This window comes from Excalfactoria chinensis, chromosome 2 (assembly GCF_039878825.1).
Source record: "Excalfactoria chinensis isolate bCotChi1 chromosome 2, bCotChi1.hap2, whole genome shotgun sequence".
Lineage (NCBI taxonomy): Eukaryota > Metazoa > Chordata > Aves > Galliformes > Phasianidae > Excalfactoria > Excalfactoria chinensis.
The window spans coordinates 128,416,781-128,488,869 of NC_092826.1; the positions used below are offsets into that span (position 1 = coordinate 128,416,781).

The 72,089-nt window shown below is 44.4% G+C and overlaps 3 protein-coding genes across 7 annotated transcripts in view; all 3 read right to left on the reverse strand.

Moving 5' to 3' along the window:
• Positions 1-1,561: 1,561 nt before the first annotated feature.
• EPC1 (enhancer of polycomb homolog 1) lies at positions 1,562-56,917 on the reverse strand. Of its 5 annotated transcripts, none has more exons than XM_072328846.1 (15): positions 56,743-56,917; positions 55,977-56,061; positions 20,948-21,107; positions 19,468-19,613; positions 19,176-19,382; positions 18,629-18,777; positions 17,163-17,322; positions 15,703-15,876; positions 15,511-15,600; positions 15,276-15,424; positions 13,708-14,060; positions 3,857-3,975; positions 2,898-3,039; positions 2,404-2,770; positions 1,562-2,137 (listed from the first exon to the last, which is right to left on the reverse strand). In XM_072328846.1, exons 3-15 carry the CDS (start codon positions 21,045-21,047, stop codon positions 2,065-2,067), a joined length of 2,229 nt encoding a protein of 742 aa, XP_072184947.1. In that variant the 5' UTR covers positions 21,048-21,107; positions 55,977-56,061; positions 56,743-56,917; the 3' UTR covers positions 1,562-2,064. The 5 variants fall into 5 exon arrangements, 4 of the variants coding, with proteins under 4 accessions (XP_072184947.1, XP_072184944.1, XP_072184946.1 ...); XM_072328843.1 differs by lacking the exons at positions 55,977-56,061; positions 56,743-56,917 and adding exons at positions 3,689-3,775; positions 41,870-42,168 and having other exon boundaries at positions 15,703-15,879; XM_072328845.1 differs by lacking the exons at positions 55,977-56,061; positions 56,743-56,917 and adding an exon at positions 41,870-42,168.
• A 9,115-nt stretch (positions 56,918-66,032) lies between these two features.
• LOC140248761 (uncharacterized) lies at positions 66,033-67,900 on the reverse strand. The gene has a single exon (XM_072329781.1). The coding sequence runs from the start codon at positions 67,535-67,537 to the stop codon at positions 66,050-66,052; it is 1,488 nt and encodes a 495-aa protein (XP_072185882.1). The 5' UTR covers positions 67,538-67,900; the 3' UTR covers positions 66,033-66,049.
• A 1,420-nt stretch (positions 67,901-69,320) lies between these two features.
• LOC140248578 (uncharacterized) overlaps positions 69,321-72,089 on the reverse strand; it is a 2,876-nt gene continuing 107 nt past the window's right edge. The window contains exon 1 of the mRNA XM_072329417.1: positions 69,321-72,089. This exon is cut by the window's right edge and continues 107 nt beyond it. Within this exon, the coding sequence (XP_072185518.1) occupies positions 70,346-71,833 (1,488 nt within the window). The 5' untranslated portion in view covers positions 71,834-72,089 and the 3' untranslated portion in view covers positions 69,321-70,345.

Below are 72,089 nucleotides of genomic sequence, written 5' to 3' on the forward strand. Positions count from 1 at the left end.
TTCATCAGTTAGCAAAAGCTGTTTGCTCAAAACCAGGTAAGACAAACGTAGGTTGGTCATCACTCTCCTCTCCAGTACATCCAACAGACAACACGTGCACTTGTCCTCTCCCACAGCAACCAGAGGCAGTGCATTAACAGGCCCCTCGCACACAAGGTCACAACAAACATGCTCTCTTACCCAACTGTGGTGGGGGAAAGACTTCAGTTCTTTTGCTGCAGGTTCCTGGGAACAAGGAAGGCCGAACAGCAAACATTTACTGTCCCCCATACACACTTACCTGCTTGATGTTGTCAACAGCAAACGTGTAGGACAGCTGTCATGAAATAATATCCCTATGAAAGAGCAACCTCGATGTTATTAGGACACGTAAGACCAGCCAGAAGCATGAGATGCTCTTCATCCAACTTTTCACCTTCCTGTGGCAGGCAGGGCAGGTGTACCCAAAAATACCATCATCTCCCCATACCACAAAACTCCCACCTCCATTTCTGGGTCTGAACAGGCAATTTTAAACAAAACCAAAAGTCAACCAAAAAGGAACCAATTACTGCCTTCCCTTTCATACAACAGCTTTCTAACAGCTGTGACAGCTCCTAGAGAAACAGTAAGAAAATACCTATTTTTCCACGTTCTTTATTGGTAAGAGCAGGTGGAAGCTGTGACAGCTGTCTTCATATCACCACTTCCTCTCTGAACTGCAAGGATGGCCACCCCAAGAGACCAAATGGTTTGGCAAGGAGCAAGAATGGTTACAGAACTTGAACTGAAAGGAAAAAGAAAAGCACGAGCACACTTTGTTGTCAACATGTAATGCCCTGGGTTTATTTTGTGAGAGTTCTGTCACAATTTTTCCAGGTGGGATTAAAAACCTTAAGGATAATGTATGCCATTGGAGTGGGCATTCAGACTTCGGTACTGACAAAGCACTAATAGTAGTCTGTTAAGTACCATTCTCTTCACAGAAGAGAGGTCAAATATTTCCAAAGGAAGGCACCCGATAGTTGTGGTTCTGGCCTTGCAGCCTTCTGGAGAATCTTAAAAGGAAAAAAGCTGGCTGTTTTAGAAACTGGAATGATGATACACGTACAGCAATTACTGCATTCTTCTCCCTTATATCCTTTTCTTAAGAACAAGTAAAGAATGAAGTCTTAAAAACAGTTATACAATAAAAAAATACAATGTCTTCAAAAAGGGCGAGACAACATAAAAACTCCAGTTGTAAGGACTCCATTTGCATACTTAACACTTTTTGGTGTGCGAGGAAATGGGACTAACGAGGGGAGCAGCAACATAACCTTAGTGCTTAAAGTACCAGGAACTGCCCGCGTGCCCGCGGACAAGCTGGGATGGGAGAATTCAGACTTCATTATTAGCTTGTTACTTGCCTTACGATACTCTAACAGGAAGATCCCCATTAAACAGTACATTCCCCATTGTTAAACTGATGCCTTTTTATAAGTTCTGTATGTATGTCACCATTTTTCACATGATACACAGAAAACTCAGGGACCCAGAGGGGAACCAAGTTATGTTATACCATTTACAAAATACCAAGGAGTCCACAGCTACCTAACACATTTACTACAGCACAGGAACCAATGAAGGTACAGTGTACAAAAAACTGTAAACACGGCACAATAAATAGATAAAACAGCAGGTTCCGCACCATGCACATGATGTGATGACACTTGTTCATCTCTATACAATCTCACATCTCACACTCTTACTTTGTTGCAGTTTGTTTCCCTCCCTCCCCCCAACCCCAAGTGCAAAGCATCACAAATGAACAGGTTTGTATTCAAGTAACATATATACAAGGGTATTACAAATATGCAGTACTGTACAGATAATTGCTGTATTGTTAATTTACAGATGTTGATTCTTTCCTATTAACAGTAAGAAAAGAAAAACCAAAGCATGAGAGATGTGCATCGCTGTCAAGTCCCCACAGCTGCCATGGAAACGCAATGTGCGGCATTCCATCATCCCTTGCATTCAAAATGCTACTGATGCATAGCACCTAAACAAGTTCCCAAGGCTGCAGTTCCACTTCTACGGAAACTACGTCACCTCCATTGCTACTGTATTGTCCGCTATATTGTTCAGTGCTGGCTTCTCTGTTTCATGGTTTTCCCTGTTGAAACAACAACGACAACGAATTAGCGAGCCTGGAAAACAGAACTGCTCATCGGCTGCTGAAACCGACCGACTTAAAGGCATCACACTGAAAAACAAACAGCAGCACAACTCCTGAATAACCCTTGTCTTACACTTCCACATTTACACTGTGCTTCGCTCCCACAGAAACGTTCAGCCAGCCCGACCCAGTGCTGCTCTGCCACAAACACCTTTTTCTAGCAAAACGACTGAAAAACAGACACAGAGCAGAGCAAAGCCTACCTTGGTACGGCATCCACAGAGGATGAAGCTGGAACCTTGGGCACCTGACAGTTTGTCGCTGCAGCCAGCTTTAAGGCAGATGATGGAACAGCACTTAAAGTCCTAGGTATATGTCGTGCATTGAGCGTGGTGATAGAGTTTACAGTGGCAACTGATGAAGGTACAGTTAATCGGATGTTGTTCCCAATCAGAACCTGAGTTGTTGCAGCATTGGCAGCAGATGCTTGGTGACTCAGTGCGCTGTGGGAACTTGAAGTCTGCGTTATATTTGAAGGCTGTAGCAAGGCTGAACCTGCTGCTGCTGATGAACTTGTATGGACAAGTGCTGTAGGTGTAGTACTACTGAGGTGTAAGCCCTTGTATACTCCTGCAAAAGAGAAACAAAGCACTAAGTCCGATTTGCAGAAGTTCCTCAAGCCCAGACAGAAACTCTCATCTCCACAACTCTAATAAAACACAAGACGCGATCAAATTCTGCGCAAACAGCTCCGTACCTGAGGCTTGAAGAATGCCATTCACCCCAATTCCAAGCACCACATCATCCTTCATTTTGAATCCCATCAATTGTTCTGATGTAACCAAAGCTGAAGCAGCGAATTGAGCGCTAACAGAATCCAGTGTCTTGGAAACAAAACCCTAAAAAGAACAATGGTGGCACACATCTGTGATTGAGGCTCCCAGGGGTTCCCTCAGTACTCTCCTCATTTTAAAGCTACGCACAAACTAGTGAAACAGAAATCCATCCACGTACATCACAAGCAGCCCAGTCATTCTCGCAAGGCTAAACTGCTGACATTTGGTACAAGCAGGTAAGAGCTGTGATCTCTCTATGCAATTTTAGCTCCGTGACACAACAGAGACGAAAGACCCCACAACTATTAATAGAACACAAAGAAACTTATTTTCCAGGTTCTATGGAACAACGTTGTTTTACAGGTCAAACTGTTCTCATGAAATTCCAAACCCAGTTCAGTGCCTCAGATGTTCAGATTGCCAGTAACTTCTGAACGTTTTTAAAGACGTGTCCATCCTCAGTGCAAACACCACACACTGCTGAACGTTAAGACACTTCCACATCTGCACAAAGGACACATTCAGAAAGCTAGCTTTAGTTGTTAACTAAGAAAATAGCCGGCTCTCAAGTCTCCCAGTGCCAAGAGGGTAACGACACGGCTGGAGATCTTTGCAATCCATATTCCTAAGGCTCCGAGTATTTAATTAATTGACTGACCCATCTGTTTTTTTTTTGTTAAGAGGGAGCAGAGGCAATGCCTGCCACACTCACCTGCAGTGTCCCTTCTAAACACTTTACAGAATGGCTATGATGTAGATTCAGGCGAAAGCCACTTTCCTGTTGGTTAGTTTCAAGGTTCTATGGCAACAGTTGACAATTAGAGATGAACCCTGGTGGGAAACAATGAGGGATAAATCATAGCACAGACAAATCCCTCACCTGTGATGTGTTGGCAGAGGAATTACTATTTGCTTGCTGTTGATGAATTTGTGCAAGCTGCTGTTTCTGCATTAGTGCCAGTTGTTGCTGATGTTGCTGGTATTGTTCGGCTGTAAATGCTGAACAAAATATAAAACGAGAGAATACTATATCAAAATAGGTAGGTGTTGTGTATATAAACACATCTATGTTATAGTCCTTCACACATAAATACACCCCAGCAAGCTCCTAAGAGCCCTAGAGCACCTTCATAGCAGAAAGGCCAGCATCCTACAAGAGGCTCTTCCAAACTAAGTCTACCCTGGAGCTGTTTGTTGCAAATATATGGACTTGCACTGCTGCACTGTATGTGCTCCAGGCAGCAAAAAAAGGGAGGGCAAGGAAAGAACCAAGAACAATAAAACCACACAAAACTGTGATATTAAATTAACATTTCACGGGTAGAAATGGCACAAACTGCCACCATCCATTAAACTAAGCTACGTGCATTAATAATAAGGCATGCTTCCATACAAGAGGGAAATGAACACAAGGCTACGCAGATGACAGCATGAAAGGAGAAATGAACCATTTCTGTTTTAAGTTTAGCTATGACTCTACATCAAACAAGGTTCTAACTCCAAATCATTTCTTCCCAAGATCTCTGAGTGGTGGCCCAGCATTCAGCACGTGACAAATCCACTGCCATTTTACCCCACCAGTCCTGGAAAAAAGCTCCTTCTAAGAACAGCTTTGTTTGTACACGCTTACAGGGGATGCCCAGTGGAAAACAGAAGTGCCATCCATTTAGCTTCATAAAGCATTAACATCTTTTGTTTTTCTCAATTTACAGCTCCTAAACAAAAGAACCACCTGCTTTCAGTTCCACCGCAAGTCAAACCTGCAATCGGACTCTCCTTAACAAATTCAGCCAATGACGCTCATTCAAGATTCTCCTTCAGTTTCATCTCTGGGTAACAGAGACGCTCCCCAGTCGGTGCTGTGGGCAGCACTCACACTCCTCAGCTGCACAGGAACTCTGTACTTTCAGGAGAGCTCACTCCTGTATGGCAACAAACCCCCCGCATCTTGTTCACACACTGCCATCACTGCCTGCCCAGTACTCTTTCAGGCCCACTCACTGTCAGAAAACCTCTTTCTATCACACAAAAAAACATCTCCTGCCTTCGCACAGAGGAGCCTTTTTCTTTTTTTTAAGGCCCCAGAAAGTGCAACATTTTTCCATGTACTCTGCCATCTCTGCACTCGAAATCCTGAGCCCTTATTGGGCTGTTACATTCAGGTGACTGTTCTGTATTTCAGTCAGATTTTTCAGCCAGCAGGAACAAAGCAGGCCTGGACTGCCAAAGCAGTAACCCCATCCCACTATCCTCACAGGCACAGCTCCTTTCAGCTGCCCTTGTTTCTTCACCTCCTGAATCACATTTAGGGGAACAGCTCAGAATTAACATCCCTTACTAAAAGTACCCTAGAATTCACAAGCTGCATTTTGTGTTGGCTGTTCACTACTTCATTCTACTGTACGTAAAGAAATCCACCACCTGCTAACAGGCTTTTTTTAATGATCAGAAAACACAGAGCAGGAAGCTTTACCACAAAGACCTGCATGCTGACAGCTAAGGAAGGGAACAGCAGCGGCAGGAACTCCAGATGCCTCATCTGCATCCAACTGCTTCTCTCACTTCTGCTTAATATCCAGCACCACAAAGGGCAGCCTCAGCACGCAATGGGAACACCTGCCTGCTTGTCATCCCTGACAGCACAGCCAGGTACACCGCTGGGTATCCTGCTCCAAGTTAGAACATTCAGCAGCGTTTTTGTGCCTCTGGCACTGAAGGCAAAACTCAGTAAGGCTTTTCCAAACACCATTTACAGCTCTATCCCAGATTCACTGTCACATTCTGACACATCCACATTATAGACACTGAGAACCCAAACCCAATCACTGCTTCTCCTGGACACCCACAAACCAGGACACTGAATTGCATCCTTTCCTGCTGAGATCCACCATTAACTTCCACTCTCAGTAGGTTTCTTCCAGCCCTGCTCTCACTTTACACAGTGCATTATGCACTCCAGTTCAAATATAACCCTACTGATGGGGAGGCTTTGCTTCTGAGGATTACCATTCTCACACAGGAAAAAAAAGTGCTCATGTATTTTATGTGCAAGCACATCCACCACTTCACCCTTCCAGACCAGCTTTCTGTAGCACACAGCTGCAGCTGGAACTGGGGAAGGAAGGCACTCTGGTGAGATCCTCAGTGCAGCAGCACGATGGAACCAGGGCTGTGCTGACCACATGTGCCTGCAGGCAAAGCCCTGAACTTCCCCAAAGCTCCCCAGAGGGTTCAGATGCCCTTTTCTACAAGCAATTTCAGTAGAATGCACTGCAGGCCAGAAAAACACACCTGCTCATTGTACGTTAATCGTATCTACTGTACAGAACACTTATTTCTTGCCTGCAAACAGCATGGACCTAGTCACCCAGGTGCCAAACTTGATAACTGGTTAGCATCACTTTTTCCAGTGAAATGGCTCATTAAAGATGCAGCCTCCTAAGTACTTTCTCCTAGAACTTTATTAGCACTTCCCATCTTTCTTCTACAGGAGAACCAGGGCACAACTGGAAACCTCCCACTCCTGTCAAAGAATAATGGTGAGCAGCAGTAACGAGACTCAGCGTTGCTTTCACTTGTACCCACACGCTGGTCATCATCTGTCCACTAAAAGCAGGAAAACAAAGCAGCAGGCAACAAGAGAGACCACAGCCCCCCTACACACTTCAATTACCAGCCAATGCTCCTGCTCACTCAGAAAGGCACTGCTGTACAGTTCCATGATCCTGCTATTGCTGGACATCCTCAACACTTTAAACACCAGTGACTGCTGAAATTCAGAGCTTCGAAAAGGAGCTAAAACAATGTTTGATATTTACAAATAACATGTTAGGGACTGAAATTACTACTTCAGCAGCCCTAGACAGGAACACAGCATTTCCAGTCTTCTCACACAGCACGTTGGGGCCACAACATTAAGATTTAGGGCATCTTTAGGCTGCTTAATACTACAGAACTGATCAAAATAGAGAACAACAAAACAGCTCCATGCCCTACACAGAATCCATCCAAAACTCAACCAGCAATACAGGTAAGAATATCATTACATCCTGATACCTGAACTGTCACAGCTAACACTTGTTGCCCAACTCCTTCCCCAACCTTCAATTCTGGGAGCCTTTCAGGCACGACCCCCTGCAGAGCAGCACACAGCTGTGAAGGCTGCCAGGAGATGGGCAGCCCAAGTCCTGCTCTGAGACAAGGCCACAGGAAAGGCTCCCAGCCCCTGTCTGCAGCACTGTTTGGAACAGACGTCATCAAACCTCCGTACGTTTCTGAACTGACAGCTGTCAGGATTGTAAGTCACTGCAACACACTGTGCTGTTACCTTCTCCATGTAACTGCATGAGACAACAGATGCAATTCTACACTAACGTGAGAGCTTACACTTCATCAGCAAACACGGGGCATGTATTCTAGCTTACACATTACTGAAAGGAATGGGAAGAGCATCGAGATGCATCAGGAGTTCCCAGATAGGAATACAAGGGAAGAAATATTGCAGTTCCTGAGCCTGACAGACAGAATAAATGACTGCTCACAGATTTAAGATCTCCTGAGCAACAGTTACAAACCCTGTGCAGTAACGAGTCCTTAACAGCACGCTACTCGACCAGCTCATAGCAGCATGTTGTTCCTCTCATTTCTCTAGTTTTACAGCAGCACTCCGTGTACATCTGCCTCAAAACAACACAGCATGTGTTTCATTACTCTGAAACAGAAAGTCCTTCCCAGAAGAGGCTGAAGCCACTTAGAAGGACGGCTCAGTGCAGCACCTGTGTGAGGAAGAAATCCCAAAGAACTGCCTTGGTTTTCAAACAGCCACAGCCCCACACCTGACCACCCCTGCAGCGTTACTGCGAGGCATCCTGCTTGCTGTTACTCCGCTTCTCTGATGCAGGAGAACACACTGAGGAAAACTGACTGTAAGAATCAGCTTCCTAAGGACCAGAAAATGTACCCTGGAGAGCAGAAAACGTGCAAGTACTCCTGGTTCCTCTAATAGCATTCCCCATCTTTAACCTGAATGGAAGACGCTTTGATTAAACCATTCAGGAAATGGGTCAAGCTCACCAAGTACCTGAAGAACCAGATATTCAGAGCCACTAAAAAAAAGCAGCTGCTTCATAACATCAAGTTAAGCACCTGTTCTCACAAGAAGTGAGATGTCTGTAGGAAAACTGCAACATTCAGATCATACTGGGGGGGGAAACACCTCTGTAGCCCTCCTTGAAGAGAATTCTCTGACCTTCAGGTTGAGGTGACGGCCATTAAAAAGGCAGCTGATCAGGTGAAAAGATGAAAGACCCCACAAATGAGGCTTCCAAATGATTAAGTTTATAACTACTGAACTGCGTAAGAAAGAGGACAACCGGATCTCCTGTTAGAGTATTTTCCTAAGAGAAATACACAGGAGCAGCACATCTCTGCTGTACAAGAGAACAGCGAGTTGTTACTAACACCCGATTGCATGCAAAGCAAGTCTAACACACGATATTAAGTAATCCAGAACATCACATTTTCAGAACATTTCTGTCTTATGAGAGATGTTACCTGGCTTGTACAGCCTGGTTTAACATGTTCTACCATGGTCTCACCAGTGAATTCAGAAGACGGGAGAGACCAAGAGCCATCAGAGTGATTTAATGTTTGATGCACCAGGCCCAAAGACGTTTCCCTTTCTAAAAAGAAGTTCAAGATCAATTTACGTTAACAAGGCATTATTAAGACACAGTGAGAACATGGATTATTAAGTCCCTGATTACTCCTAACACAGCCTTATATCTCAGCCTGACAGAACCCCACCTGAAGTTCCTACTGTCAGAACTCTACAATTTTAGAGCTACAAGTTATAAACTAGATACCAGACCGTATTTGTGTACATCCTGCTCAGGGGGAGGAAAACAATCAGAAAATAATGACTACCAAAGGTTTTTACTGTTCACCATTGAATGAAAGCCAGAAGTGCTTGCTATGCACTGATATCTGGCTGCCCATCATCCTAAATAGACATCTCCCAAGGAACAGCACGGGCTACTTAAGGTACACACAGTCTACTCCAGTCAATGTGACCATTAGTGCATGGAATGCCAACAATGTAACAGTCCCCACAAGCCCAGGGATCCAACTCAGAGCAAGATCTCAGTCCAGCTGACTTCAAGCTCAGCAAGAAGCAGCAGTGCAACTACGAAGTCTCTGCACAGAGACAAGCGTGCAAATGTTTCAGTAAGCACCTGTTCATCATCCACACCCCAAGTCACACCATGTCACAGAAAAACAGGTTTTCTTCTCCAGATTTCCTCCTCCAACTAACTCGACGGTAGGCTATAAACACCTCCTTTGTTCCCAAAGGGCATCTCATTTTGAACTCACTGCTTCATCAGGTAGGAACTCAACATCTCGACCACTGAGGGGCAAAGAGTGAAAGGGGCTATTAGTATTTTTACTGACCAGGACTTCACTCCCGCAAGAAAACAAGTGTCTGGAAAAGGGAAAACAGTAAAGCAGACAGCAGTGTGGAGACTGCTACAAATACAAGGGTTAAATAAAGACCTGAACAGCCAGCAATGGCACAAAAGCAATAAAAACACACCAGGTCCTGCTGCTCTGGAATGAAGAACGGCCAAAGACATTGATAAGTCTCCTCCAGCTTCCTTCTAGGAAGGAGGTGCCTTTGCTGGAGGTAGGAGGTAGCAGGGCACAGGAAGGGCAGCAGTTACCCTTAAGGAGAACACTACAAGCACCAAAACTAGCTAACATTAGCAGTGATCCATCAAGCACCATTACAGAACTGGTGACACGAATGCTACAAACACTTGGTAAGTGAGAGCACAGCTCACCATCCCCCCTAGGCCCTTCAGTGCGCACAGCCCAACCTGCTTTATTTTGCACATCTTAACTTGCTTCTGAAAAGCACTGAAGCGTACTGGGATTAACACTATTCCTAAGGAATTCTCACATACAAAGTGATCAAACATCAACACATAATTTAGTGCAAATAATCTGCATCAGGAAATGCAAAGTAAGCTATTCTGGATTCCTTGATGATGCTCCGTAGGTTTGCATGTAAAGCAGCATCTCTAATACCAGAGATAACTTAGAATTTTCAGAAAGGCTTCTGCCAGAATCCTCAGGCTTCCTCTCAAAGGAAGGACCGTGAGCTCAGTACACACTAAGCAGACTCACAGACCTCCCCAAAGAGACCCAATTTCTCCATGGGAAGGCAGAAAGAACAGAACGCACCACAGAAGCCCGGTCTCACTGCAGAGCCTCCCATCTATGCTAGTAACAGATGTCTCTAGCCTGCCCACTAAACACAAGGCTGGGATAGAACCAACTACACTGCACAGTTATAAGGGTCTCAGACTAGGGATTACAAGGTGAGACATTCAAACAGTCAATGCAGTTGTTAATAACAAGTCCTCAAGAGGAAGCGTACAGAACTCAGCACAGTGTGAGGATAACCGCCTGCCTGCCATTTGCCTGGCTAACTGATCAACCAACACAATGCAAAATGAACTTCTGGCACACACATAATCCAGATGAACATTCTTGCCCTTACTGCATACTCCAAATTATTAAGATGTGCAAGAGCCACGTCTAAAAGATCACAATCTGGACGCACAGACTCATCAATACTGGCTCCTTCAGTGTTTTTGTTCATTTTATTCAGAGTGAACAGTTCTCCCCACTGAAGAACAGTCAGTCCTCCATCAGAATCACATTTTCATACTCTTGCCTGCTTCTTACTGGTTCTTGGGGTAATATATGCCTGAAAATCCTCCCATCAGCTTTTCTTGTTAGAAGGTAGGAAAGCTGCTTTCCTAGTTCTTCAACCAGATGAAAAAGGACCACCCCTCTTCAAAGCAGATGCTACTTTTCTTGGCTACTTGATCCTGCTGCTGAAGTCTAACCTTTCGCATAAGGCGCGTGTAGTACAAGCCATGCTTCTATGGAACTTGTAAGAGATTTAGGACATCCCTTTCTCAGTTGACACAGAAAATCTGGCGGTAACAATTCCATCTTCCATACTTTATTTTTTCTAAATGCTGAGCAGTTTGACCACCAGTATCAGAACAGCTCCTGCTTCTTCAGGTGCAAAAACCATCACGAATCACCTCCTGGCTCTTTGAGGAAACCTCTCTCCAGGTCTTCAGGACAAAAAGCAAGGCCTCCTGTAGCCAGAGAAGAACGGCATGTCACAGCACAGCTCTTAGGACTTGAGACACTATCTCACCTTCTTGCTTGTGCTGCTCACATATGACAGACTTGCCCACAAACGGCCACAGAAGATGCTGTTTGACATAAGCAGCATTTCTTTCTGGACTGCTCCAGGTGGAAAATGCCTGATTTCTGTAAGCTTCTTTCATATGGAACTGGATAAAGCGCATCACATGATGGAGCAGAGCAACACGGCCACCTCTGCTAACCACTATGGAATCTCAAGATGAATTTAACCCAAAAGATCAGCAATTCAGCTGGACTACAACTCAAAGCAGCAGTGAAGAAATAAAAGGCTTTTTAAAGCTTGAGATTCTTCCACCGTCATTTTCTGGCTGGAAGCCCTGCTGACTTATACCCAGAAAGCAGAGAATTGAAAACAAAAACAAAATTAAAGACAATAAAAAGAATCCACACCTACAATAATCTCCATGCTTTCAAATCTGCTACGCACGAGGAACAGGAACACCCTGTAAGGTTGTGTTTGGGAGTAATACCAAGATAATCAGCACAGACGTTACGTGCTTTATGGGCTCCATGCTCACAATGAGACACACAAACTGTAATCTGCATAGATGAGGCATCTCAAAGCTTGAAGAACCTCAAAGAACACTAGGAAACAGAACAGCACCAAGGTGAACAGCCGTAGGCTGCTTTCCAACTCCTTACCCGAGATAACCATCATTACACCACATAGAAGCAGAAGAAACACAGCTATAGGAATGGAATAAAGATTATGAGTAATTCCAGGAATACGTTCTACCTCATCACACTGCTAACAGGTGACTACAGACTCAAGTATCTCACCCCTCTATTGAAGACCTAATGAATACACATGAATCTAAACTCCACAGTTTTAAAGCTCCCAGTATTTACTTCTTTTACACCAATAAACCATCTCTATAGAGATCCATGCACAAATGAGCACAACACGCCAGGCACTTCTACATGCTTCAATACAAAGTCACGTAACTGAACTTTGTACAGAACTCATAACCAGAAATAATTTCACTTCCTTACATCCATTTAGAAGTATTCCAACCATCTTTTTAAGGAAACCATTCTTCAAGTATCTTATATATGTATGCATACACACACACACATAAAAGCTTTGAACTCCACCTGCTCATTGTTGTTAGGTCTCATTTCCAATTACGATGCATTGCCTTTCAACATTTCAGAGAACATTCCTAGACAATAAACTACCGATCCACTGTGGGTTTGGTTTCCTTTCAGTGACGTTCAGACGGACACTGGGCAGATGATACTGCAGTTCTAGGCCTGGTTTACTGATATGACATCTCATGTGAGAGAAGGGCCTGAAATCAAACACCAAAAGCCAAACTCGGATCACAACCGCCAGCTTCAGCCCTAACACATTGCCCTGAGAGAAGATTCATAAAAGAAAGAAGGGATGGAGGATTGTGGTGGGGATAAGGACCAACTCTAGGGCAGCATCGAGAGGAAGCATGAAAGAAGGGAGCAGAATAAAGCCAAGCATTCTAAAAACAAGGAACGATTTTCAGGAAAAAAAAAACACAAGGGGGTAAAAGGAATTAAGATGAGGAAACGGACTAAACACACAGGAGAGCAGCAGGATAAATCAGATACCAGAATATCTTTCAGCAAGTCTCCAAAGCATCCCACAATCCCAGAAGCTGTGTACGCACCTACACACAGCCTACTACTACTTCTTCCTCTTATTGTTTGTTTTTCCCCAAAACTATAACTTGAAGTGAAAGAAAAACATGATCCTACCGACGCCTCATCAAACCTCATCAAAAGGTGAGATTTCAGCAACCAAAAGTCAAGTTACCTAAGCTGTATGGTAACCACGTAAGCACCAGCCTCTTGCTGTGATGAACCCAACAGAGATGCTACCCAACAGCATTTCACTTCCAATAACAGCTAACAACACCGCAGCAAGTTTCAAGGTCTCTGACAGTCAGTTCCTCAGTTCTATAACGCGGGTTCTACAAAGGCCACCACCTGCCACGTGCTGATGGGATATACAGGTGCTCAGCCCCAGAGCTGTGCTGGCTGTGAGCACTCACACACAGCACGGATGGCAGTAGATGGGGTTATTTTGGGGATGGCAGATGGTATTTAGTTTTACCACGTCCAGGTGAGAATTCCTAAACACACCAGGGGTTTAAATGCAAACATCTCAGCCAAACCACCACATCTCAAAAACTTTAGAACATGATATTTGTATCAAAATTTAGATCCAAGTGTTTTTAATTGTCAAAGTTGCGATATTCCAGGTTAACTTTAACCCCATACAAAACTGTTCCTAAACCACGTTTCTAAAAGCTATATACTAAGGTAGTCTGCAGAAATTTGAGATGCATTACACTACTGTTAGCATTAACTAAGAATATGTATTCTGTGCAGCAAAGATAACAGATAGGCTGCTAGCATCAAAATGAAGTATGCACACCCTAACCATATTCAGGATTCTCTGAGCCAAGCTGAGTATTTCTAAAAGCAAGTTTGTCAAAGTAAACATACCAAAATGTGCTGAACCACTGCTACTTTTACTTTGTATAGAGGTACTGCATGTCTGGGTCCCAGGTTGTGCTGTGCCTGTTCGATTTATACCCCTGTACAGTCTCCTACAGGAGAGTTCGTCATTGTCACTGTCATGTAGGGATGGTGTCCGAGGCCTAAAGTGCCGCCATCTACATGATTTGATATTGACTAGTATCTGACTGAGGTCTTTCGAGAAAGATTTGTCCGAGGTATTTGTTTCTGAGGTATTGGCAAATTGACTGATTGAAGAGTGTTGTGATGAGGAAAGCATTTCCAAATCCAGCTGATGAAATGTATTATCGTAGTCCGAATGCGCTCTGTCTAGTAGCACCCTAAAAGAAAACAACGCAGAGTTACACAGAGGCAAATACCAAAGGAAAACACCAACAAGCCCCTGACTTGTCACGTGTGCTCGGGGAAGACACACGTAAAGCAGCAGAAACCACAAAGCTACACTAGAACATACCATCTTTGATGACAGGCACAGCAAGTCTGACTATACTTCCTGTCAAGCACTAAAGGTAAGTACACTGAAGTTTCTTTCTGTCTATATTCTAGCTTTTACTGCATGAATAACCAATGTATGCCACGGTAAAGCTACTGAGGCACTGCAACATCAGTTGCAGAAGTCCTTGGCCATGTTTGAACATTTTTTGAGCACAATAGAAATGGACACTGAAATGCTTAATTACTTAAGTGCCCTCTTATAATAAATGCAATGTAAGTGCTTTACTGACATATGTCAACATCTACCATCACTCCACACAGAACCAAAAGCTATCATATCCCAAGTGCCCTGAAAAAAAACAGTAAGAACCAGCAGCTCCTCAAGTGACTTGTTAATACACTAAGAGGTTCAAAGCAAATCTGAACAGCCAATCACAATATTCCCAAGTATGATTAAAAACAAACAAAAACTGGAAAACAAGCATCAGGATACACAATGTTCACAAAGTGCTCCTATACACCAAGTGATTAATAACTGCTATTTAATCATTACAGTAGGTCAAAAGTAAAACGCTTGAAATAACAGTCTTGAATTCTTTAAGATTCTTGGTAACATGCAGAATTAACAGTTACTTTCACTTCTAACAAATCATTCCAAAACTCTCCCCTACAGCAGGACTGAATTAAGAGAAGCACCTCCATCAAAAACCTATTATTTCAACCTCCAAACAGACTATGTCACCTTCAACTATGCCAACCACATCAATACAAAACTACTATAGCTGAAACCATGTGCTGGTTTTCACCTCGGAACCCAGCACTGCTGACAATAAACTAAGTTGAGAAACTGTTCAGCAAGCAGCGTTAAAGCAGCTTCCACTACAAAAATGGGGACACTCGTGCTGAGGAAACCATCAAATGGAAGTCACGAGAATACCAACATGGTGATATTTTGAAGTTTGGGTTTTTTTTTGCTTGTTTACTGCATTTGCTCATTTCAAAGTTACCTAATATATACATATTATACACACACACACACACATATATTTTTTTTCCTGGTGAGAACAGAAAAATCAATCACAACATTACATTGCACTCACCTTCCTCCACGGCCAACCCGCCTTCGTGCAAACCCGATACACCTCTGGGGTACTGTCAGAGTGGTTAAGCAGTATCTGTAACGCACATCTCCTAATCTTCCCTCCTTAGGGCTACTCCATGGCCAGTTGCCAGGTTGGTCTAAATGGGGCTTAAAATAATTACAAACAATTAAACACGTTAATTTTCCCCATCAACAAACTGCTGTCTTAACATACACAAGGAACTTCTACTTACAGCATAGTACTGACAGCCTGCTTTCCTACGGAAGGCAAAAGGACCATCGGGATCATTTTCCTCCTCAGCCTCTGAAGAACCAGACAAAACCTGTAAAACACACACAGGGTGGGCAAGGACAGGTATTAGTTAGTGTGAGAGTTTTATTGCTATCCCTTCCCTAACAGTAGAGGAGAATTCTAGAGATCCGACCTGGGAGAGAGGTTCTTCATCCGAGCTGGGGAAATCATACTGATTCAAATCTTTAGCATTAAAGACTGGCAGTGCAGCAGGACTCGTCTGTTGAGAAGTAGCAGCAGCAGACGAAGGTAAGACTTTAGGCTTCTTCTCATACTTTCTTTTAGGTCGAATAACATCAGCTTTATCCTGCTGAAAGGAAAAAAGCAGTCAACTTTTACACAAGTAAATCAGACGCAAACAGCAGCTCTCCAAAGCTACCATATAAGCAAACTAAAGATTAACATCCCACTCCAGCATCTTAATAGTGACACAAGCAGACCTCTCAAGAATATTTTTATCTCTCATCTATCAACTGGAATGTTTAATATATAAACTGGAATTAAGCACCATTTGTTCCATTGCCATCCCAGATAGAACAGCAGTGCTCAAGCTAAATACGATATTCTGGGATAGTAGCCCAAAATGTACCCAACAGTGCTGTCAGGGTAACATTCAGAGGTGTTTCTGCAGCGATGGGGAATCCAGAACCAAGTAACGCTTTAAAAGGCAGAAGCTGAATTTCTCAGAGATATCCAGAATCTTCAAAAACAAAAACTGAACTTATTTCCCCATGCACGTTCAAATGCATTTTCCAAGTTCCCAATAAACATGCATCTTTCAAGCTCCGAGTCACCGCATCAACCCAGCATCACTCATCTATGAGCACAGTACAGCAATCCCAAATACAGCACCCTGCTATCAATGCAGGCATTGACTGACTCAAGCTATCCTGTCAGATCCCAAACAATTCCTGGATGTTCTAAAGGTACAAGAAACCCGTTTAAAATTCAAATGTATTTCAGCTTTTCTGCTGTTATGTGTTTAACATGCTCAGCTGTTGGTACTGAAGCTGTGTCATAAATGGCACAAAGCCAGCAGGAAGAAGAAAATGCTGGTCAGGTAACCCGATAACTTCCCTGATCCTTAAATACAAAACCAAACAAAGATGTACAGCACACTAAGGAAAATCAGTGGGTCACATCTAAATACATGCACTGAATCAAGCAAACTTCTGGATTAAAACAGCTACAGGAATTTACAACAGACTAAGGACTTTACCAGTCCTACCTTTACTGAGTATTTAGGTAACAAATACAGCTTCATTCACAATACCCTAACTCCAGGGACACTATCAGACTAACAACAGTATCAACCAGTGCAGAAGCTTACTAGCACCACAAGCATCCTTCTGTCTGTAGTTCATCTAAAATCCTTCCTCTTTTTGTCCTGTGGAACTCTGTTAGTTTCTAGGTTTTCTTTACTCCAACAGAACAAAGCATTTTACCACCATACCAGCTTTGTTAGCCTATTTCCAGCACGGAAGAGCTCCCACCTCCCACCCAATCAAGCACATTTTCTGTAGCTATATCCTAAGATGCTGCAGGTTTGCTTATGTCACAGCATCTAACAACCCTGTTACTGATGCTACTCACTTTGTTAACTTTATATTCTTTCAGTTCCATCGTTTCTTGATGTTTGAAAGGACTGCTGTTAGTCACAGGAATGATGGGAATAGCATAAGTAGGTTTCATTGGCTGCCGCTGTGCCATGACCTCAGACACAATCTCTCCGCTGTAATCACCCAAATTATACCTGTGGTTTAAAAAAAACAAAAAATTAAAAAATTAAAAACCAACACTATTTTAAATACTTACAACATTTGTCTGGTAAAATCACAGAACAACATGCAACAGTTCAACACAGAGTAACACCACTTCCAATTTGGGGTAGAAAGGACTTCCAAGATGTCAACATCAAGTTCTCTTCTGCAACAGTTGTTTCTGACTAACAGCACGCAAATTTTTCCTGCCATGCCAAGTTCTGACCGTCTGTAACGCACCCAAAGACAACGCAAAGGGAAGAAGTGAAAACAAAAACCTGAATGAAGAACAGGGCAAGTTCTTTCCCTCCTCATCTGGGGACAGTAACATTTAAAAGGAAAATATCACAAAAGCTGTTCTACAGAAGGCAGAGACCTTGTTCACAGATCCTTTCTGTGCAATAGCACAGCTTTGTAAGATGCAGAACCATGAAACATACTGCATTTCAAGACCTGTGCGTGGTGCTAATTTGATGGTTTGGATTTTTAGTCATTTCAGCCTTCAAGAGTTACTTGCTTAGAAAAGCCAGTGCATCTCTGTCCTAACTCTACTGACATGGTCAGAGCTTGAAAAAAGAGCACCTGATAGAAAGGACTGAGACACTCAGCTCATGTTCCCAAGAACTCAAACTAAATCACAAGCAGTTTGTTTTAGAGCCTTACAGCACTGACTCAAAACATTTTAAGCTTTCAAACACGGAGGCTTAAATCTGAGCAGTCCATTCCGATTCTAAATATCAACCACTAAACAAACAACCCTACATTTCAAATGTGATTCTCAACTCATTGGGAATGTGACAACTGACAAAGTGGAGCATTTGGTCTTCTGCACAGCTGTCGAACAGGATGTCAACAGAGACAAGCTGGAAACGACTCCCAGAACAGTACATTATGCCGAATGAAATGCCTGTTTGTTTTCTTTGACAGGAAAGTCCCTCATCTACGCAGTTAAGAAGTTTAACACTTCCATTTCCAAAGGCATTTACCTGAAGCTATGGCCTTCCTTCCTACATAATACACAAGGCATAAAGATAAATATGTTTCAACACACATACAATAGAACAAAGCACATTACCATTACCCATTGTGAAAGAGCAGCCTGCTTTTTTTTAGTAACTCCCTAAATTCAATTCTGCTCTTCAGAGTCACAGAAGAGAATAGAATATGCCATATTGTTAGCAAAACAAAATGCAAATCTCTCTGCTAAGACAATATCTCATCTTATATAAAACATTCAGAGGAACTGAAATCTCTAGCAGTTTCTGAAGCTCTCTGTAGCACATCTGCAATAAACATTACCTCTTTTCGATAATTTCCAGTGTTAAATGCAGCAACTCCCTCTTGCTCTTTTCCCTCCTCTTTATCATCTCCAGGATGGTTACTGCACGACTCAGGTCTCGCCGCAGTTTAAGCATCTTCTCATAGGACGCTTCATCATTTTTTCGATTCTGTAGAGGCAAAGTGTTCCATGTTTTCCCACATCATTTCAATTACAAAACCTGAACTAAAGTCAACTGTAAATATTTGGTTTTTTAAAATACGTGCTAAAACAAATTTAGAGAAACGTGTGCGTCTACCAATCAGCTACAGCTTTCTACCGTCACAAGCAGGTTTAGCATCCAATTTAGAGAGAAATACTGAATATAAACTTCCTTCAATAACTGGTCTCAAGTGCTTCATCTTTTTTTTTTCCCCCTTGCAAACTGAAAGGGAAAAAACAAACAAACAAAAAGGAATCTTGTATTATTTTACACTACTTAACAAGTTTGTCTCTTCAGGTAAGAGCTTTTGCAAGAGGGAGGAAAAAGAAGAGAAACAAGTGACAGGGAAGTATTAATCTACTTACTTTCCTTGTCTGCATCTTTTCTGTTCGTCTCCTAAAAGCAACATAAGGATCGTTTGTGCTGGAGCCATCTCGCTTCTCTTGTTTCACCGCTGGGATAAGAGAGGGCCCTCGACAGTTTTTCCTCTTTTTAATCCAGTATTCGTATACTTCTCTGATCAATTCATCATCTTCTTTCAGCAACAGCTTGGCCTCTTGCAGGCTGACTGGCTAAATGTAAAACCCAGTATGTCATTGTCATAAGGTGTCACAGACAAAGCATATTTCAGAACTCTTATTCAAAGCAACACCATACCTGCTGACCGCTGCCCTTCTCTAGTCGGTCTATCATCTCTTCAAATTGCAAAGGAGAGATATCCATCCTTTTCTTCAACTTATTGACAAAGACCTCATCTTCTGAATCCATGTCATAATCCGGCTGCTCAGCGTCCAAACTAAAAGCTGAATGATACAATTTAAGCTCAAGTCACTGTTCTACTACAGAAACGTTCTAACAGCAGCACCTGGAGTAACGTGCCAGATTCTTCTGAAGACAAAAGCAAAACCATGTTTGCACACTATGCTAACACTGCTCAGAAGTAGCATCTGCCTTTCTACTGAAATAAATTACATGACTGTTATAAAGATAGACACTGACATCTCCATAAACATGCTCATTTTAACTAATGAAAACTTTATAGAGTCCCAAACATTCAGAGGTACTCAACCCCATTACTTCCAGTGAGAATTTGCTGGATTGGTCAAACCTTCCACCACTATCTCACGTTCCTTAACTGTCCATGTTGTAGCATTCACATCAGATGTTAAGACTCCAGCTTAAATGCATTAAGAAGCTCTCCTAGAGAACTACATGCTCAGTGTATCAGAGACCTCACAAATCACAATGTCTTGTGATAAAAAAGGTGTCAGACCAAACTAGTCCAATAGCATCTCCTGTGCATTGTAGCAAGGGACCTTCAAATATAAATCATGTATAGCAGAACAAGCTGTTCAGCTTTCCACAATATCCTCTGAAAATACAACATTCAGCATCCAGAACGTCCCTGGTTCTCAGTTTCATGCCAACTGCTTTGGTTTCCAAGAACTACTAATTTCTTAAGGATGAATTCCACACTGTGAAAAGCATCGCTTGCTTTTAAAAGATGCAGTTGAATGTTGTCATAGCAACTAAGAGACTGCCAGTAGAAAAGGAAAGGAAGAGTAAAAAACTGCACCTTAGTATCAGCATATAAGACTCCGAGTATTAGTCTCTGCATTTGCTTATTAGAGCATGCTGTTCTGCTGCTACTTCAGCTTATTACTGAAGATCAGACTGACAGAGAAGCTTAACATTAAGCCAGTTATCAAGACATAACTACACCTATGTACATACACAACAGATTATTTTTAAGGTCTGGTAATTACAACACAGGACAGTTTTGAAATTACTTTTATAATGTTTTTGAAAGTTGTCCAATGTAATGTGCTCATGTCAAGGTCCACACCAAGCAGAGCAGCTGCGATGTTCCAGCACCAACAGCACCCTGACACACGTGCAACTCAGTGGAATTACTAAAACTGAAGGATGAACATACAGACATTGAAAGAAATTATCTACTTCTTGAACAACTTAATATTCCTCTGAAGAGGTATGACGGGAGTGCATACTAAAGTGCTGGAATAAATAAATTCTCGCAATCTAGACTTGATAGGAGCTCAAAATGCATTTAAGAGTAATCTCTATATGCTGGTAAAATAAAGTTCCTGGTGGAGACTCCAACAACTGCTTTACTTACGCTGTATGTGAATCAGCTGCTTTGGCATTTTAAATTCTCCAGGATATATAGATTCATAGTATGCAATATTACTTTCTGCTTCTGGGACTGGTATAACCATATTATCCCTCTTCTCTCCATATACTTGTTGTGCTGAGATAGCCCGTTGGAGATGATGTTCCTGTTAAAATAAAAGGAAGTCAACGTTTAAAAAAAGCTCAGAGTAGATTTTCAGAGCTCAGACTTGAAAAACGTGACGCACACCTACTTCCTCATAAATGGTCCAACTCCTGAACCATGAGATTGGATGTAAGAAACCTGCTTATCAAACGCCTCATTCCAAACACGCTCTGTCTCCAGTAGGTGGAGCCCTCTCTCCTACACAAACACAGGAGACTTCAGTTCCTAAGCTAAGCTGCGTGCTCTTGGCACACCACCGTACATAAATCCATACTTAATATTTCTGGAAAGACACTACAGATGGGCGAGACATACAGACTGTAACAAGTAGCTGCAGACAGATATTCACAGCAGGTTTTTTCTGTTATTCGCTATGGCCATTTATCAACAGCAAGGACAGAAAAACATCAAGTAGGCCAGCCAGCACCTTCTATTATGAAGCAAAACAACTACTTATCCCATTAACCTAAACGGCTGATTCTTTTTATCACAATGCTCTATATCACTCCTTTTTCCCCTCCTAACCTATCAGTGCTTAATATATAACTATAAACCATCACAATGAGGATAATTAGCTGTCAGAAAACAACAGCACTTTCTCAAGCTTAAAAGTAAACTGCATTTGCAACTGCTACTGCAGCCTGAGTAACAGGACAGCAATGCTGCACATTACCAGAACCTAATGCTACCACTGAAATGCATTCCATTTTCCATTGAGTCTGACAAGACAGCAGGTAGCGCCAGCTCAGCCTGTTGAGTTAGCAGCACCAAGCACACACACAACTCTCACACAGGTACCTGCAGCTTATCCACAATGTAACAGTGTGCTTCTCCCCTAGCAGGAAAACATCTTTTCTGCTTTCTGCATTCCAACTATCCTTCCCAGGTGCCGTAAGTCAATGCAGCTGTGCCCATACAGCTCTGTCAGTGGGATGCTAAAATGCTGGCTACTGAATTACTGACACCAGCAACTACAGCAGGAGGGAAGGGGGAGAGGGCAACTGATTGCACAAGTGAAGTAAGAACCTACCAGTGTTGAGCTGTATCACCTTATAACACTTATATCAGACTTCAGTTTACCCCTCTTCTACGAGCAATTATCACCTTTCAAATAAAACAACATTAGAAACTGTAAAATTAGCTTTGCCATAAACTGCAGAGGCAGAGCACAGCCTCAAACTAAATCCTGCTGCAAGGCATAGCTCTGGTGCAAGAATTCACAGGGCTTTGAAGGAAGTGATGAGCTAAAACAAGCTGCAGAGTTCATCCCCATCTGTCCCGCTAAGCCATCTCTTATGAGAAGAGCCTAACTGTGGGACACCACATCACAACAGCCACAAACAAAGCTCACAGGACCTTCTCAATCTCATAGCATTTGGTAACCTCAGCCCCGTGGGAGACACAGCACTTACAGTGAATTACAGTGAATTCTTGGGTACGGCTTGCTTTGTTTTTTCATCACAAGAGACTATCACCAGAACCTCCCTACCACCCAAACTGCCGTGTTAGGACAGGAACTACTAACAGGGATACTGCACCGAGCTTCAACAACTCAGCTAGTGGCTCAGCCACCTCCCTCCTGATGATAATCATTAAGTGTGAATAGGAACTCTGGAAGCTCATTTTACAACACAAAAGCATGTTAAACACTACAGCCAACCAGTCTACCACAGCTTCCAGTTTCTGTTCTGCACTCATCCTCCACTGTGAGGATGCACAGCTGATTCCGCCCACTCAAATGCAGCACTTCATTCATCTAAAACTGGAGCCTTCTGCTTAAAGTGCAGCAGTTACCTCAGTTTGCCAGAACGGTTCTGAATCAAACAGGCCAGCTGCCCTTGATGTTACACTGGTTTATTACACAGATACTAGAGCACAAATCTTCCCCAAACAAAGCAACAAGCACTTCAAGACAGAGCTCTTCGGAAGCCTGATGACCTTTGCCCTTAAACACCCATGTCCAAGTAGTTTTCCAACCAGTTACACTTTCCCTATACCCCCAGTTTCTATGGCACTGTTGCTATTCGTTGCACAGCAGAATAAACCACCAAGTCAAGGGCAGCTATCTAGCGGGTCCCAGCCTGTCACAGAAGGAAGCTGGACCAGATTAACCCAGTTTCACATCTGCAAATCTCTGCTTTTTGTTCACAGAGAGACTCTATTCTCCAGGTGATTGCTGGACCAAACACCTCCTGCCACCCATACCCATCATGACATGCAGTGAAGCTGCCAGTATGGAACCCCCCAACTCCCACCTTCCTCAGAGCCCTGAAAGCAGCACCACTGCAGGACCTCCCCCATCCCATGGAGCGACTCCTCCAGAAGTTCTGGAAGAGCTGTGGAATTGTTTCACTGTTTCTCTGAAGCCCTGACATGAATTTCACGTGGCTAAGCCAAGCTCCAAGGCTAAAAGCTGTCACGTCAGAATGAAACCTGGGTACCAGCTGACTACCACGAGGTGTGGTCTTGTCCCCGCAGTGTCATTCTCTACCACTGCTGCACTGCACCAGGCTGATCCGTCACAGCTTAGGGAGGGGAATGGACAGAGCAGCAGCACTCTCCTCTTGTTGCCCCCAAAGCAATTAGTGCTCCAACAACTGGCTCTGGGAGCAGGACAGCAGGAAGAGAGGGAAAGAATCCCCTCTGGCAGCAGCCGAAGTTCTTTAGCTTCATTGTTACATCAAAACTCATCCTTTCAGGAAAAAAACAAAAGGAAAAAGAATTCTGAATGCAATAAAACCTAAAACTCATGAAGAACAAGGTTGGACAAGCATTTTAAACAGCTCAGCATCACGCATAATCAAGTCTTCCTCTTAGTACAAATACAATATTCCCTTCTTAAACCACATTCACAGCTCACTGCTTATCACCTTGTTCCTTTTCCTGAGGCAAGCCTTTCACTTTCACATTCATGTACTATTTGTTCCAACACCCCAGTTTCCACACATGCAAGTTCTTGTGCCAACTGATCCTTCGTATCAAAGCGACACCAAACAGACTGCAGCTCCGTCCTGTTAGTACAGCCCAGACCAAACTACTGCACAACACATAAGCCAGCAGTTTGTTCCCTCTGTTTGCTTCCCTTGAACCTTTCATGCATCCCATCTGTTTAACAAGTAGTAACTGAAATGGACTTTTTTTCCTACTATTGTTTCTTTATAGAAATACAATTTATAGAAAATTTTAACCACAAAGGTGCCTCATCCTTGCTGCGAAGTCTTCCATTTTTACACAAGCTGTGTTCAGCCCATTAGGCTCATAGCCAGGAAAGCTTCCCTCACAGTTGCTTCCTCCACGTGACACGAAGGAAATACAGCCCTGGGAGTTGTGCTATGACGCCAATCTGATCTGCTGCTTTCAGAGCCGTGGCCCCTTTCCTCAAACCGCATTCCTTCTACTTTGCACCGACAATGAAGCTCATCCAATCCATGTCTGAGGCTACTCAGAGTTGAACCAAAGCAAAAAGTCCCCAGCCCACCGCCCATCAGCTGCACTCCCTGCCATGGCTCACCACCAGGTCAAGCAGCTTCAAAGCAGCAGGGCTGCAGCAGGAGTGCACACGCACAGAAGTAACAAGGTAACAGCTTTGCCTCGTGCAACCCCCATGACTGTGGCACGGCACCCTCCAGGTTCCTGTCCAGAAAGTATCTGGGCAGTCAGAACTCCAACACTCACCGCTGCATCTCACGTTACTCTGCTACTTCTTCAAATAAACAGAAGCTCAATAATTATTTCCTCCTTTTTCCTCTCCTCTGGTTTCCTTCTAATTTAAGTCTACAAGGAAAGCCCGCTGAAACAACCACCCTCCCTCTGATTACTAGGAACATAGCAAGATACAATGTACTTTGCATACTTCCTAAGCTAAATTTTATATGAACGCCATCCTTTATTCCATAGTCTTCCATTCTTTTAATTCTTAAGATACAGCATTTATCATTGCATCCACTTTCACTGTATCAGTATGGCAATCACGCTCTGCAATACCAAGGAGCGGATCTCTTACTGACAGCCCAAGGCACAAAAGTAGTTACTGAAGGCACCTGACAAAGCAGGATCACTGCAGCTCACAGAGCAGCTGACCAGAATTCCAACTCCTGTTCACTTCTGATCTGAGGAGCAACAAATGATAATGCAGGAAACCAAGTGGAATCCTTTAGAAACTCATCTGTGAGCAGAGCTGAGCAGATGGTGATAACTGGGAACGAGCACTATTTGCTTCCTTGCTCCTTTTGGGAATGCCCAGTAAGTTTTAGGAAACAAGACAGTTCAAGTTACAGTTCCTCACTGAAAACCAGCACTGACAGAGCGCAGAGATTACTCAGAGATGACTCTGCAGCTCACCTTGGAGGCTACACTCAAAGTACGATAACCAAAAAGCATTTAGAATAAATAAAAGATCTAAGTGACACCACCCTGTCATTAACAGCTCCACCAAAGGAACAGAATGTGCAGCATTATTACATTCCTGCTGTAGATTCCTGCATCTCTCTCCTATTTGACTGCCTAACACTTCCAATACTTCATCCCAGAGCTCTTTAAAGAGGAACTTGAAGGCACATTTGCTTGCAGAAGTTAGTAGAAGAGCCAACTCTCAAGTCCGCTCTGTAGAGAAGAGCAGCTCAATGACACAAGTTCACTCCCTTTGCTGGGGGGAGTGACTGCAGCAGAACCACACACAGCCACTGGAACATGTTTTAAGAAGGTTATTATGAAAAGGACACATGAACGCACAAGACAAAAGCCAACAACAACAGCAGCTCATTTCCAACACAAAAATGAACACTGAACCAGAAACATCAAAAACTGTAGAGTTCATCGTGCCACTTGACAGCTGACAAAGTGGTGTAAGAACCATCTGATTCTGGCCTGTAAGGTAAAGGCTCTTATCTGCTAAAATCACCAGGGCAGCACTGCTCCTGCACCTTGGTCATATCAAGTCACCATCAGCAAGGACCACTTGTGAAAGGATAATGGCATAACACGGCTAATGGCTGTGAAATCCAACCGAGACCATCCTTATCTACCCTGTAACACAGGGCAGGGACTACCGAGGCACTCCTATGCACTGCACACACTGCCCCAGCATCATCTCTCAGTATGGGGTGCACACACTGCCTCCTCAGAACAGGAAAAGCTCAGTGACCTGCACAGTCACAGAATGTAGCCTCAGATCAGACTGTCAGCCTACTTCAAAACAAATGTGTCCATAAATTCAATCCAATCATCTTTTCACAAAGACAACAGAAAGGAGTACAGCTACATAACTAACTCACTCAACCTCCTCTTGCTCTTAGTTGCTCTGCAACCCACTAAACAATCATTCATTTACATAAGACTGGGAGGAGCGCAGAGAGCTACCTCTGAGAATTACATGCATCAAAATTAAGCTAATCAGTTCTGCCACATGCCAGCCCTTACTTTTCCCATCTCTACCTGGCCCTCCCCAGGCTCAACGACACATTTCTGTGGTAACTCTCTACCACAGCAATAGGAAGGGCCCATACAGGGACAGACAAGCATCAGCAAAACTGCAAGCAAAGGCACAGAACACACAAGCCAGTGTATAAGAACCATATTGGATCAATGAAAACTGTCTGGAGATGCCCCAGATCTCCTTTGCATGTTTCTAGTACTTAAAATAGCAAGAAGCTTCAGCAGCTTCCAGTAGGACTGGAAGCAAACCCACTCAGCAACAAGCTTATTACAGAAGCAGTATCATGAACATTCCCTTTTACTACCTTGCATGCATATCCAGCCACACACAACATACAAAATAGCAATGACATTCTGACAAGTTTGTTTCCAAACAACTGCTGTTGAAGAGCTCCAAAGTCACCCTTGTTATTGTGAGTTACACCAGTCTGAGTCACAGAAATACTGAATACCAGCTCAGAGATCTGACCTTTGATAATGGCAATGCAACAGTTATGCAGACAAGCTCATAAGAAGCTTCCACTCTCCTGACTCCAGGTACATGAAAAGCATGTAGCATGTAGAGGCAACACTTACATTTGACTACAATAAGAACACATGATCAAAACGGCACACAAGGACTGTGGGCCAACCAAGCAGCAGCGACATTCCCTGATCTCCCTGTGATGGGTCCTGAAGAACACTGTAGGTTTAGAAACGTATAGTCTGCTCTGAAAAGTAAAGCCTGACCAACAAGCAGTTGTGCAGCCATCTTTCTGTTTCAGGTACTTTTGAGTGCAGACATCTGGTAAGCAGCCCCTCACTTTGATGGAAGCTGCACGATCTCTCAATGCCCTGAATCATTCCACACAGAAATCTGTTCTTGTTCCTACAGCAGAGCCTACAAACACCCCTTTGTATTTCAAACGTGGCAGAAAACGATGCAGATCCCTTCCCTTAATCAACGGATGTCAGTCTCATAAGTAGGCAATTAAGAAAGATTCCACTAATTACTATAATAATCAGATCACTGCTACAAATCCCAATCTAAAACACCTGCTCAGTGAAATATTATCTAATTGTACTTTTAAAAGCACATATTTGCAATTAACAAACTATTAAGAAACTTTGGTAGTCCTTAGTATTTTCATCTGAAATACTGGTTACAAATGAGGTCAGCCACAGTCTTGAGCATCTCAGCCAACTGTTACCCTGATGCTCAGATCAGGCACTTCCAGGAGCACAAAGATTTTTCCAAGAAATGGGCAAACAAATCTTTCTTCAGCGCATCTATACGCGAATTACTTGTATGTTCTATTGGCTGCCTGTTCAGTGATTGATGGTAGGGGAGCAGAAAACACCCAGGGCAACACTTCAAGACTGATCTACTTTCAGCAAGTAACACCAAATAAGGATGTCTCCTATTCCAAATTACTGTGATGAGCACAGACAAACCAACAGGAGTGGCTCAACACAAGCTACAAGCGTGTCTCTGATCAGCACGAACACATAAACCAGCTCAGTCCATCTCCTGCAGCAGGAGTATGGAAGGGGAAAATAAAGATCTCATCATTTGCTGACTTACAAGGAGCTGTATCTGTACCCAGTTCCCTAACATCAACAAAAAACTAGATGCAACAATCTTGTCCTTTGCTTGAACAGCACCAAGTCAGCAGTCCTACCAACCACTCCAATACTTCTGAATGGCAAAAACACTACACTAACACAAATGCTGGAAGACAAGACCCTCACATTAACAACAACAACAGTGAGGACTGTTTAAGAGAAAGTCATTTGCATAACAAGGTAACAAGTAACACAGGAAATCAGCCTCTATTGTGCTTCACTACCGTGCAGCACAGAACACAGCACAAGAACACAGGGCTGCGCTCCAACAGGGAGCCACATGCCATAGCAGAATACCCCACACAGCACCACAAGTTCAGGACGGATTATACACCTACATTTAGAAAGGTAATGAGGCTCACAAACCTTGGATCAATTTTTACTGTCTTCCTCTCAAAGTTTTCTACTCCATCCGTGAGAGAAAAAGATCAACTTCTTCCACAGAAACTGCTGCTCAGACTTCAACTGTTCCTCATTAAACCTACCCTTAACCCTCTGCAGATAAGGACTATCTTCAGGCTGACCCACTAACCAACGTGACAATGGTACAGAAACAAGGCAGGTACAGCACTGGAAAACATCAGGCAGCAAAAAAAATCTGTAACACACAGTTTGAGGAGTGCCTACATCTCTCCAAGACCTACCTAACAAAGGCTTAAACCATTCATTCCCTTCCACAAGCCAAAGTACAAACCAGGGAATCAGCAATTTCCTAGATCCTCATCCTCACCAAAATAAGGCTGAGGACCACTACTTGTCCTTCAGTGTTTCCAACAGTTAGACTCTAAAACTTAACTTTACCAGGAGCCTGAAGGTCAGCCCCCTAAACCATCAACTTGTACTAGGCCAGGTTGTGCCAAAGACTTGAAATAACAAGTTCCCAAACTCTGGTTGGCTGAGCTACTCTAAATTAGAGGCACTACTAGGAACCAAGCTCTCTAAAGAACGCAGCAAGAGCTCAGGTAACTCTGTGCAAAACAAGAGTGTGCATTTTATCAGAGGAGCGCTCCGCCTAACGCGGTGTCCCGTGAAGGAACCCATGGGTATCCCTACCAAGGAGTGCAAGAACTGCCGTGCCTGCATGGCTGCACACCTCTGAGCCATGGCCTATCAGACAGCGGGAGCTCTGTTTCAGTCTTGGTGCCTAGTACTGAAGTATTTCTTCTGTGAGCACTCAGAGCAGTGCATTGCACAACTCTAAAGTCAGAGGCCTGACAAACAGCCAGAAGATTTCTGAGTATGTTACTTTCAGTTAGGAGAAAGTGTTTACCTAAAGATCTGCACCACAGAACTTGAACATCCGTATTTTCCTTAAAGACTATCTCATGTTTACTATGTTGGCAAGTTTACCCACACCTCTTCTGTAAAGCACAGCTTCGTTACATCAATAAGTATTGAGCAGTAATAAAATTTGATATTTAACCTGAATTCTATAAAACATTCAGCGTATGTAGAGGTAGCAAAACATTAAACCATCACCAAGAAAACAGAGCACTAACATCCGAGTGAACACACACACAATAGCTGAGGCTCAGCACCTCCTGCCAGATAAGCCAGTACTAAAGCCTGCTTTCACTGCCTTAAAAACTATACACTTCTTCAGCTACATTTTGCATTTGAAGAGCTCATATACTGTAATTAAGAAAATAAAACAAGCAGAAGAAGCTTCCACAGCATCCCCTATGAATCTCAAGCTCGTTTTATTTTCTTTCCGATATCAGCCAATAAACACATAGTGCTCCCTTTCAGTTCTACAGAGAAGAAAGCAAGCCCAAAAAAAAAGCACTGTTCTCTACAGAACTTCTGTATTCACAACACTCAACAGATCGTAATTTCAGGTCTGATGCCACAAAAGAGGAAAAGTGCTTCTTCAGTAGTGACAATGACAGGTGCAACAGGGAATAACTTAAAATAGCCTTCCCGCAGCTCACAGCGCCGTGATGCGCTTATCTGAGCACTTCCTGCTGCACTGATCAGTCTGCGCTCCGCCAGCCTACAGATTTAGACATTTCTTGGCTTAGAAGGAACACAGCTACCTCTGAACATACAAAGACGCTCCCTGCAGCCTGTATCAGGCAGGAAGGCTCACACAAAACAGAACTTACATGTTTCCTGATCAGTCGAAGAGTATTTTGAAAGACAAAGTGCTACGCACAGTATGAGTCAGATGCCAAGTTATTATTCTTTATAGGTCAGTTATTCTTAGTGTCTTGTAATCTCCAAGTTTATTTAGATTGCCTCTAAAAACACAAGACAGGCTGGCATTCCAAATTCATGACCTTTTATGTGCAATTATGATCAAACTTGGTTTTATGTCTGATCTAAACACTGAGCAACTGAGACAGGTGGGAGGCCAAAGTCACACAGAGATGGGGAGGGATGCGGGAAGAACAGAGGTTGGATGGGAAAACGTTTGCTGCAAGGCCAAGCACTTCCCTAATGCTCACACTGCACCATAACCATTATGGTTATTCACTCTGTGTACACAGTGAAAGTATGCGACTGGGACAGAGTGTGATTCCGGGATGTACACAGAGACACTGTCACTAAGTTTGGGCCACACTGCCTGTCTGATGTCAGGTTTTACCTGCCCTTTTGAAAGGGAATTGCCATTTCAATGCCTTTAACTTCTCAGCATTCAGGTTATGTGTGACCTTCATTTGCTGAAGACATCCAAAAAAAACAACCAAAGAAAAATAAATGCTGCACTTTCCTAGCATTCTGCAGGCCTCCACTCCTATCTACTGCACAAGCATATACTCATAACACAAATTAAATACATCCCTTCCCTCAAGCAACAGATACATGTTATTTCCTCCACCTACCTGAGGCAAAACAGTCACAACCCACCCAAAACTAACTGTAACACCAGTATGCGGGGCACAACACAGAGCCCATTTCTCCACCAGAGGTGTGGCTGCAGACCGCCACATTCTTAATGGTTAACTCCTGGAGACCAGGAATAACGTTAGACAGGTAGGAACAAGCATGCCCTGCTGGATACATCTAAGTTACAAATGCTTTATAGACATTTTAAAACTAGGTGCCAAGAAAGCAGTTTGTGCATCAGTGAAGAAACCTACTCAAGGGACTTAAGAACACATCCCATTACCCGGTGACTATACCTCTCTACGACCACCTACCCACACACTGCCTACCAGAGGCTACAAATAAGATGTTGTATTCCAGATCAGTTCATCAAAGCCTCTCTGCACTGGGAGTATTTTAGCTCTACTGTATTAGCATCTGCTAAATAAATACAGTTGGTACCTTGAAAACCATGAACTTGATCCTGCACATATTTTTAGAGAGCAAAAACAGGAGCTGCCTTTGAATTACCACTTACAATGTTGATTTCATACTGTCTACCACACTACATTACCATCCTCTGCAACTCCTGCATCTTTCATCACACTGAAAATGAAGTGCCAACTAATAATCAATCAATAGAAAAGAGACATGACATTTCTAATGCAAGGTGGGGAAAAAACAAAAACCTCAACATAACAGTGAGATGATGTTGTTAACAAGAAATTCTAACAGCAATGAGCAAGTACCTGCTATGACCAAAGAAACCATAAAAAGCAACAAGACATCACAAAAACACAGAAGGAAACACCTTCCAGGCTGACACTTCTGAACACTTGGTATTAATAGCTTGAAGACACATAGAAGGTTTTCCAATCCTTTTCTGTTTGCATCTCTGGGTATTTCTGACAACACGCTGGTTCCCATCATCACCTGCTGGAGACTCCCCAGCACACTGTATTGTGTGGCCTTTTCCTTAGGCACGTTACATTTTTTTTTCCCCCATACAGATGAGTGACAAGGCATCGCTCCAAGAAGAACTTACTACCTACCCACAAGGCAGTGTGTTCTTGCTTCTTCCATCCACTCAATACTATGAAGATGTGACCCAGCAGAGTCAGCTCAGAAGCAATACGCCAGAGTAAGATGATGTTCTCTCCCTGTCTGGAAGCAATACAGCTGCCAAGGGCTGGCTTAGGACACAGATAGCAGCGCCACCCACACAAACAGCGCTGCCTGCTAAGCTGGTGGCTTCCTTCAAACCCTCAGCAACAACAACTGTTTAGCTTTTGTAGATACCTGAAGCAGGTGAATTTATATTTATCAAGCATGAAAAAGTTTCTAACAGTTCACTTGTCAGCTACTGTGATGAGCTGAAGATGAAGGACACCACAGCATTACACACTCATTCACACTCATTGTTAATGGCAGGAGAAACCACAATAACTAGACAAACACTCATTATAATGCAGAAATGAACTACACATACGTTCCTGACCACAGCGCAAACCAGTTCTGGATAAGGGATTCTACATCCAGGCCTAACAACTTCATCACTTAAATCTTCTTTATTAGCAAAAAATGCCCTTATCTAGAGCCCTCCTGAGCATAGGTCTGGATTGCTGAAAGGCAGGATGGTGATGTTTGTGACAAGACTGACCATGGAAAACATCCAAATTCCTCACCCTCATAAACTCACAGGAAAAAAAAACAAACAAACACAAACCCTACAGCTTAACACAGACTAAGATACAATGGAGAATACTTTACTTCTAACTTCCCAACAGGAGAGTGAAACCATTTGCTAACTGCAACATCCGAAAATAACAAGGTGACCAAATCATGCCCAGGGATATTTTCCTGCTACAGCAAATGAACAACCATCAAACTGAGGGCTCCATCTTCACAGGTTTTAGTTTTATTTATCAGTAGGAATATCCATGAGTGCATTCCCAGATGGCCTGGGCACCTCATACAACAAAGCTGCTACCTTCCTGCTGTGCTAAACACATTCTGTACCCTTGGATATAACATAGACAAGTTACAGAACTAGTCAGTAATTTGTGTCTACTGCTCTCAGTAACAAAAGCTCATCACGAACACCCATTTCTCTCTCCCAGTTTTCCATTCATAGCCAAAGGTACATCTGTCTGTTCAGGACCTGATATTTCCATAGTCCACACTACTACCTAAAAGCTAGTTAACCCTCCCAAACAGAGGTGAGATTTAAAAACCACCATTTTTCAGCTCAAGGCCTTTCTGCGATCTCCTGATGTCATGGAAAGCCAAAATAGACACAGAAGTTAATGCAGAACTGCACAACTCCCTTCGGTTAAAGTCCTGAAGAACTCCAGAATGCTCACTGGTTTCTGTTCCAACTGTTTCTAATCCATAGCCAACTCTTCAGGACACTCAACATCTTTCAAGACAGGACTCTTCAAAGAAAGTACACATCCAGAGGACAGCCAGACAGAATATACAAGCAAAACGAAGTTCTGCTTATCACTTCTATCCTACAGCGCTGATTAAAGTGTTCAGCTATCAATGTTTTGCTGACTTGCCACACAAACACACTTTTTCCTAAGTGCCAAAGTCACGCTACCTGAGAACAAAAACACCAACAACACTTCAGTTCTGGTAGCTCAAGTTCTTTCCCCTCACGTGCAAACACCTGAAGTCCTGTCTATTGGCACAAAGACTGTTTAAGTTTTAAGGTAATGAAAAGCATCAGCTGCCTGAGATGAACTATGAACACTGAACAGCCTTTCTCCCAGCAGCTCAAGTCCCACAGTACTTTGCTCCATGACTACAGCATCCTCATCACAAACGGCCAACATCAATCAGAACTTTATTCTAACAAACAGAAAGGGAGAGCAAACAAGGTTATCGCTTTCAACAATAAACATACATAAACAAAGAAAATAAATTCAGGGAAAAAAAGAGCAACTGAAAAGACTGCAATAACTTCTTCATAGGCACCTGCAAGCTTCAATAGCACTGCAGGAGTAATCCACTTACGGCAATCCAGTAACAGAACACTGAAGTGCCACAGTTCTGAGCTGGCTCTAACCTGTCCCACATCCCCACTCCTCCTCAACACTGCAATAAAAGCACTGTGTTGTCCTGGCTTTAACTTCAGATATTCTCTGAGCTATGCCTAGGGTCATATGTGCAGGTCCTGAACAGAATGGCCTGGGTGGAAAAGGACCACAATGATCATCGAGTTTCAAGCCCCTGATACGCGCACTGTCACCAACCACTAGACCAGGCTGCCCAGAGCCACATCCAGCCTGAAATGTGGTCACCACACTGTAAACACTATTTTACATTACAATGCTGTATGACTTGCTCTCTTTCAGAATTACTCTGGACTTACAGAAGGGAGAAAAATCATATGTCACCAAGGTATGCAGGGCACATCCCACTGGCATACTAAGATGGGGGGAGAGGGTTGAGAGGACTGAAAATGATGTTCACAGACTAGACATGTAAAAGTTGCGCTTCTCAAGAGGGAATAAATACACGAGAGGAACCAGGAATACTAGTTAATGTCCAGCATTACAAAGAAACTTAAAAAGAACTATCAAATTTGGAAACAGAAGAGAATGAGACATGTCAGATCAGAACATCTGGGGAAAAGCCTGAGGAAAAAAATGGATGTCAGGTAACGTGCAGACAGACAAGCACAGGGGATGACAATGACTGCAATGGAAGGAAAAAGCTATCGAGTTACACCAAGTGTTTCCCTACCTACACCTGGAAGGTCACTTGGGGTGAGATGTGGCACAGATCAGTTACTCTAAAGTTCTTTCACTTCCAAAACAGGCTCTGTATTTTTAATCCATAATCAGTATGCTTCCATTATAAACTTCTCAATTTAAGAAGTATCTGAAAATGGAATCCTATGCAGAAGTCAACTTACCGTACTAACACCTTCCAAACAGCTACATGCTCTGCAGACTTGATCAGCAAACAACTTGCAGACCACAGCCTTTCCATTAGAACACGCTCAATAGCATTAACTGCTCATAGGGCAGTCTTTACTACAAATCTCTCTCCTTAAATGCAAGTTCGCCAAGTCTCCCAAGCAGGATCCCTCATTTCTACAAGCAACCATAAAGAAATAACCTTCAGGTTGTGATACTGGTATAAAGGTGTGAATCTAAGATGAAAGAGTCATTTGCTTCATCACTGTATTTAGACCAGCTTCATTCTACTCTATCAATCTGACCCTCCTCACCACTAACTGCTTGACTTCATACCAAGATACAACATGACTCTGGATACTGGCAAGAAACCCTTTCCAACAACAACCCTCTTCAAAGTTTCCATTTCGATTCAAGTAGTGTGAATTTCTTAACTTCTGATTAAATAGAAAGGAAATCAATCTTTCAGAGTGGCACTTGAACTAAATGAGGATTGCTTCCTCTCTCACTGACGGCGCCTGTACTTGAACAGACAGGCAGACCAGTAGGTTTCAAGCATTTATTTCACCCTCAATTCACTGTCACGAATCCCTCCCACAACTGGGTTAGTCCTACAACATACAGCTGACAAATACAGACACTGCTGGCAAGGACAGAAGAACATATATAAAGGCTCATTAAACAGGAAGGGCTGTATACAGACAACCACACAGATCCTTATTCTGGTGCATGAATCATTTGATGCATTCCTGGATATTCGTCCTTCCTCTTAGAGAAATAAAAGTACAAATGAAGAGTAAAAAGAACAAGCAACCTATTAGAGATCTCAGAGGCTGCTAGGTTACAGCGCAACGCTCTTGGGGCAGCCTGCTGATCACAAGCACACACTCCTAAGAACACTGACTTGGAAAAGCAAGGCATTAACTTTCAGGTATGTGCAGAGCTCACCATGAATACTCTGCTGACTGGTAATGAGACAAACACAGATACACTGCTGAGGAGAATGACCATACAACTGTAACGTATATGCAAAAACACACCACCACACCGAGGAACTTGCCACACCACTTCACTCCCTGGGATCAAGTATTGAGTAGTTTGCCCTGCTCAGTTTAACTGAAATTAAATACAAGATGTCAGCTATTAGAGCCCAAAGAAAAATAAAGACACATCGCTGTGATCCTTGACTTAACCCCGTCTGCAGTTTTTCAATCTTAATGCAAATAAGTTGAATGAAAAATTGAATCTTTTCTAAACATTAACCATTCTACGTAAAAATGCTCCAAATCTGACTAGCCTATTTTAAGTCTGAACATGAACCACGGGCTCAAAGTAGGTTACTGTGCTATACAGAAATGCACTGCTGTCACAGGGGCCCTTCATACACAATTGCTAGGAAACCAAGAAAAGGTTAAAAATAACTTCAGTATCAGTGTGTCAAAGTAATCCTTTGAGGCTGCTCTAACCTTAACTCTTCTGGAAGAGTTTTAGAAGGAGTTGTCTTAATATACAGTATTTTTTAAACAAATGTTTTTTTAAGATTAACAGATGAGAAAAAGCCCAGCTTTCTGTTGGAACACAAGTGTCCCAGCTTGAAATTCTTCTAAACAGCATCTGCAAATTCACATCCTCCATAGTATGGAAGACATTGCCCCGTATTTCGTAACAGAATTTGGAGCTTCTGATTTCCACAAGACACACATGATCAGAGACAGCGTGCAGAATGTTACCGAAGAGCATCAAGTGTGTGCTTCCAACACTGTGCTACAGCACAGCACCTTCACCACTGTTTACCTGACAGCCAGCACTACAAATCAACTCATCTGCACAACAGTCCTCCGCTAGCAACTCCCAAGTCAGCGTCAGGCTCCCAGGACACAGCAACAGGTCGCACACTGATTTCTAAACCAACTGCCAGTTAAATCCCACGGCTGTTTTCTCTACTTGTTCCTAGCTGAAAACAGCTCGTTTTGGAACATAGAAAAAGAAAAACAAATAAAAAACAGACTTTAAAGTAATGATTCAGTTCCAGTACCTGTCACGATCTTGTGTTCATTCCACTCCAGCTGCCCCCACAAGAACCAAGAGCACTTGTACTGGTGAACCATACATCAGCAAGGTATCATTATTTCACCTTAAGAGTACTCAAGTTCCATGGATACGGATATTTTGTTAGAAGAAAACACACTTCCAGGGATGCACACACAGGATGCAGTTTCTTAAGCATTAAGTATGCCCTAACCAAAAAAGATAATGGGCTCTCCAGTGAAACTCAAGCATGTAAACCAAAACTTTTCCTACACTGACTCACCGTGCCCCAGCTGTACACCTGATTCACTCATGTGTCAGTTCAGTGTGGCTGAGATGGCAACTTATGGGCCTCACTTGGTACATTTCATACCAGCTTCTTCCCTTGGAAAGGTGGAAAACAACTTTTCCAGTGGCAAAAGAGTCACAGAATCACTGAAGTTGGAAAAGACCTCTAAGATCAGCTCATCTGTCGATGCATCACATCATGCCCACTAAACCATGTCCCTTAGTGCCATACCTCCATGTTTCTTGACCCAGCCTGGATACACCAGCTTCCCAATGCCTTCAGTGAGGATTTGGAAGGATTCATTTCTCTGCACGCACTACCCAGAGAAGAGCTGCAGCAGCTGTGCTCAAGGAGGTTTTATGGAGAGGACACAATACCTGAGCCTGACCAAACTGGGTAAAGATGAAGTTTACTCAGCGCTCTGCTAAATTAGACATGTTCCACTAGAGAATACACCCCAAGCATCTCATAGCATTCGAATGAACATTGGGTCACCGCCACCAGCTTGTATATAACACTTCAAAAGTACCGTACAGCCATGTTGTTATCAGCAAATAATGATTAAGGAAACCTCATAACAACACTTTATCAAGCAAGCTTCCCTTCAGCATCTCCCACACCCAGGCAGGGAAGAGAACCGCAACCACAGGTTTAAAAACACCCAAAGCACTTCTTCAGCTATGTCAACTGTTTATTCTAACACTAGATAAAACAGTATGATAGAACATGCAGCTGACAACAGCATGCACAGACTTTATGCCACTTTCTGTGCAATGTGCGAGTTGTAATACAACAGAGCTGCCAAGGAAAACAGAATCAAGCAAGCAGTTACACAACTGACCATTCCAGACTCTGGGCACTTAACTGTTTTAGCTATTAAAAACACTGACTAAGAGAAGCCTCAAGGGACAAAGAAGAGTTAAGATGGCAGAGATAAACCACTGAACCATGAGCTTTGTTAGAAGAGAAAGTTAAGAGTAACGCAATAAGCAACAGGGCTTCTCACCACGGATCTCTTCCCTCTATGTCAACGTGAGGGAAACACCGGGACAAACTTCACCTGGTGAAAAAAGGTGCATCTACCCTACATAAACTTTAGTGCACACAGACTAAATGAAAATGTAACATTAAATACCTTATTATAGCCAGAGTTCTGTCAGCATTTACATCAGGATAACTAACATACCCCAAAGAAAACACAAATATCTACGTCCCAATGAATCTGGACTGTTATTTACATCAGAAACATCATGAGAACTCACTGCAGTGATGTACACAGCAACACACGCTCTGTAAAGCTGGTAAAGCTATGCATGACTTCTTCATAAAGCACAGCACTGAACACGATAAAAAGACGGAGCCTCTCGAGAGAGCCTCTGAACAGTTACTTTTCTCACTAACTTCAGTTATCCTTGCTCTGCTTTGCCATGTCCATTATGTTCCAGCCTCAGGTCTGAATTTGCAGGTAAAAAGACAAACAAAACAACAACCACCACCAAAACAAACCAAGAAAGAAAACCAACACAGGCCACACAAATTAACACCTTGAGAGAAAAATGCCCCCCAAACAACCAACAACTCTGACACCCCCTGAGCCCTTACTTCACTGTTTGTTGTGAATTAAACTCAATACTAGAATCTGCTTTACTGCAGCATTACCAGTGCCCTGCTCCAACTGTTCAAATCCCTGCACTAAGGACACACTTTGCTCAAAAACCAGATTCCGAGATAACACAGGGCATGTTCAGTATAGCATAGGAACATGCTTACATTAAGAGATGCACACACCTCCTGATTGTTTTTGGTCTCTTAGGTTTAGAACAGAGTTGGTAACAGCCACGTGCTTACCCAATGAACTCGGGAGCTAAACCAACTGTCAGAGCACAGTTATCAGCCCCCAGCAGCACCAGCCTGTAGGCCAAATGGCATTTCACTCTCAAGCCTTTCACCTCTAACCAAAACCACTGACTGCACTTCTGGCTTAGTAAGTAAAGTACACCCCTCCTGCTTAGTTGCAGGGTGATCACTTGAGGCTCCTCTGTTTTCAGGTCTTTTTAAAGTTGCTACATCTCTACTACTTGCTACATACTTCAGCATGTATAAGGGTATTGGTTTGGGCTTTTTTGCTTTCAGAAGAAGACTTACAAAACCACCACTGCTTATCTGAAGTTTCAAGTTGTGATAATCAAGATGTGCTATTTTCCATATTTATTCTTTGTAGGAACAGGATGGGAGAAAGCTAAGATGAAAGGGAAGCAAAATAAGATTCCTTTTGATGCATCAAAACACTAATTAGTCATTTAAATATCTTGTGACTCAATGCTTGATTATTAAACCTCTGATTGCATTTTTCCCTAGGGAAAGTTATTTTGTCAAGAGAAGAGCTCTAAACTCCAACTTGGTGTTCATTTGAAATTACATTCATGCAAGACCTCAACGCAACATTACGAGCCTGTTCGTAAAGTTTGTCACAGATGCCCGCCCTCCTCTCCTACCAAGTTCTTGAGAAGGCTTGGCTATCTGTAAAGAAATGGATGACGTCCATTATTTTCATGAAGCATTAGAAAACTGTTAACCAAGTCTTCTGTTGCTACATACGACAAACAACTTCCAACTTCCTAAAACCCTGCGTGGCACAAAGTTCAGGGAGGAGAACACGGCAGGGCATTACAGCCATGACATGCACCACAACTTCAGCACAGCCAACACCACTATAGAGCCCAGAATAAAACTCAGTGGAGTGACATGAGAGAAGGAAGGAAATCTGGCAAGTTTGCAGAAAGAAGCGGGAAGAATTTAATGCCAACCGTTTTATGTAAGAAGCCATTAAAACTCAGGAAGACACCTGTGTTTACTGGTAGGGAATAGATTGCTGCTGGGGGTGTGTCTGTGCGTGTATGTGCATGCACACGCATTTAGAACAAAGGCATGAGCAAACTAACTACACAAAGTGTCTGCTTGCACCTACAGCTCTACAGCTTAACCCTCAAAGCTTCATTTTGCAAACAATAGCATCGTATTAACCACAGAAACAAAGTCCTATAATTAACAAACAATTTTCCCTCGCTCGTGACTACTTTCCTTTCACTAGCACCTCTCTGTGGGTTTATGGCAGACAGATATCCCATGTCATTTTCTATCCCATGTCATTTTCTATCCCAAAGACTTATAACTGCAAAGTAAACAGTGAAGAACAGTTGTCTGGCCTTTACACAAGAACATATGCATGCATTCATACCTGTTCACCAAAAAATAAACCCTGCAAGCGAATCAGTTATAAACAAATCTTAAGGTTCTGGGGCAAGCAGAAATTAAGTGGGCTCTCAGGTCAGAATGCACATGCATCAGTTCAGAACAGCCTTCGTTCTTCCACGCAGAAAGTATATCTCATCACAGCAGTACTGAATGCCACTACTTCATGGTTACCGCAACAAAACAAGCAGACCTCCAACAAAAAACACAGTTCTGCAGGTGGACAGTTATTTGTGATGCACACAGGGCTCTGAAACACTCCCTAAGCTACAGAAGGGAAAGCAAAAACCCCAGAGCAGTTACTGAATGGAGACAGCAGCGCACCAAGGGCAGCACCCTCTAGGAAACGTTCATCCTCCCTGGTGCTCCATAAAAAAACCACAGACCAGCAGCTAACCCAACACAGCAAGAGCAGAGCGGCTCTGCAGAACACACACATTTACACTTCAGACAAGCAGCTCAGAGTTCACTACATCCACAAACACGGAACTTCACCGTGAACGGCAGCCTGACAGCAGCTCGTGCTTCGGATTATCACATCCGTGCTTCTCACAGACCGAAGCCCCGTGTGCTGTCCTGCAGCTCCCACATGCTGCATTTCACGTGCTGATGGGGAAAACTGACTGTACGAGAGCAATAACTGAACTTAAAGACACACAGAGGTACGGGCAATGCCAGCAGGAGCAGCTGCGCGGGGCACCCGGCGGTGCGGTAACTGCATCACGGGAGCAGTTCTAGCTCCGAGCCCAGCAGGGACAGCCGCACCGCGCAGGAGGCGGCAGGTCCCGCGTGCACACACGCCACGCAACGAGCGTCCGGCCTGAGCTGAGGCCACGCGCGTCTCACGGCACTCGCGGGCCTTCTATCACACACACACAGCGCCCTTCCTCTTTCGTCCGCGCCGACACGTGCGCGGGCACAGCGCGGCCCGGGCCGACGCGCGCTCCCGCTGCGGCCGCCACAACTTCCTGGCGCCCCCTGCGGCGGGGCCCGGCTCGGCAGCGCCACCCCGTGGAGCCACGCGGCGGCGCCGGGCCCGGACTCTGCGCCGCTGCCGCACCAGGCCCGTTTCAAGAACCAGGAGACAAAATGGCGGCCGGGCACGGGGTCACGTGACGCCCTTTGTGCCTTTCGGGGTCCCGCCGGAGGACCGCGAGCCGCTCCGGGGAGCTGCCCGGGGGGAGAGGGGCCCGCGGGAGAGCGCTGGGGGCGGGCGCGGCGGGGGGCAGCGGGGCTCCGCGCTTTCCCTCTCCAGCTCCCTCCCCCACAACCCCCCCCCCTTCTCGGCGGGCGGGGAGAGCGGGGAGAAGATGGCGGCCATTTTGTGCTTGCGCAGAGGCGAAGGTGGGGGCCCCGGGTGCGGGGGGGATGGAGGGACCCGGCCGGGGGGGGGGGGGGGGGGTGGGGGGGGGTCTCACATACCGACTCCTCTTCCTTCTCCATGCCCGTGGGCATCTGCGGCACGGCCCGGTTAATGGAGGCATATTCGGCCAAGTCGGGCAGGTCCTCGCAGCGGAAGACGGGCAGCGGCTTGGACGCGTCCAGCGCCCGGGCCCGGAACGACAGTTTGCTCATGTTAGGCGGCGATGGCGGCTCCGGCTGGGGAGGGGGGGGCGACAGCAAGAGCGCTCCGAGCTGAGAGCCGGACCCCGCCGAGCGCTCTCATGGAGAGACCGCGGCTCCCCCGGCGGGGCGGGGCGCGCTCCGACACGGGGCCCGGCGGCGCCGGCTGGGCTGGGCGCTGGCTCCGCTCCTCCGCCGCTCCGGCTCCGCTCAATACGCCACGGCCAACATGGCGGACATTAAACCTCGACTGGCCGCCTCTTTCAGCCAACCCCAGCGCCACAGCCATTCCCACACTGCATCGCGCAGGGGCGCGGGCACAGCGCCGCCCGGGGGAGAGAGCGCGCGGCGCGGGCACGGCAGCGCGGGCACGGCAGCGCGGGGAAAGCTCGCAGCGGCCGGCGGCGGGCACGGGGAGCCGCTGCCGGCACCGGGCGCCGCTCCTCGCGACCCACGACCCCGCTCCGCAGCCCTCGGCCGGCGTCGCCGCGGAGAAGACGACGAGCGCTCGCGAGGAGGCTCGGCCGCCGCCTCCCGGGGGGAAGCCTTCCCCTGACAGACCCGCAGCCCGCCCCGGGACGCTGGGGAGAAGGGGTAGAACCGCCCGGCCGTTCCCGTCGCCGGAGGGCGGCCGGGGCAGCCCGTCCCGAGCGCCTCACTCGCTCACTCACTTACCCCTCGGGGCCGGCGGCGGTGGGGCCGCCCGTTCGCCTCAGCGCTCGGCGCCCCCACCAACGGCCGCAGCGGCGCCCGCGGGGTTCCACGACCGGCCGAGGCGGAACGGCGCCCCCAGCCCCGCGGCAGCCCTGCCCGCCCCCTCGGGCCCACCGCCTCCCCCCGACCCCAGCGCACGTTCCCGCTCACGGCGGGAGAAACGCGGCTCCGCGACGCGCTGCGGGCGGCAGTTAGAGCGCTGAGGTGCGCACACGTGAACTGCTCTAACTCCGGCTTGCATCGAAGCGACCGCTCCGCTACCCGCACCAGCGCTCTCCTAAGTGGGAAGGGACGTTCCGAGCCGCCTTCCTCTCAGTAACATCACCCGGGGCTGCCCCAGAGCAGCCCTATACGGCTCACAACGCACTTCTCCCTGCCCAGCGCTGCGGCCACCGATTCGAGGAACGCCGCAAGCGCTTATCCACCTGTGTCTGCGTCGTCCCGCAGTTAAATCACAACACGCTTTAAGTTAGTTTTAAAAGAACCAGAGCACTGCTTGAATGTACACGTTCCCCCACATTTGAAGCAAAATAGGATAGTTCCCTTCTGTTGATGAGATGCAGTAGCTGAAACCTGTTCTTTCTCTGCCACGTATTAGTCCTGGGAAATGGAACTTTAAGAAAAAAAGGATGTACAGACATAAAAAGGACTTGATTCATCTGCTAATCTTTTAAGCCTGCATGTCCGACTTCCCAGCAGGAGCGTGGAACTGCTTCAGCTGCAGTCACAGGCCCCTGGGACAGGCAGCTCTGTCTGCACGGCAAACGGGTCATGCAGTGGAAGAGAGCTGCTAGGAAGAATGTCACTTCCTTTAAGGTATTTGGCTTCCTTGTTTTTGGAAGGATGCTGGTACGAACCAAAGGGTATCACTGTATTCATTTGTATTCCAGTCATTACAGCAAAGCCAAATGCAAAAATTACATCTTGCTTTTTATGCTAATGTTAAAGCTTAAGCATTCCCTAGCTGGAAAAAGTAATCCTAAAATAAATGGCTATAAAACTTTGACGGAGTTTTCAACAAATACTGAATAATTTAGTTCATCCAAAGAGCAGACAGATGAGGCAATGCAAAAGATAAATAGCAGCACATTGTCATGCATGGGCTTTGACCTCAAACACCCAGTGAAAATGAAACACCTGGATGCTAAGCAAAAAATAAGGCAATGATGTATGATCCTCCACTTCCACCAATGAAAGAAAAACAATACATAACAAAAAGCAAAGCACGGAAAACATCCCGAACTATGAAGAAAGAACACTCGAGTTTAAGCTTATCCTCAATTGACCTTTGCATTTCTAACCCCTCTATGGGCTGAAGGAAAGCGCAGAGCGTGCAGAACGGACAGTAACACTTGGACACAAACAGGATGCATTAAGATGAAATGTTGGCCTGAAGCTCTTGGACTCATCAGCTTTTAATGTTTTACCCATAAAATACCATCCAACTATTTTGTGGCAGAAACTGATGAGACCTCAAAATCACCTTAATTAATTTGCTGCTGAGATGAGAACTGTGATTTGAGAACAAGGATATTCCAAAGCAATGCGACATCAGCACCAATTTCTGTTCTGCAAAGGTGATACCAGGAACGGCGCAGAGCTCTTCAGAGGCAGGTGTTAAAACAGACTGATAGATGTTTCTATTTTACCTTCCTCTCTTTTAGCACACGCAGATATATTTTACATTTTGCCGTCTTGGTGACATTTACCACAATGCTTTTACATTCCATTTGTAGACAGCGGCGCTGCTCTCTGACAGCAGTCAATCTAAAATTGGTATCATGTTTTGCATAACAACCCAAAGGCTTTGACAGCTCTCTGTAAAAGATCACTGAGTGTAAATGTGGCTGCTGCAGGAAAGTACTATTCTTTTCCCTTAATCTTATAAACAACAAATAAATCCATTAATACTAAATTATAACATACAAAAGATGTGTTGCTTGTCTGGTTTATTAAATGAGCAAACAACATGTTAGGCAAGAATAATGCAGCCTTTCTCTAGTTTAAAGTTGAGAAAGTGTATGGTATCCATTCTCAAAAGTGAAAATTAATGGCTTGTAAGGGAAGTGAAATGTAATGAATACAAGCATTTGAAACCCTGAGGAGGGTTTCTTCTTCATTTTTTCTCTAACAAACAGATGAAGGTAGTTCGGTAACATCAGAGACTTTCCTTTAATGCTCCATCTAGTTATGATCCCAAAGAAATTATATTTTAAAATGAGCTTTGCCAAAAAGAAAGAACTCTGCACAATGGTTTTAATATATCATCTGTCTGGATGGGAAAAGAAAAGCAGATTTCAATATGCAACCAACGCTACTACATTCAGATTGAGCATCGTGGGAGGAGATCCAGCACTTTGTTCCGTGCAGCTACAGACAACGGTCTCTTACAGCACCTGACTCAGGTTTATGAAGCCTAATTACTTAACTTTCTATTCTGTTTCTAATTCTAGATGGACCCTGACAGCTTCTTGTTGTTGTCGCTGTTTAGTTGAAAATTCATTTTTTGTTTTGTAGATTAAAATTTCTTGGAATCAAAACCAAAAAGCAGTTTCATTAAACATGGGTTGTCTCCTAGGCAGGTATTCAGTATTCTCTCCCATTCCAACAGTGTTTGTGATTTCTAGTCACAAAATACCCATGCGTAAAGGACTCACGGCTTAAATGGTGCACATCACTTTTGGTGCTTTCTGGAACCAAGTGGCTCTATATCTTCAGGATACAAAATTTAAGGAGAAAGTTGCTTAATTTACATTCTCTGTTTTTACTATTTTCTTTTCAGTTCATCTCCAGTTATAAAAAGTAAGTGTAATGTAGAGAAGCTAAAGGTTAAAATCAGGTACAGTACAGAGGCTGACTCGTATAATGTGAAGGCCAGTATTACATATATGAGAGAGAAAATAAATCTTCACAACAGTAAGCAGTACTAACTTTGAACAACTGATGTCATTCCACTCTCCAGCCTCATTGGAAGGTACCCTGTGCCCCCAGCAAGGGCCCAGGCTGATATCAGAAATCCCATACGTACTCTGATATCTCTGGCCACACTTTTCCTGCACTTAAAACCATAGTAGAATTTTAAAAGTAGAACATATTAAAGGTAAAAGGCGTTTCTCATTCACCAACTATTTAGAAGAGCTGTTAGAGAAGATATACCCGTGTTTTACTGACTGAGGAACGTGCCGTGTACACGAAGTTATGTGCTGATTGACAAACACATCAGCATTTGGAATTTTTTCTCCCTCTGGGTCTATCTTACACCCAGTGTTGCAGAACTCACTCACTTATCATTTCATTGCATAGCAATTTTGATAAGCTGTTTTTTCCATCTTAGCTCTTGTAAAGGGCAACTATTCTGTACTGATAAAACATATCGTTAATATTCTTTCTCCATTTTCAGTAATCATGTATTGAGAAAAAAATCCATTATGAAACTGCCATACTTTGGTTTCGTTCCAGAATGAATTACTCCTGGGGTATTCAAAAAGTTATAGCTGGTTCTTCATCCTATAGTAAGCGGTAATGGACTCTGTATGCATATTTCTGGCTGGCATTTGCTAGTAATTCTTCCATTCAAGTTTAATCACCAGCTATCATTTTTTAATGTGTTATATAGCTACAAATAGCTATATTCATTTAAGTCATCTTGGTGAAGCGCTTGCAGTTTGAATTAAAATGAGATACGTGTACGCAAATATGACACTAAAGGTTATTCGTTTTATGAAAAGTCACAGCAGTAAGTGGTTGCATATGGAAATTATCTTAACTGCAGAAAGATTTCAACCATAAAGGAATTGATGTAATTCACAGTGAATTTCACCTTCTCTGCTGATGTCAACTACCTGTTCTAGAAGAGATAATGGAACTGTCAAACATATTTAGAGTGTTCAGACACCACACCACAGAGCTGGTACAGAATGCCTGCATATCTCGTGCCATTTTCTGAAACACTATTTACTGTCTCATAGTGTTAATATCTCAAAGGGTGGTATGTTCACCTAGTTATCTGAGGAATCCATGGTCAAGATGTAACAGATATGAAGCTTGCCTGGAGTTCTCGGTAAATCATTATCTGAAGTAGCAGTTGAGACAATCTCTGTTCCTCAACTCTTGCCTCAATGAGGAGGAAAGATCTTCCTCTTTTATATGTATGTGTGTATATATTCATGTATATACACATATATAGATACACATGTAAGACAAACCTGACAGATTTTTTGATTCTGTACTGAATGGGAAGGTACACGTAATGGGAAGACCAACTATTTACACTACCTTTCATTCTTCTGTAAGCACTTTTACTTTACACTTCAGAATATAAAACAGAGCTGAGAAGGGATATTAAAGCAGTCAGTACTTCATTTCTGTTCCCACTCAACACCTAGCAGTAAAAGCAATCCTTCAGACTCCTAATATGCCTATTTATTTTTATTTTTTAATGCTTGTTTTTTAATTTGTAGATAGAACAGCCTGATAAAATCAGCGTTAAGCCTGAGTATGTGTTTTTTCCGCTATAGAACCAATGACAACTATTCTCATGAACATCATCTTATAGCAATGTCTAGTAAAGCAGTGTTTTAGAACTGTCTTCACCATTCTGAACAGTAATGCAGAAAGTGGCTCCAAAATCTGAAGTTTCGGTTCATTGCTAGAGGCCATACTTTAAACTGAATAAGGAATTCCCATGTGATCAGAGGATTTCACATTTTAAAACTACATGCAGGAAGTCAGAAGAGAACTTTATTTTGCATTATGGCCAATAGTTGTCGGGCTCTGAGCAAGAGATTGTGTTGCCTTCATTACAATACCGGCTTAAGATACTGTGGGCCTGCTCTGACACATGTTTGAGAGGCTGGGCATGTTGATACCAGGTGGGGCACAAGATCTGGCCAGAGCAAGTGTGTTCTGGGCAGCAAGTTGGCCGGACTGATCAGCAGAGCTACGATCTAGGTTCAGCAGTGGAAGGGGATGTACTTCTGAGTGATAAAGATGGACCAGAACAATAGCACTTGAGGAAGCAGCAGGAAAATACCTGTGAATTGCTCACCAAGGGAGGGCTCCTCTATAAATATAATGCTGCTGACAGCCCAGCTGAAGTGCCTCTACACCAATGCACATAAAAGGGGAAACAAGCAGGAGGAGGTAGAAGCCATGGTGCAGTTAGGAAACTGCAATCTAATTGCTATATCAGAAACGTGATGAGACAGATCACAGGAGGGGAATTCTGCCATCCAGGGCTATGGGCTGTGTAGAAGAGATACGCAGGGAAGGAAGCTTGGAGGAGCTACACTCTGTGTTAAGACATGGACAGACTGCAAAGAGCTGCCTCTGAGAAACACACGTGATCAGGCTGAGAATTTATGGGTTAAAATTACGGACTGGACCAATAAAGGACATCCGGAGGTCAGGGCCTACTACAGGCCACATGGTCAAAGAAAGCTTGTTAGTGAAGCCCTCTTGCTTCAGCTCCAAGAGGCTTCGTGCTCACACGCTCTCATCCTGATAGGGGATTTCTGCTATCCAGATACCTGCTGGGAGAGTAATACAGAAGGTTATAGGCAACCCAGGAGACTACTGAAATGCACTGAGGATAAGTTCTCAGTTCAGGTATTGAACAAACCAGCAAGAGGTGAAATGTTACTGGTGCTCACTGATAGAGATGATAAGACATGGCAGTCAGGCAAGGTCTCCAATGACTAGAAAAAAATGGAAACAACACTCCCATTTTTAAGAAGGGTAAAAAGGAAGCCCCAGGGAAATGCAGGTGAGAGTTTCAGCTCTATGAATGGGAAGATCGTGGAACAGATACTGAAGCTATGGTAAGGGATAGGCAAGATGAAGAGGGTGAAGTATACACTTCCATGATCCAAGGCTTGAGTACACACTGGGAGGACTCAGTGAAAGAAGCTCTGCAGAGGTCCTGGCATACTGCGTCCAGGCCTGGGGCCCCCAGCACAAGAAACACATAGAGTTGTTAGTGCAGGTTCAGAGGAGGTCATGAGGACACTCAGAGGGCTGCAGCACTTCCACAAGGAAAGGCCGAGGGAACCAGGACTGTTTAGCCTGGAGAAGGACGGGCTGCAGGGAGGCCTCACTGTGACCCTACGGTAACTAAAGGACATAGTCTGAGAGTTTTAGGACAAGGGGGAACAGTTCTAAACTAAAAGATGGGAGATTTAGGTTAGAATGTGGGGAAAATTTTCACTCAGAGGGTGGCAAGGCCCTGGAACAGACTGCCCAGAGAAGCTGTGGGTTCCCTTTAAGCGTTCAAGGCCAGGAAGGGGCCGTGGGCAACATGGTTCAGCAGAAAATGTCTCTGCCCACAGCAGGGAGGTTGGAACCAGATAATCTTTAAGGTCCCTTTCAAACCAAGCCATTCTGTGATTCTCTGTGGCCACACTGCCTCTTCATTCATGTCAGCATACTTGCTTATAAAGCTGCTCTGAATGGCAAGTTGGGAACAACTCAGCAAAAGGAAACAAAAAAGAGCTATATAAATGGTGAGGAAATTCAGTTAAGAAATCCATGCCAAAAGCTATGTTCCCTAGTGAGATACAGCTTACTGCCACTGCCCTCCTCCATTTCATGATCCATTTTGTGAAGGCCACACACCCTATGGCAGACTGGGATGATAAAAACACACACAAAAGGATTTGTGATCAAAAGTGACCAAACTAGGTGCAATTTATTGCATACTCAGAACAGTAAAACACTATACTGTATATTTGAAAGACTTTACCTACCGGACTAGTATCTGAACTAGTGTGTAAGTAAGGGAGTTACTGTTTTCCTTCTGACTGGTTACATACCATTGCTTATGGGCAGCACTGTATAGTTACTAATACATTTAGAACAGATGACCTTTTTCCACATGTGAAAGCAGTGAGATGCCATTTTAGTAGAGCAGTCCTTCTTGGAGAGTGTGCTGAGCCAGCCAGCCATACATATTCAAAAGTCAAATCCAGTATACTCAGGGAAGAAGGCTAAACATAATCCTGCAATAAACAACTTACTGTGGCCAGTACTGAAAACCTAAGCTGAACCTGAAAGGTGTTATGCCACCAAGCAACATCCAAAATGAGAGTTAAAGCCACTAACAATCAGTTATCTGTCTGAGAGGAAACTAAGGTAAGAGAAGAACAATAAAAGCCATTAATGAACTTCTACTGTTGCTCAAAATAATCTATTAGAATTAAGTAGTAAGGATTTTATTAATTTATAAAAATACAAATTACTATATAGGAGTGGATTCCTTTACATTATGCACTGTAGTTTAATTAATATTTCTAAGTTAAGATAACATTACTTAGACATTACTTGTCATGTCTAATTACTAATCACTATCATATTTACATACAAGCACTTTATGCATGTGTGTGTGTGCATGCACGTGTAAATGACTGCATTGGAGCAATAAAAATGGATGACTGTTAAGGTTAACCTGAGGAAAATACATTGCCAGATGCCTTTCAGTGTTTAGAGAATGCAAAACATGTGGGAGTTGGGCAGATGCTGAGAAGTGTTTTTTGGTTTGGATGCAAAATTGAAGTTGTCCTGAGAATAAAGAGAGAACTCATGGTAAATTATTTTCTCTGTGTCTCTAACAAAATTGGGCCCAAGCTGACTTGATACAGGCTAAGGGGTCGGTCACCCTGGAGAGCTGAGGTCATAGAATGGCTTGGGATGGAAAGGACCTTAAAGATCATCTAGTTCCAACCACACTTCTTCGGGCAGGGTTGCCAGTCACTCCATCAGGCACCAGATCAGGCTGTGCAGATCCATCCAATCTGGCTTTGAATGCTGCTACAGATGGGGCATCCACAGCTTCCCGGGACAGCTGTGCCAGGGCCTCACCAGCCTCAGGATGAAGGATTTCTGCCTAATATCCAATCTAAACCTGCCCCTTTTTAGATACTGAAGTAATGTACAGAAATAGAGTACTTATGAATGAGTTGGACCAAGCAGAGTGTATGCATATGGAGTCTATCAAATATAAGTTGCTTTCCCTCTGGCATTCAGCACAGCTCTTCCTTAAGATGCCTATTGCGCATTCATGATTCAAAGGAAGTGCCACAATCACATTGACTATTCTGCCCTGTATGGATACCTTTAAGACTAAAAGAAATAATGCCATTTTTCTTCACAATAATGTCTTGAAATTGAATTTTAATTTTTCTTTAGGACATGAGACTCCCTGAACCAATTCATCAGGGCAAGATGCCGTTCCTGGCATTACAGCTGACAAAAAGCTGCCAGGTAAAAGGATTCTGAGGAAGCTCACCTTTGGGGCACCAGGTTATGGCAGCAGCACTAGGATTCCTAGTACATACATACAGGACCTAGGGGATGCCCATAGTGTTGAATGGACTGATTGGACTCACCTATTTTTGAGCGTGTTTGAACAAACACAAAATGCCCTTATTTGTGCTCATAATTATCCAAGCTGCACACACCTCTGAGACCAGGGAGCTCTCGATCGTATTTAGCAAGTTTCTTAGAGCTGCAAATGGCAGACAGGATCAAGAACTAACTTTTCATTACATATGCCATGTACAAGTCATTTACATACTCATGTAAAATGGATCAGGAAAAGGAAGTTCTACCTTACACATCTGCAATACAGTGATTCCAGTTTACTCGGAGTATTACTTACTGTTAATCCACTGATGCATGAGTTAACACCATCTTACAGGCCCGTGACCTCAGCACCCTGCCATATGCTTGTTCCCAGAGAAGAAGCAAAATGGAACCTGACAAAAGAGGTCTCCTCAGCTCTGTTCACTGTCCCTGGGTGAGGGACAGGGTTTTCTATTGTACAGTACTGCATGCATCTGAGCAGCTTTCCATTTTCTGCTCTCTGTAGCAATATCACCCTGCACAGCCAGAAAGGGCAACTACTCACGTATTAGTTACCTTCTCTCTGCGTTGTTTGTAGAGGAAATGTTTAAGATAGGTAGAAATAACCATTTTTAGCAAACGTATGCACATCGTAAGCACTGCAATTCCTACTGCAAGGTTAAAATTCTGACCACTAATTTTAGACTTTAGCTACTATCAGAAGAAAACTTGAGAAACAGAATATCCTATTAAGGAAACATATAGTACTAATATTATCTTGCTGCTGGTACCAGTGGTAACATGATATACTGGAAACACGCCTGAGCTAAGAGTCTAAAGAAGTGCTGGGGAGCTGGAGCCGCTGGTCATACGTGTCAAAGTTTTCTTTGTTTTCACACCAGTAAATCAGAGAAATTCTGTTTCAAAGTGCTGATTTCCTCCTCCAATTAATTTAGTAAAGCACTTAAAATCCTAGTTTGTTTCAAGGACACAGACAGCTTTGTTACAACATGAATTATGTTCTTCAACCATTTGGTAGAAGAGGAAAAATACAAAGAATGGCAGAAGGTGGAAAGATGCTCTAATCTCTGACTTACAGGAAGAGGAGTCGATTATTTTGTACAAGTTGCAGTCTGGAAGAGGCATGGAGGAACCTGACTTCCTAGAGCAGGAGAGTCTGGAGCGAGAAAGACATCCCTGATTCACAGCTGGGAAACAGGTTCCCACCGAAGAAGGCTTTTTAAACAGTATTCATTGCTGTAACTCGATACTGACATGTGTAATGTGGACTACTGCAGATAACAGAGTCATAAAACGAGGAAGGAGAAACAAGATTCTATGTCCGAAAGATTTATAGAATAGGAAGACTTACTTATTCCCCCTTCTGAAACCTTGTTGAGTGTTGAACCGAAGACCTGATGAATAGTTTAGAACACTCAAAAAGGAAGAGCCAGGTGACGAAGCCATCGAAGTATGTTACCACACATAGGAAAATAAAGAATGTTGATATATGCAGTGAATAAAGCAGCAGGGATGGCCTCTACTTGAATCAAGTCTCAGATTATATTCTCTCACACCACAAACACATATCTGGAAAACTGTCTACACATCACTATTGGCTAATGTTGGAAGCTGGTTAAATCTGCCTGTGGTCTGCAGAGTACATCTGCGCCTCTATGACAAGCCAGCCATCTTCACCTGCTGTCTCTTATTGACACCAGTAACCTTGGTGGGATGAGCACCAGGAAGGCACACAGAGCTGATGGGAGCACAGCTCCGGTCCATCAGTCAGGATGAGCCCGTATCTTCGAAAAGATTATCTGGTTCACAATAGCATGCCATATTTCAAGTAGTTCTAAGCCAGGAGAGCCAAATACCTTAAAAATACATATGGAGCACATAGGGCTTTTAGGTAAATAGGAGAAAATCATATCAGCTTTGCTATCTCAGAATTGGAGGGGTATACAGGGGACAAAATTATCACCCCCTCTCCAAGCAAACAAACAAACAACCCAGGAACATCAACAACATCTAAAAGCCTAACAACAATAGCCAATGCAAACTGTTGTGCTTTAGGTACTAGTATTCTACTGCCAGGCACGTGGACATGTCAGAAGGGTAAATGTGCAACCAAGGCAAAGCCAATCCTCTGTAATGGCTTCTCCAGACAGTTCTGCAGAAGATGCAGGAGGTAAATGAATTGTGATACAGCTTTGAAAGGATTATAAATCTTCATCGGTCCTTATTCCATATAGGCAACCCATCTGCTGGAAACTGTTTCTTATTAAACAATGCCTCAAAAAAGGAGGAAGCCACTAAGTTGCAAAACACCAGCGATGCTTCGCTCCTCCTTACTCAGAACTTCTTGAGAGGAGTGCAAATAGACACTTTGAGAAGGTGCAGCATCCGAGCTGCAATACCACAACCAGTGTCAATAACCACAGCTGAATGGAAGAAAAAAAGCTAATTTCCATCAAGAATTCTTGCTCTTGCTGTCCTGGACTAGAAGCTGTCTCCGAGAAGCAAAGCCACCAGCAACCGGTTCCTTTGTGGCCTGCACGTACACACTGCAGCCACAGAAATCACACCCCTGTAGGCCTTGTGGCAGGAGCACAAAACTGCCTTCAGAAGTTTACAATTTGCTCAGTGCTGTTATCCGTGGATGAGCAAACCAAACACTGCTCTACGTGATGTAAAGAGAAACGAAAGTGGTATCAGAATAACTCAAACAACACAGAGGTTCTCCAAGACTTACAGTAAGAGTTTCAAGGAGAAGCTCTGCTGCTAGTAGTGTAACCCCAAATGCCCACAGTGTGACCTGGGTCTCCTTTTGGATTCAGGAAATGCCCCAAATCCTTACCAGTGGGCCCCACCTTCACACCTCTCCCAATCCAAGAGCTGTCTCAGAGCCCTGGAGACATAATGGCCGCATTGAGCCTTCATGGCCCAGCAAGGCTTCACATTGCTGCCAAGGCCTCATGCAAGCAGACGGACAGGGAGAAGAGATCCTGAGAGCTGCCTGCTGCCTGCATGTGGGTGTCTCTCAGCATAAAAAGGTTCCAAGGTGCATCTACCCAAGGTAAAGTAAGTCCGACCTTCATTTTGTGAGAGAGGAAGAGAGGAAATGTGACAGATCTACCTGAAGTTGTGCCTCAGTTTGCATTTAAACTAAATGATTTCATCAGCAAGCTTTCTTAAACGTATGTATGTGCATTTTTCAAGGTTAAAATGCTCATGAGAAACCTAGAGATAGTAAAATATTTGTCGGATGTATTCCTTAAGAGTAATAGAGGTGTAGTGGAGACATAGAGGTCTGTGCAATGATCAACTTCGTGTCACTCCTGAGTAATGGGCACACTGATACCTTGGAAGTGTGCTAGATTTGGTGTTAATTTTACTCTTAAACCTGTTGATTTTTCCGCTATATGCTGCGCTGTGGGCTTGGCTTTGCCTTCCCACCCATCTTCTGAGAACATCAATCACTTCTGTTTTCTTTAATGCTGAATATAGAGAGCAGAAAGCCTTGAAAATATGGCACTTGGAGCTGAGGTGGTCTGGGGATTGCAACAAAAGAAAAGGAACATGGATTGAAACATACATGTATAGACGCAAACCCGTGTTCCAGTTAAAGCAGGAGAGACAAAGCCCACCCACTTCAGGTGAATCCTGGTTACGATCTGAAGAAATAGGGTTACATTTTGCATTCTTTACATCCCCATCTCCCCGCACAACCCGGACTCCTGCAGGCAGACACATCCGCGCACAGAGCCCATAGGGAAAAGGCACCTCGGGGCCGATGCCAGCGGTGCACGCAGCCTCTAAGTTCCCCACACAAACAATGGGCGAGTTGCACAACCGGTGCGTGCCGGAGCCTTCCATATTGTATGGAAAATCATCTCAAAGCGTTTCGTTTGCAGCCACCGCAAAATCATTTCGGGGGTGGGGCTGAAAATCTCCTCACTGAGAGAAACTGATCTCTGGGTACCGGAGGAAAAAATAATAATAAATAAAAAAATAACACAGAACAGAATCAATCTGCTTCATGCCACCGAACGGCAAAGGGTGAGGTCATGCCTGTGCCGGGCCCCGGTTGGCGCAGCACTACAGTTCTCCACGACACAATTCCATCGCTCTCCCTCCGACCCGCGCTGCTCTGCCCGGGGGGGGGCGGCGGTACAATGGAGCCGCGCAGCCCCGCGCCCACCTCCCTCCGCCCCCCCTCCCCCCCCAACGCGGCCGCAGCGTCGGCGAACAAAAATCCCCACCCCCCCCCCTCCCGTAGAGGGGCGGAAAAATGGGCTGAGGAAGATGCCCCTAATCACAAAATGTCTCCCGAACGGCCCTTCTGAGAAGGAAAAGAACAAACAAACAGTCCCCCCCCAACTCCCCCCCAACCCCGCCGCCCCCCATGACATCTAAATGAGAAGCGCAGAAATAAGGGCCTTTATATAACCGATGCCTTACGCCGATCGCGGTCACGGCACAATTGTAAATAAAAGATCACGATTTGGTACCACGCACCCCGATGTGGTGTCAGCCCCCCCACACCCCGGGGCGGCCCTTCCCCCGGACTTCGGGCCAAAGTCATCCGCCGGGAGCCCCCGCGGGCGCCTTTGTGAACTCGGAGCCGCATTGTGCGCCGGGGCCGGGGAGCGCCGCCCGGGGACAGAGAAAACCCCACCGAACGGGCAGAGCCCATCGAAACGCCGAGTTCGGGTACTCCCATACGGAACTCGGAGCGCTCAGCCTCAGCGTGCGGAATCGCGCGGAGCCGCCCGGAGCCACGGGCGATATTAAGGAGACACCGCCGGGCGGAACGCGCCGCTCCGTTTTGTTCCCCGCACAGGGAGAGCCCTCCGCAGCCCCGCGCACCGCCGCAGCGCCCCACATTTCCGCCCCAAAGCCCCGAACTCACCTCCGGAGACGGTAATCCCCGCGGAACGGCCGCCACGATGCGCCCCCGGCAGCCCCCTCCATGCTGCGAAGGGCTCTCGGAACATCTTTAAAATGTTTCGCAAATGCAAAAAGTCAGACTTTTTTTTTTTTTCTCCTCCTCCCTCCCCCCTCCTGCTCCCCCCCCCCCGCCCCCCCCGTACGGGGCGGAGGAGGCGGCGGCTTTCCCCGCGGGGCCGGAGCGGGAGGGGGGTTGGGGGGGGGGGGGGGGGCAGCGCGGGGCCGGAGCCGCCGGGGGCTGCGGGGGGCTCCGAGTGCAGCGCTCCGCTCCGCGCCGCTCCCCCCGCCCCCCTCTGCCGCCGCCGCCTGGAAAAATGCAGTGTGCCATTTTCCAGCCGCCTTCCTCCAGCACAGGACCGAAGTGTAGCGCCGGTTTTCGGTGACACTGCAAAACTACGGCGCAGCCCCCTACCCCCCCCCCCCCACCCCCAGCCTCCCTCCACGCCCGCCTCGCTCCCCCCTCGACGAGAGCAGCCGCCTCCTGAGAACGGAGCGATGAAGGCGGCCGGGGGAACCATCCCGAGGCGCGGCCGCCCCCGCCCCCCGCAGCCGCCGCCCCGCGCATCCCCTCGGCCCGCGCCCCCCGCAGCCCCGCAGCGCCCTCCCCGCAGCCCCCGGAGCCGCTCCCGCCCGGAGCCACAGCCGCGATCCTGGGGGGGAGGGGGAGACCGGGAAGGGGGGCGGCTGAATCCCACCAAACGCTCCATTTTACGGCTAGGAATACGTACCTTGCGAAAGGGCTAAATTAACGCTAAATTCAACAGATACGTCCGTTATGGCAGGAATAGTTTTTTCCATAAATACGGGTTTAAAAACCCCTCCTCATACTGACTGACAGAATGCTACCATGCTGCCCACAAACAAAATGGCTGTGGCACCGAGTTTGGTGGTTCCTCCCACCGTGCCTCCCCCCGGCCTCCAGGAAGTGCTGGAAATCCAAAATAAAATCGGCACCGAAAGTGCCGTGTCGCGTCCCAACCCGGCCCGGCCCCGCGGGCACGAGGAGCCCGCAACCAAGGAGCACTTTTCTCGAGGATTTGTATTGTTTTTCGGAGGGCATCAATCACTGGGGACGTACAGCACGGCGTAATCCGAACTTCCTGCTTTACATATTTATAAGGGCTTTCACCTATCTTGGCCCGCTTTCAGATGAAGTGGGTTGGGAAATTGGATGCTGCGCGTCTACTTTGCGCGCTGAGTCAGGCGCTGCCGTAGCCGAGCTGCCAACGGCCGGGCACGGCCACACAGAATCTTACAACCGGAGACTCGTGGAATCGGTGAGCTTGGAAAGGACCTCCAAGATCATCAAGTCCCGCTGTGACCCATCCCCACGGCGCCCGCTAAGCCACGTCCCCGAATGCCGCATCTTCACGTTTCTTGAGCACCTCCGAGGACAATGACTCCACCACTTCCCTGTTCCAACGCATCACCGCTCTTTCAGAGGAGAAATTTTCATATGGGACCTGAGCTAATCAGAACCTTGTCCCCACAGCAGGGCTCAGCACGACTTAAGGCCACCCCATCCCACATCCCAGCACTGCCAGTGAGCATGTAGGCAAGGCCATGGCATGGGAGTGAGTGTGCCCAGAAAGGACCCCAAATTTGGGCCTCTTGCATATTTATATTTTAGCATTTGTGGCTCACAGTAACCTGCAGGAACTGTGGTTTATGTGGAAATCATCTTGGATTTTATCACCGTGTGTGGTGCTACAACCTTTAACTTGCTTTGACATTCACCTTAAAATTAAATAAATACACAGGGAAATACAAAGTCAGGCTGGATCGGTCTCTGAGCACCCTGATCTAGCTGTAGGCATCCCTGTTCACTGCAGGGGAGTTGGACTGGATGGCCTCTATTCCAACTCGAGCAATTCTATGATTGTCTGATAAGAACATCCAAGTATGTACCCCTGAGCCAGCACCCTTCGGAGCCGTAGCGCGGCCCCTGTGCACTGTTCCCTGGGCTCCATGGGGCCTGATTCATCCCCACGAGAGCCTTTCGACTGCCCTCAGTGGGAGTTGCAGTGCAGACGCTGCCAGACCTGCTGAGCCTGATCCTGCTCTGATGCAAAGCCTGGAATTAGCCTTCCCATCCACTGCTGTTCTAAATCTTTTTCAGAGGCTCGGAAAAAAAGGAAACAAAAACCCAACCCACCAGTGTAATTGGTGGGTTTGTTCCTGAAACGCCTCATACTTCCAGGTCTTACCTTCAGAAGATTATATATCTTCAAAAGAACACAAAGCAAATTTTGTCACAACTGTTGTTTGCACCACTGTGATATCTAGCAGCCCTAATCCTGGCCTATGACTACAAGAATATACCATCTTGAAATGTAGGGCAAAAAGATAAGACCTGCCCTGAGGAGCTCCAAAGTGGGAGACAAAAGGCAGCAGATGGCCCTGGGCAGATGAGGGAACAATGATGGTATCGATCAGGCCGATGTGCCACACAGCCTCAGCCCAACTCCTGTCCTGTGCACACATCACAGCAAAGAAAACTTGAGGTGGAACTGAAAGAAGAAAAAGAATAATTCTTGTGGCCCTTTAAAGAGGACTTCTCCAATAGCAAGGGCAGCGTGGGAGAAAGCATGAGGACATTCCTATGGAAATGCAGTGGATGAACTACAGAATTCCAATGTGGAGGGCATCATGCTGTTTATGACAGCACAACAGGGATAAAGAGTGGAGTTATCACAAGCACAAAGCTTAGATTTGATATAATGAGTCCTAGAAACAAAGATTTACAGTAGTTTGACTTAGACAGGTGTGATGAGGTGTATCTGCTGACATCAATTCGTTAAATAAAGAAACGCCTCAGCATTTTTTAATGGCAATAAAAGAGTTGTTCTTAACCATGAGTTTGAGGGATATACGTTGCTCATCTGAACTTCCTTCCCTGTACGTAGTGATTAGTGCTTCTCTGGGCAGTACTCGTTGTAGGAACTGCTCTCCAAAGTGTCCTTTATACCAGTCAGTGTGGTGCTGGCACACAGCTGGTTGGGACCAGAACCACCACAAGCACTGGGAAGCTTCCTTCTCCTATCACCTACTCTGAGAATACCACATCCTTCTTGGAGTGCCCTGTATCTTAAATGGTCGTCAGTCTCTGCCCTAAAACATTACAGATCTCATTGGCCCTGTGCACTAAATGGAGCAGTGAGAGGGAAAAGCTGCAGCTCCGTTTGTGGAGGAGCTGCACCAGGAGGAGCACACTGTGGCTTAGAAGGCCGTGGTCTACAGTTCATACTCTTCTATAAATCCTTTGTTGCTTGGGTTTAGGTTTTTAAACCTGAATAAATGTCCCAAGAAAAGTGGAACAAGACATTCTCATGCTTTCAAAGTGGCCCTCATTTGATTTAATGTCAAAATTTCCCAGATTTCCTGCTGCTGGGAGCGAAGGGAACCATCTCTCTGTATCCATTCTGCACTGTGTTGTCCGATGTTGGGTGTGAGGGTTTCCCTTGGGATTTTACTCAAAAGGGGCAAATGGGACATTTATATGGGAGCAAGAAACAAATAAGCTGTACTTGAAGACTGAAACTAACACAAAAAAGTGTCTAAAACAAATAGCATTCAAATAACATTTTCTAACTCAACTTAGTAGAACTACTGTTTGCAGTCGGCTTGTTGTATAATTGCCTTTATTGCTCTTTATCTCTCGTTTCCATTAATCTTTATCTCACCCATAAAGATTTAACTCTGCTGCCATATTTCCAAGTAGGTCTCTGTCTCTACACTTGTAATAAACAAATTACACTAATATTCTGATGATCTTTTTCTTGATGTCTTTACACAGTTAACGATCAATCCTGCCTGGTAGGGCAGTCAATAGGTAGGCAGCAGAAGCTGGAGGATTTCAGAGTGCTTTTGCCACTGCTATGCAAATTACAGATTCTTTTCATAATAATGTCATTGAATGTTTCTCACTTGAAAGATCACCAAACACATAAACATTTTGCCTTGTAGCTCAGTAGATAAGGTTCACATAACTGCATAATTGCTCTTGAGGACTTTAAGGGACTGATTTGCTGTAATTTGGAAAATTCATAAATTATAACATAAGAATGGATCACTGATGCCTGACTGCATATAAAAGGATATCAGACTTTCCTGCTTGATTCGTCTTTGACCCGGGCCAGATATTTTTAAAAGCCGTCCCATCTTGACTGAAAATATACAGTGATAATTAAACCACCACAGGATTTGCTGAATTCTTACAGTGATTGCTTAACTCTCTCAACATTTAAGTTACACGCCTTGTAACCTACAAAACAACCCCTTTCCATCTCTCCTTGTCCAACGTCTGTTTCTGTGTGAGTGCAGAAGTCTCACACAGCAGTGTGTTTTTCTTTGCTCTGGGAGTCGCAAAAAAGAGAACAAAAAACCCCACAGAAATAAACCTCCAAACATCTGTTGCGGGTGGTTGCCAGGCTGTGTCACATAGAGCACAAAGCTTCTTGTTTTATTTCTTTCCTTTTGTTTGTGCCACAAAGTTGATATAGGGCCCGGAGCATCTCCCCTGTGAGGAAAGGATGAGTGACCCGGGACCTGAATCTGTTCAGCCTTGAGAAGAGTCAGAGTTGGTCTTATTAATGTTTATATGTATCTTTATAAAGTGGGAGAGTCAAAGAGATATGGCCAACTTCTTTCCAGCTATCTGTGGAGAGAGGATAAGGGGAAACAGCCATAAATTGGAGCTCTGCACAAATATGCAAAGGAACTTCTTCACAGTAAGGTTGATGAAGCACTGGAACAGACTGCCCGGGGACATTGTTGATTCTCCTTCTGTGGAGCTATTCAAGACTGGGTTGGACTTCATGATCTCTGGAGGTCCCTTCCAACCCCTACAACTCTGTTATTCCCTGCGATTCTGTGTTACATCTTTGTGTGGTGGTCTGAGATTATCTTCTCAGATCCACTGTACAGAGTGGCTTGCTCATAGCCTACGTCTGCTGTTGCATTAACAATTTTCACCAGAACTGGAAAGCATTGCTGGAGGACCACGTTGTTCCATCCTTTGACATATGTCTATGTTCACATGGAGGTGTCCTGTGTGATAGCATGCTCGTGAAAAGGTGACTGCTGCTGCACCGTGTTAGATCAGATATATTTCAAACAGTTCTGTCCCCTGGTTATCTGTGTTTAATTTGCTGGGGAAACCCTGGGTGTGAGTTCAGAATCAGGTCAGAAAAAAAAGAAACAATGAATCTTTCTGTAAAACCTTTGTTTTCTGCTTTATCTCCTTTTCTGTAAAAACTTTGGCAACTGCTTGCCTGGGATTGTTCTGCATACTTTCCTTGTTATGCGCTGATATTTGGATGAGTTACATCAGCCTTCATGTTGTTATTCCAGGCTGAAGGTTATTCAGTGCTTTAGAATCCAGTAAGGTGCAAATGACCCATTCCTCATCCTGGTGTTGAAAATGAAGCTCAAGAAAAATTCACTGAGATTCTTAGAAGGTGAAGTGATTGTTAAAACACCCTTTACTGACCTGCACACCTTTACGGCTATAGTGCTTCTTGTGTGAGCACAGCAGCTGCTTCTGTTGTTGAAGTACTTACAGTGCGTTGTGCCAAAATGAGGAGACGTGCATCTGCTTTATTAAATTCATTCTGTGTCTTCTGATAATTAAGGGGATCCCTTACAGATTTTATTAAGCTGTTTCTATTACACTGTTGGAGGCAATTTCCTCAACGTAATTTTTTCTACCTGGGAAACATCAGCAGAACCGCCATGGATTCAGAGGAGGTGGAGAGCAGCTTCAGGCCCTCTGTGTTCAGCTGACCTCCCCGTTGACTGCTCCATGTGCTCAGCAGATTTTATCTGTTCTTTCCTGAATTCATGTTTGCCCTTTAGAATAAAGAGCCACTGTGGGAAACAACTCAGAAATGTTTGGAGTCGCTCACAACGTTCACTTTCACTGCGGCTGGAAACGAATGCATCATTTGTGCGACAAAGACAACACTCACAGTTCAGCTTTCCTTTTTGAAGTGTCCTGATGGCAGTGGGGCACTGAATGGACGGTGACATAGTCAGCAAAAGCTTCATTAGCACAGGAAGAGTGTATTCAGGCAAATTACAGAAAGACTACAGCTAGGGTGGTTCTGTCTGAGGTGGCTGAAATGATGTCCTTTGCAACATCAGATTGAGCAAAACTATGAGCTGCAGTCATGAAGCTTTAGCTTCTTTTCCTTACTGTGCCTGCCTGCCTTCCTTCCTTTCTTCTTCTTCTTCTTCTTCTTCTTCCTATTATTAATATGATTACTATTATTATTAGCATAGATTTTCTTAAATCTTTTCTTGTATTCCTAATTCTTCTGAACACTCTTTGCTTTTTTGTATCCTTGCTGATGTCCCAGAAATTCTCACTTACAATACATATTTATTGGAAGTTTCCCTATTTCTGTATTTAAACACCATGTTTACTGATAGTTTTTATTAGTGTTAGAAATGGCTTTGAGGACTAAGGCCATCAAACATAACTAGCTTGTTGAGTCCAAATGTTATCAATGAACAAGAGAAGGTATATATTAGCAGATATACTGCAATGAGTGGTGCTGCCTTTTCATTTAATGTCCCGTGTGTTTTGTCACCCAGCGGTCCCAGTTTTGCCTCCCCACCCTTCTACACACTCTACAGAGATGACAGAGACTTTCATTCCTGCTCTGTTCACATACAAGAGTTGTGATTCTTGCTCTGCTTCTTCCCCTCATATTGACCTTAATGGTAGCAGCATCTCTTAGCAAGGGGTGAGAAGTCTTTGTGTCCTGTCAAAAAACTGCTTCATAGTTTCCACAAATAAAAATGTATCAGACCAGAAAGAATGATTATACAGAGTAGATCTTGTACGTGTATTGCCAGCCGGGTCACAACACCCATTTACAAAGTAAATTTCCAAGAAGTGTTGCCAGAGCCCTTTTGATCCTAACAAAGACAGGGAATGTGCACTGCATCCAAAGCTGTTACACAGACATCTCAATGTAGGTGCTTCTCTGTGGTTTGTAGATGGCACACATGCAAGTGATGAGCTACACTTGTGACACCGGTCAGTAAGCAGCACAGAAATCTGATTCACCATCTGGTAGAAAGCAGGAAAATCCTTTAGGTTTGTCTTACACTCAAAGGTCAACCTAAGAGAGGTATGTTATCAGCCTTAAAATGGAAGAAAGGAGAACTTAATAGTTTATAAATACATGCTTTATCTACTTAGCTATGTATTTCTCATGTCAAATCTCTGTTTTTAGAACTAGCACGGAATTTCGTTGGCATCACGGAACTGCAATATTTACCTTATGAATGTCCACCAACTTTTCTCCTGATGTAGCTTTCCCTTTAACTATTTAGCTTCAAATGTATTACTTTTAGCAAATCAAACCATTTCAATCATTTATAATTCAAGTTATTTGCAGACACATTTGCTGTCTTATGGCTAGTTTGGGGTTTGTTTGTTTATTTGTTTTTAAAGGGAACAAATAACAAGACAGTGACTGGCCAGCAAAGGTATCTATTCTAGTACGTGTTCCTTAGGCAAAGAAAATCTTTGTATTAAAAACATTCCTATTTTTGTCATTCAACTTTTAAACTCAATATAAAATTCAAATAGATTCCCACTTCTGGTGAGACTTTTATAGATGACACCTGAGCATGCATTGAAATACAGACCACTAAGATGTAGCTGGCTAATTTTCTTTTGGCTGGGCGAAACCTGCACAAGTCCAGCTGCATCCTGTCTCTTCAGTAAGGAGAATGAAGCTGTGAGGGGTCCAGAGCAGAAGTCTTATAAGAGACAGATGAGGAAACTGGGATGGTTCAGTCTGGAGAACTGGAGAACTCATGGGAGACCTCATTGCTTTCTACAACTGCCTGTGTCTCGCTCCAATTTAGGAGTGAGGCAAAGGTTCTTTTGATATGTTATGCCCGGCGTGAGATTAAGAAGAAGAACATTCAAATGTTGATCCGACCAGTTTATTAGAAATAATAGACAATTGAGAGGATGGGGAAGGGAGAGCGGTGAATGCCAAAATTAGGGTGATGGGGAAGGGAAAGTAGGCGATAGAAAAAGGTAGAAAAGAGCAAGAATTACGTTAAAGCGGGGAATAGTCACCTCCTGGAAGCAGCAGCGTCCTGGAGCACGTTGTTAACGTTGGTCCGGGGCAAAATAAGCGTAGGGGAGAGCAGCAGCGAAGTAGCAGGCCGCAGATCGATGAAACGCAGAGAAGATGGTCAGAGTAGCGAGGTCTTGGGAGGCAGAATCTCGGGCAGCGAGGTCCCACGAAGCAAAGTGTCGAGCAGCACTCCCAGAAGAGATAGTAGGCAGCAGTAGGACAACGGTGGAGGGATCTGAGGTCAGATACCTAGAAACCCACAAACCGTGGTTTGTCCGTGCCCTTTTTATACTTCTTTCCAGCCTTCCAGACATTTCTGGACAGCTCGGGTCAGAGTCTTGTGATTTCCTCAGAGATGTCAATCTTCCTTGAGATGGGCCAACACCACTTAAGACCACTTAAGGGCCATTAGTCCTCAGAGATGGCCACCTTCCTTGAGATAGGCCAACACAAAAAGACCACTTAAGGGCCATTGATCAGTATCTTATCTCCCTTTCATAGCTCCCGGACTTGTCAATCTCCTAAACAAAGGGATTTCTCGAACCTTGGTTCCTGTGTATTTCAGACAAAGGCAGTCCTGGAACCTTGGCCAGGATTTGCCTGAACTTGTCCATTTCAGCAAACTTTGAGACAGTACTGGAAAAACATGGCTTCTCACACCACCCCGTGACTCAAAGTTTGCTTAAAAAATAGGCCACTGGTGATCCAGGATGGTGAGAAAAAGATAGCAAGCATGAGGAAAAACAGAGAGGGAAGGGGAATCAATATGTTTCATGCAATCATTACAAAGGATTTTTCCTGCTTGGTTACAAATGTTGCGCGGATGTGCTGGACTTTCTCATCACTTGATGAGGTTACAAAATACATAGAAGATACAACATGTCGAATAAGTTGAACAAAACATGGTATCATACATGGAAGAAACAGTAGAGTTGCGACAACACACAATAGATAAACATGGTATCATACATGGAAGAAACAGTAGAGTTGCGACAACACAAATCATAAAAGTAATCCCAGAAACATACACATCTCTTGTCAAAACTCAGACACTTTCCAACAACTGTGTTTTGGATGGAACTCCTGAACTGATGTGTTACTGAAAAGCATCAGTGCAAAGGGTTTTATGATAAATTTTACTTTTGTGACTACATCTAAAAGATATTAGATGAGTCCCATTGCTCACTTCCCAATTCGTTAATAATTTGGAAACACCATGGAGGAGTTACATGCAAATCACAATCAGTTTAACCAAAAGGGGTGAAAGAAGGGGTCAGAAGGAATTATACCACTGTGCAGGAAGTGCCAGAAAGCCAGGATGATCTGAAAAAACAAAAATCTGAACCAAATTGTGAAGTTTTAACAGATCCAAGGACTGATATCAATCACAACCCACAACAAACCAAAACATAATATTATTGCTTCTAGCATGATCACATCTTCAATTTTTCTGTCACAAAACACAAATGGTTAAAATCAGCTATAAGCCATTCTGTTCAGTCAGTGTCCCACGGGAATCTTCTGAAAAATAAAACAAGACAACAACTTGCCCTTTTGGGGCTTTGTTAATACAATTAAAAAAAAAACGAGGGAACAATTCGGTGAGAATATGTTTTACATTCCTTGTTTAGGGGTGTCCTTAGCCTTCCAAGGATTCTTGTTAAGGTATTTCATTAATGTTAGGGGAATTGTCCTCAGGTTAGCTGAGTCAATTGACACAGGCTGGCCAGTGTTTCCCTAGTTTATCAGTTTAACTGTATTGTGACTCACAGGGGTAGCTGGTAGGAGTGGTGAGGCCTTGGGACAGAAGGTGTTAAATGGTGAATCTTCTCCTTTTGTTGTGAGCTTTCTAACAAACATCCACCCTTCCCCCCCCCCCCCCCCCCCCCAGCTCACTTGAGGAGGGTGAAGGAATTAGTTTCCCAATTTCTCAGGTATCTCTTCTGTAACTGTGGGGGGGGACACTAGGAACTGGGGTCTCAAGTTTAGTCGGCCAACTGGTCACCAGCATCTCGAGCCTATCTGTTGATAGTCCATTCATTAGATCTCGAGGAATACCCTTTTGCAGGCCCAGGGTCCACAGTCTATTACGTTTGTGAGCAATGTTTCGCCTACCTGTTCTTACTGGCAATGAAACCTTTTCCATTCTATTAAGTTTCGGGCTAGGTGGCCTAGGAGCAAGGGTGGCTGCTGCAAGCCTTACTCCCTTTGGCTCAAATTTACTGGTAGAAGCCACGGGCCCAAATTTCCTTTCATAATTAATCAACTCTTGGGCAACCTCCCCCCATGTCCATACCTTAAAACCAGACTGTAAAGAGCCTGAAGTACTAGCTCCTTCTAAAGCAGCTCGAGCTCTCTCTCCCTGGGACATGGCCTGTATTTTACCTTGTAACTGTATACCAATAGGTTTCAGCGATTCTGGAAGCCCCCTAATTAAAGGAGTCATCCTTTCAGGATCAACAGGCATCATCATGGGGGATTCGTGCCGTGGCTGCAGTTTCCTGTCATACATCATTTGCAGACAGGCAGCCTTTTGAACACTTTCAACCAATTGGTCAATTGTCCCATTAATAGCAAGAGGGTCTCCCCTTTCTAAAGGGTTGAGACCACCAGCCCAGTAAGCAGCCCTCTGTGTTAGGGACCAGGGAGCACGGTTATTACCAGTAGTCAAAAATACTCCTGGCCCCCAATAACCCTCAGCCTCCTTTTCGGTTAACATTATTTGGTCTCCACCAGTTAAGCTGACTCTCCATACATATTCTGTTTCTGATTCCCTTGGAGAGCGGCTAAAATCTTTTTTCAGTTTAGCTAATTCAGTGGCAGAAAAGGGAATTTCTTTAACATTCATTTGAGGATCCAGATCCTCTCCATTATCAAAGGTATATTCTGTTTTTATTAGAGGGCGCAGAGGGGCTATTGGGGTTTCAAACTTATTAAAATTTTCTTTCGCTTCTTTTAGTTCTTCCTGAGGATACAGTTTTTCTTGTGGTGTACCATGAAAATCAGTGTCACCCGTATCTTTATATGTTAAAATTTCCTTAAAAGCCATTTGTAACAAGGCCGAATTATGTCTCTCTCTTTCCAATTGTACTTCTAGATTTCCAATTTGGTTTTGCAAGGCTTTCACGAGTTCCTGGGTTGTTTTAACTGTTTCTTGTAACGACTGTATAGTCCGGTTTTCCGCCTCAAACTGCTGATCTCGGAACTCCACAGCTGCTTTTAAAGCAGCACCGAGCACTGCACAAATAAATGATTTGCCTTTCCCGGCTCGGGTACGAGCCCCATGTTGTAAAACACAAATACGGTCAGAAACAGCCTGCAAGTTATACCAATTTTCACGTGCCCAGTCCATCCCTGATGACGATGGCCGAGACGCGTGCTTTTCAAGGATATCAAACAACATATTTTCACCTTCCATATCAAATGTAATTTTACTCACAACAAAATCTACAGGCAACGAAATCTACACTGAGGGAGGAGGAGACTCCTTATCTCCTCAGAGAGGCAAACACTTAACAAAACCAACAACTGCTCAAAACACTCCTTTACACAAAAGACCAAACGACTCAATCAACACTTCCAAAGAAAGTGCAAACACCTCAATTGGTCCTGGCTATCCTGTCAAGCCACAACGAAAAACTTCAACCTTCAAGCAACAAAAGTTAGAAATAACTTCTAAGTTTCTCAAAAGCAATAAACTTCTTGGAGAAGCACACACCACTTCCCCAAGAGGCGCACACACAAAACTTTAAAACCAAAGGTACGTCACAAGATACTTAAAAACCACCACAATGCAAAATAGTCTTCCCGGGGAGGCACACACGTGTAAAACAAAAGCAAAATAGTCAAAATTAATCTATACGTCCCCGAGAGGTATACACGTAAGAAAGAAAGTTTCAGAATGTGGAGCGGTCTTCCTGGAGAGGTGCTCACGTCAAAGAAAGTTATCAAATTTATCGCTCCTTGCAACTCCAGGAGAAAGAGACAGAAAAGTTTTAGAGAAACTGGAAGGACAACACTCTCACGACGAGTATCCTGCCGACTACGCCAATAAAAAATGTCTCGCTCCAATTTAGGAGTGAGGCAAAGGTTCTTTTGATATGTTATGCCCGGCGTGAGATTAAGAAGAAGAACATTCAAATGTTGATCCGACCAGTTTATTAGAAATAATAGACAATTGAGAGGATGGGGAAGGGAGAGCGGTGAATGCCAAAATTAGGGTGATGGGGAAGGGAAAGTAGGCGATAGAAAAAGGTAGAAAAGAGCAAGAATTACGTTAAAGCGGGGAATAGTCACCTCCTGGAAGCAGCAGCGTCCTGGAGCACGTTGTTAACGTTGGTCCGGGGCAAAATAAGCGTAGGGGAGAGCAGCAGCGAAGTAGCAGGCCGCAGATCGATGAAACGCAGAGAAGATGGTCAGAGTAGCGAGGTCTTGGGAGGCAGAATCTCGGGCAGCGAGGTCCCACGAAGCAAAGTGTCGAGCAGCACTCCCAGAAGAGATAGTAGGCAGCAGTAGGACAACGGTGGAGGGATCTGAGGTCAGATACCTAGAAACCCACAAACCGTGGTTTGTCCGTGCCCTTTTTATACTTCTTTCCAGCCTTCCAGACATTTCTGGACAGCTCGGGTCAGAGTCTTGTGATTTCCTCAGAGATGTCAATCTTCCTTGAGATGGGCCAACACCACTTAAGACCACTTAAGGGCCATTAGTCCTCAGAGATGGCCACCTTCCTTGAGATAGGCCAACACAAAAAGACCACTTAAGGGCCATTGATCAGTATCTTATCTCCCTTTCATAGCTCCCGGACTTGTCAATCTCCTAAACAAAGGGATTTCTCGAACCTTGGTTCCTGTGTATTTCAGACAAAGGCAGTCCTGGAACCTTGGCCAGGATTTGCCTGAACTTGTCCATTTCAGCAAACTTTGAGACAGTACTGGAAAAACATGGCTTCTCACACCACCCCGTGACTCAAAGTTTGCTTAAAAAATAGGCCACTGGTGATCCAGGATGGTGAGAAAAAGATAGCAAGCATGAGGAAAAACAGAGAGGGAAGGGGAATCAATATGTTTCATGCAATCATTACAAAGGATTTTTCCTGCTTGGTTACAAATGTTGCGCGGATGTGCTGGACTTTCTCATCACTTGATGAGGTTACAAAATACATAGAAGATACAACATGTCGAATAAGTTGAACAAAACATGGTATCATACATGGAAGAAACAGTAGAGTTGCGACAACACACAATAGATAAACATGGTATCATACATGGAAGAAACAGTAGAGTTGCGACAACACAAATCATAAAAGTAATCCCAGAAACATACACATCTCTTGTCAAAACTCAGACACTTTCCAACAACTGTGTTTTGGATGGAACTCCTGAACTGATGTGTTACTGAAAAGCATCAGTGCAAAGGGTTTTATGATAAATTTTACTTTTGTGACTACATCTAAAAGATATTAGATGAGTCCCATTGCTCACTTCCCAATTCGTTAATAATTTGGAAACACCATGGAGGAGTTACATGCAAATCACAATCAGTTTAACCAAAAGGGGTGAAAGAAGGGGTCAGAAGGAATTATACCACTGTGCAGGAAGTGCCAGAAAGCCAGGATGATCTGAAAAAACAAAAATCTGAACCAAATTGTGAAGTTTTAACAGATCCAAGGACTGATATCAATCACAACCCACAACAAACCAAAACATAATATTATTGCTTCTAGCATGATCACATCTTCAATTTTTCTGTCACAAAACACAAATGGTTAAAATCAGCTATAAGCCATTCTGTTCAGTCAGTGTCCCACGGGAATCTTCTGAAAAATAAAACAAGACAACAACTTGCCCTTTTGGGGCTTTGTTAATACAATTAAAAAAAAAACGAGGGAACAATTCGGTGAGAATATGTTTTACATTCCTTGTTTAGGGGTGTCCTTAGCCTTCCAAGGATTCTTGTTAAGGTATTTCATTAATGTTAGGGGAATTGTCCTCAGGTTAGCTGAGTCAATTGACACAGGCTGGCCAGTGTTTCCCTAGTTTATCAGTTTAACTGTATTGTGACTCACAGGGGTAGCTGGTAGGAGTGGTGAGGCCTTGGGACAGAAGGTGTTAAATGGTGAATCTTCTCCTTTTGTTGTGAGCTTTCTAACAAACATCCACCCTTCCCCCCCCCCCCCCCCCCCCAGCTCACTTGAGGAGGGTGAAGGAATTAGTTTCCCAATTTCTCAGGTATCTCTTCTGTAACTGTGGGGGGGGACACTAGGAACTGGGGTCTCAAGTTTAGTCGGCCAACTGGTCACCAGCATCTCGAGCCTATCTGTTGATAGTCCATTCATTAGATCTCGAGGAATACCCTTTTGCAGGCCCAGGGTCCACAGTCTATTACGTTTGTGAGCAATGTTTCGCCTACCTGTTCTTACTGGCAATGAAACCTTTTCCATTCTATTAAGTTTCGGGCTAGGTGGCCTAGGAGCAAGGGTGGCTGCTGCAAGCCTTACTCCCTTTGGCTCAAATTTACTGGTAGAAGCCACGGGCCCAAATTTCCTTTCATAATTAATCAACTCTTGGGCAACCTCCCCCCATGTCCATACCTTAAAACCAGACTGTAAAGAGCCTGAAGTACTAGCTCCTTCTAAAGCAGCTCGAGCTCTCTCTCCCTGGGACATGGCCTGTATTTTACCTTGTAACTGTATACCAATAGGTTTCAGCGATTCTGGAAGCCCCCTAATTAAAGGAGTCATCCTTTCAGGATCAACAGGCATCATCATGGGGGATTCGTGCCGTGGCTGCAGTTTCCTGTCATACATCATTTGCAGACAGGCAGCCTTTTGAACACTTTCAACCAATTGGTCAATTGTCCCATTAATAGCAAGAGGGTCTCCCCTTTCTAAAGGGTTGAGACCACCAGCCCAGTAAGCAGCCCTCTGTGTTAGGGACCAGGGAGCACGGTTATTACCAGTAGTCAAAAATACTCCTGGCCCCCAATAACCCTCAGCCTCCTTTTCGGTTAACATTATTTGGTCTCCACCAGTTAAGCTGACTCTCCATACATATTCTGTTTCTGATTCCCTTGGAGAGCGGCTAAAATCTTTTTTCAGTTTAGCTAATTCAGTGGCAGAAAAGGGAATTTCTTTAACATTCATTTGAGGATCCAGATCCTCTCCATTATCAAAGGTATATTCTGTTTTTATTAGAGGGCGCAGAGGGGCTATTGGGGTTTCAAACTTATTAAAATTTTCTTTCGCTTCTTTTAGTTCTTCCTGAGGATACAGTTTTTCTTGTGGTGTACCATGAAAATCAGTGTCACCCGTATCTTTATATGTTAAAATTTCCTTAAAAGCCATTTGTAACAAGGCCGAATTATGTCTCTCTCTTTCCAATTGTACTTCTAGATTTCCAATTTGGTTTTGCAAGGCTTTCACGAGTTCCTGGGTTGTTTTAACTGTTTCTTGTAACGACTGTATAGTCCGGTTTTCCGCCTCAAACTGCTGATCTCGGAACTCCACAGCTGCTTTTAAAGCAGCACCGAGCACTGCACAAATAAATGATTTGCCTTTCCCGGCTCGGGTACGAGCCCCATGTTGTAAAACACAAATACGGTCAGAAACAGCCTGCAAGTTATACCAATTTTCACGTGCCCAGTCCATCCCTGATGACGATGGCCGAGACGCGTGCTTTTCAAGGATATCAAACAACATATTTTCACCTTCCATATCAAATGTAATTTTACTCACAACAAAATCTACAGGCAACGAAATCTACACTGAGGGAGGAGGAGACTCCTTATCTCCTCAGAGAGGCAAACACTTAACAAAACCAACAACTGCTCAAAACACTCCTTTACACAAAAGACCAAACGACTCAATCAACACTTCCAAAGAAAGTGCAAACACCTCAATTGGTCCTGGCTATCCTGTCAAGCCACAACGAAAAACTTCAACCTTCAAGCAACAAAAGTTAGAAATAACT

What these genes read in the sequence shown, in the direction of transcription:
- EPC1 (XM_072328843.1), bottom strand. Translation starts at nt 42,022, where the DNA reads ATGAGCAAACTGTCGTTCCGGGCCCGGGCGCTGGACGCGTCCAAGCCG. An exon ending in AGAAGGGCAGCGGTCAGCAG is followed by an intron (nt 19,383 to 19,467) that starts GTATGGTGTTGC and finishes TTTTACATTTAG; the next exon opens with CCAGTCAGCCTGCAAGAGGC. An exon ending in TCTGTGGATGCCGTACCAAG is followed by an intron (nt 2,138 to 2,403) that starts GTAGGCTTTGCT and finishes TTGTTTCAACAG; the next exon opens with GGAAAACCATGAAACAGAGA.
- LOC140248761 (XM_072329781.1), bottom strand. Translation starts at nt 67,537, where the DNA reads ATGGAAGGTGAAAATATGTTGTTTGATATCCTTGAAAAGCACGCGTCT.